Source organism: Rhodamnia argentea, chromosome 8 (assembly GCF_020921035.1).
Source record: "Rhodamnia argentea isolate NSW1041297 chromosome 8, ASM2092103v1, whole genome shotgun sequence".
Taxonomy (NCBI): domain Eukaryota; kingdom Viridiplantae; phylum Streptophyta; class Magnoliopsida; order Myrtales; family Myrtaceae; genus Rhodamnia; species Rhodamnia argentea.
Window position 1 is genome coordinate 29,643,124 of NC_063157.1, and position 70,918 is coordinate 29,714,041.

At 40.1% G+C, this 70,918-nt stretch overlaps 5 protein-coding genes and 1 pseudogene across 8 annotated transcripts; 3 read left to right on the forward strand and 3 right to left on the reverse strand.

Moving 5' to 3' along the window:
• The first annotated feature begins 9,899 nt into the window (after positions 1-9,899).
• On the forward strand, positions 9,900-10,949 carry LOC115754123 (50S ribosomal protein L10, chloroplastic). Its single transcript, XM_030693063.2, has one exon. The coding sequence runs from the start codon at positions 10,012-10,014 to the stop codon at positions 10,696-10,698; it is 687 nt and encodes a 228-aa protein (XP_030548923.1). The 5' UTR covers positions 9,900-10,011; the 3' UTR covers positions 10,699-10,949.
• Positions 10,950-11,934: 985 nt separating this feature from the next.
• LOC115754120 (leucine aminopeptidase) lies at positions 11,935-15,689 on the reverse strand. The gene is made up of 4 exons (XM_030693058.2): positions 14,592-15,689; positions 13,786-14,019; positions 13,378-13,704; positions 11,935-12,440 (listed from the first exon to the last, which is right to left on the reverse strand). Exons 1-4 carry the CDS (start codon positions 15,570-15,572, stop codon positions 12,144-12,146), a joined length of 1,839 nt encoding a protein of 612 aa, XP_030548918.1. The 5' UTR covers positions 15,573-15,689; the 3' UTR covers positions 11,935-12,143.
• Positions 15,690-30,541: 14,852 nt separating this feature from the next.
• Positions 30,542-35,181, forward strand: LOC115754122 (protein TONNEAU 1a-like). 2 transcript variants are annotated; one of them, XM_030693060.2, is made up of 8 exons: positions 30,542-30,842; positions 31,857-31,986; positions 32,182-32,270; positions 32,387-32,509; positions 32,691-32,818; positions 32,913-32,938; positions 33,018-33,174; positions 34,896-35,181. In XM_030693060.2, the coding sequence occupies exons 1-8, from the start codon at positions 30,756-30,758 to the stop codon at positions 34,945-34,947; spliced, it is 792 nt and encodes a 263-aa protein (XP_030548920.1). In that variant the 5' UTR covers positions 30,542-30,755; the 3' UTR covers positions 34,948-35,181. The 2 variants fall into 2 exon arrangements, with proteins under 2 accessions (XP_030548920.1, XP_030548922.1); XM_030693062.2 differs by having other exon boundaries at positions 34,905-35,181.
• A 3,651-nt stretch (positions 35,182-38,832) lies between these two features.
• LOC115754121 (probable serine/threonine-protein kinase PBL7) lies at positions 38,833-43,464 on the forward strand. The gene is made up of 5 exons (XM_030693059.2): positions 38,833-39,032; positions 40,030-40,223; positions 40,588-40,777; positions 41,165-41,556; positions 42,966-43,464. The coding sequence occupies exons 1-5, from the start codon at positions 38,942-38,944 to the stop codon at positions 43,227-43,229; spliced, it is 1,131 nt and encodes a 376-aa protein (XP_030548919.1). The 5' UTR covers positions 38,833-38,941; the 3' UTR covers positions 43,230-43,464.
• A 3,685-nt stretch (positions 43,465-47,149) lies between these two features.
• LOC115754088 (TBC1 domain family member 2A-like) lies at positions 47,150-59,203 on the reverse strand. Of its 3 annotated transcripts, XM_030693013.2 has the most exons (19): positions 58,852-59,202; positions 58,042-58,111; positions 57,110-57,727; positions 56,837-57,022; positions 56,626-56,739; positions 54,521-54,579; positions 54,246-54,312; positions 54,051-54,102; positions 53,861-53,953; positions 53,653-53,736; positions 53,296-53,520; positions 53,096-53,160; positions 51,997-52,058; positions 51,502-51,571; positions 50,627-50,707; positions 50,433-50,534; positions 48,885-49,009; positions 48,016-48,139; positions 47,150-47,624 (listed from the first exon to the last, which is right to left on the reverse strand). In XM_030693013.2, exons 1-19 carry the CDS (start codon positions 58,896-58,898, stop codon positions 47,544-47,546), a joined length of 2,325 nt encoding a protein of 774 aa, XP_030548873.2. In that variant the 5' UTR covers positions 58,899-59,202; the 3' UTR covers positions 47,150-47,543. The 3 variants fall into 3 exon arrangements, with proteins under 3 accessions (XP_030548873.2, XP_030548870.2, XP_048139821.1); XM_030693010.2 differs by having other exon boundaries at positions 53,096-53,520; positions 58,852-59,203; XM_048283864.1 differs by lacking the exon at positions 58,852-59,202 and adding an exon at positions 58,296-58,441 and having other exon boundaries at positions 53,096-53,520.
• A 5,485-nt stretch (positions 59,204-64,688) lies between these two features.
• Positions 64,689-67,615, reverse strand: LOC115754107 (annotated as a pseudogene).
• Positions 67,616-70,918: the final 3,303 nt, after the last annotated feature.

Here is a 70,918-nt window from a genome sequence, read left to right on the forward strand (position 1 = left end):
GCTCACGAAGAAGGATTAGAAGCTTGCGGACGACGAAACATTGCTTAAGAGCTGCCACGATGGCTCTCTTTAAGGTAAACCATCAAACCCATATATCTGATTATGGAAATAGTGAACTCCAATATGCACTTGAGCTATCCCCATAATATAGATGAAATGCAGAAGACTGAGAACGAATAATATATTGTTATCTTAAAAGATTAAAAGGAGGCAAACGACAGAGGGCCCTTTCCTGCAATTCGAAATTTTACAGAACAAAAAAATCATTGAGCTGTCAAAGCAAACGATTGTCATGCAATTGCACCGAAGCTAGATTTTGGATCTGCGCAAACTGAACATTATTAAACACTGTTGGCACAAAATCATGCAATTGCCTTGGCACCATGCTGTGTAGGTAGGTGTGCCTTTCTCACTTGGGGAACTGCCCGGAGAAGAAAAAATCAATAATGTGAGCATTGATTCATGACTCCTGGTTATCCTAGCAGGCTAGGACTCGACATCGACCTTATCAAACATGCACTTTACGATGATATTTAACCCAAAAAACAAAAACAAGTGTACAACTGCAGCTCTAAAACACAATGTCTATCAACTTGATTGGCCCAATATCTGACCTTGTATCAACATTGACATCTTAACATTGATTACAAGCTTTTAGAAAATTAAAGTTCACATATACATATAAAAAGGAATTAAATCACCAGTACAAATCTTACAAAATGAGCATGCTAGATTCAACCTACATTCCTATTCAAAGTAACTTAACAAGGGAAAGCCCACGACAATTAGTCTAAGTCTAAAAAGAAGAACGACAAACCACTTTGATGAAGACCATCTTGCGTCATTGCTCCAACAAGATCAGCCTTCATTACCTTTAAAATCAAAAAGCCATTTCTTAAAGCAAAAACGAAAGAAGAATCCAATGAGGACGTGATTAATAATTAGACATATGCCCAACTCATGTCACAAATTAAGCCAATCACCCTTCAAGCAGCAACATTCATACGTACTGAGGTGACCTCAGGTAGAAAAAGAACAGGAAACAAAATGAGCTCCAGACATTAGTCTGGAGTGAGATTGGCTCCATGTACTTGTCGAATGAGTCTATCCATCGCTTTTACCCCTTTTCTTTTTTAAATTCGACAATAAAATAGAAGTTAACACCGCATCCCCTGCTAAAAGATACTTCAAAACAAACAAAGATCTCGATATTTTCAAGCCATGTAATACGCTCCAATCTCCTTCTGTAAGTTTCGCCAATTAACTATAAGACTATGCTTTTTAGTTGACCAAATTTTACAGCAACTATATACAAGTCCCCTCAAAAAATCTGTAACAAAACAAATGAAGCCGAATTGAAAAAGGAAAGGCAACATATACCTTCCGCATCTACTGCACTAGCAATTGGCAAGATTGCAAACATTATCTCTAATATTTAGTGCAGAAAACATCCTGGCTTTTATGGATGTAAAATCCGTAAGCACCCTGATTATGTCTTTTGTTGAACCATTTTAAATGCTAAAAATATCCCGGTTTTTATGGGTGCAAAGTTCTATTTGTTTGATAAAAGATATGAAAGATAAAATGTGCATAATATCTAATTCCAATTTTTAAGGTGTCTTCGTGAAGTGACGTAATAGTTACAATTGTCTCGATACCTGGAAGGGGTAGCCCTAGCTCGGGACATGTGTGAGAATAATGATCAACATGGTCCTATGATAATTATAGAGGTAAGTTATCGACGTCAAGCAAATGAAATCTTCCAATCTCCGTCTTTTTTAGAGTAGCCTTAACTTGTATCTCTAAAGATGAAGACGGAGGAGATTGAAAGATTCCATTTACTTCTTAATGTATGCCGATTACCTTCCCCTATCATTATCACAGAATCATGCCAATCATTAGCTTCAGGCATGCCCTCAGCTAGGGTTGGAAGGGCTTCCCAATATCGGGGTACAACTATGTTACGTCCCTTCACAAAAACACCCTAAGAATTGAAAACCGTGAAACATATTATGCACGTTTTGTCTTTAATGTGTTATAACAAATAGAACTTTACGCGATGTAACAGCCTGGAGATTTTTTGCAGTTAAAGCAGTTCAACAGAAACATAATCAAGACACATATTTGACACCCATAAAAGCCAGAGGTTTTAGCACTAAATATTAGAGACAATATTTGCAAGAAACCAACGACCCACCAAATACTAGTGCAATAGATGCGAAAGGGATATGATTTCGTTGCTCAATTTGGCTTAATTTGTTTTGGAACTAATCATTGGAGGAGACTAACACGTACCTGCTACGGTTAGTCTCCTCCAATGATTAGTCAACCAAAAGCAGTCATTTGCAAGGTGGGGTGTTAAGTTCTACTCTATTCTAGGATTTAAAAAAGAAAAAGGGAAAATATGATGGATACTCATTCAACTTTTGACGGATAATGTATGGAGCTCATTTTGTTTCTTATTCTTTCTTCTTCTTTTTTTCTACTATAGGCCCAATATGAACATTGCTGGTTAAAGGGTGATTGGCTTAATTTGCAAAATAAGTCTTAGCCATATGAATAATTATCAATCACGTCCTCATTGAATTCTTCTTTTGTTTGTGACTTCAAAAACGGCTTTCTGATTTTAATCATTGAATTCTTTTGTTTGTGACTTCAGAAACAGCTTTTTTATTTTAAAGGTAACGGAGGCTGATTTTGTCAAAGTAATGGTGCAAGATGGTCGTTAACAAATGGTAAATTGTTGTGGGCTTTCCTTGTTAAGTTATTTGAACAGAATGTAGCTCAAGTCTAGCATGCTCACTTTATAAGATTTGCGCTGGTGATTTAATTCCTTTTACCACTACATATGCAAGCTTTAATATGTTAAGATGTTACACTGATACCAGGTTATAATAGGCCAATCAAGTTGATAGATAGCTACAATTGCACAGTTGCATTTTTTGTGTGTGTGTGTGTGTGTGTGTGTTAAATATAGCTCTAAGTGCATTTGTTTGATAAGGCCGACTTCAATTGCTAACCTGCTAGGATAACCAAGAGGCATGCACTGCCTATCAATCAATGCAAACATTTGTTAATTTTTTTTCACTGTTTTTTAATTTTTTTAATATTTTCTTTTTCAAAAATGGAGGACTAACTGGGCCATAGACCCATTTGGGCTCCTACAAGAAGCCACTTAATTGAACCAAAACCACTTTACACAATTTAAACACGGGCCACAAACAAAATTAAACCCGAACCCAGGCCCAAATCACCAAAATACAACTAAAGCCCTTCACTTAGAGCTAGACCGAAATGTTTCCAAACGAAAATGAGCCCACTTTATCATCATCCTTAGCCAATTTCCTGAAATCATCATCCTTCTCCCCACTCGGTTCTCTTTATCCGCCCCAAAACATGACATATCCATCTTCAACATTTGCCCACTAATCCCAGAACATTCAAAGCTTCAACAATAATCTATATTAGACTGAAAATCACAGACTTCACATTGACCAACACCAAACATCACAAGGCCGCATACGTGAACACAGAACAAAACACCGGGAAAAACAGCGTTGCTCCCGGACATACATCCAAATCTCATGAAACAAAACAAACAAGAGTGAATTGAACTATCAAACATGATTTGAAGATATTACGAGCATCATGTGATCATATTTGGGAGGAAGTTCCTCAAGCATGCAACTTCACTTAAAACCGTTTCACAAACACATGGCATTCGTTTCAAATGCAACTCACAAATCTAAACCAAATGGACGAGAAAATATCTCCAGAGTCTAAACTACTAAAATAATCCTTAATCATGCTTCCTCTTTCATTCAAGCCTAAACGTCAGCTCATGGATTCAGGTTTAACAGGATATGGCAGTAATGCATACAAGACACATAGCAAAAGCACACTTCGATTTGGCCTGGGCAATAACAGGATAGGAGGAAAATACTACTTAACTATAGATGAAAATTTCCATCATATACATTTGGAACAAGTAGACTCACACAACGTCAATTTAACAAATAGGTGGAGTGATTCTCGGCCAAAGGACTCAGGTATCGAATTTCAAGTAGGGCTCATTTCAGAACGTTTCAACCAACAAAGATTGGACTCAGATCATCAAAGTAGAATCACACAACGTCAATTTTCGAATAATCACAGAGTTATTTCTCTACCTAGTTCTCCGAATATACAAGAAACCTAATCGTACCTTTGCTCAAAGTGACCGTGCGCTTTCAGCCGATTAAATCAGCACTTCAAGCTCTCAGATTAAAGAAACAGGGCTAAACAGGGAGATCTCGACACGGCTCAACAGTCGACGAACTGAGATGAAGATGATGAATATAAATGTTAAGTAGAGAGTTCAGAGGAACTAAAAATAACAAAATCGAACAAGATTGTTTTGCCGAGAGATTTTCTTCGTCATTCCGATTTCTTCGCCGGTGCTGCTGCCGGAGAGGAAAATGCCAAGCAGTATAGTCAAGCGCGGCTGTGAGACGATTCCAGACGGCAATCCGTGAGCCTCTGGTAACTAGGAAAAGACCGAGACGTCAGCGCTATTGATCGAACCAAAATCGAAACCAGAGAAAGTAAGAGGACTCAGCTCCAGCCATGGAATAACGAGGAGTCGTCATCGTCTTCGGATAAAGGCTGAGGGACTTCGGAGATCACAAGTCGAGGGAAGGAATCGCTCCTGAAGAAGTTGACATTCCTTCCATTAGCGATCTGTTTCTGAACCATCGATCGCCGTCCTCTCTCTGTCTCTCCGGCGAAGAAGCTTGACACGAGAACGAACCGCTCAGAGCTTCTCGGCCAATACACGGGGTGGTCGAACCGAGCAAGATGAGGAGAGGCGAATGGTGTTGAACCGGCAACGGCGCTATATCAGAAGAATACGATGGAAAAGGTAAGGGCGCGCATGATACCCTTTCTGTTTCCGCTCTATTTCTGACCAAAAATAGATTTTTATATTTCTGTTTCCTGAACAAATTTCTGGACCAAAAAGCCTGTTTGATAATGACACAAAATTTCTGTTTCTGAAATAGAAATTCATTTTATAACAGTTTAAAATTTCTATTTCCTAGAATAAAAATTAATTTTTTTAGTAAAGTAAATATGTATTGATCTTTTAAAAGCACTAGGTACAAGAGAAACTGGACACAAAAATCATGAACTCGGTATGGCACAACAAGTGACATAGGGAGTTCAACGGTGAACCGGTCGCAAGAAAGTCAAAACAAGAGCGAACACAAATAAGGGGCCAAACATGGCAACAAGAAATAAAGCAACAGCCAAACAGATGGCCAAAAAAACCTAACGGCGGAACCCGAATAACAACAAACAAGGGAGGGCCAGGCAAGAGGACCTAAGAGCATCTCACAGTAGCCGACAAACAACAACGCAAAAGGGACTACAACATAGCAGTAGAGGCATCCACGGTAGACCAAACATCAATTTTGCACAGAAAACTCATTGTCACTGCCGCAAATTAAAATCACAACATCAATTACATGTTGCTTTCTTTTCCTCGCAAGCTCCGCTTGTTTAAACCACGGTAAAAAATGAATCAGAACTAGCTCACCAGTTCACAAGGCCAAAAAGAAAAAAAAAAAAAAAAAGGCCTGACTTAGGCAAGTGTATGTAATAGCAACCCAACATTGCATAACAAAAAAAAAAGGCCTGACTCGGGGAAGCGTATGTAACAGCAATGCGTAACAAAAAAAGAGGCTTCAAGTGAGGAATCAAGTCGATATTGCATGAAAATTGCAGAACAAGACTATGTAACAACAGAGATATCAGTGGTGATAGAGAGGGGGGGTGGTTAGAGGGTGGGGTGAATTGAGCTTGAGATTCGAGAATGGAGTAATGGGTTGTGCGAGGTTATCTACGATTCGCATCGTCTACACCACCTATCGGCCTTTCCGCTCCATTTTTCCGTCTTCACGCTAACAAAAAAAACCCAACTTTGAAGTGGAAATCGACCGACTCTGATTTTGGAAGAGAAAGAGGGGAAGGTAAAGCTTTGCACGAAAATTGCGGGCGAATGCGAAGACAAACCTGGGTATTGAAGATTCTTCTCCTCTGCTCCACAATTCCTCCGGCGCACCGCAACGTCTCGCGATTCCCTTTCCGGATCTCACTCGCGGAGCCCCTCCGTCTGCCTTAGCGAGAGCACAACCTATGTGCTCGAGACGCCAAATGAAGCTTCGATCTAGAAGAAAGCTTCGATCCGAGGGCGATCCGCGAATTAGGGCAGAGAATGACCAGAGAACAAAGCTTCTGCGTTTGCATCGCGAGGAAAGAGAACGACGAGAGAGAAAGTGATTTCCACTTTCTGTTTTAGAAACAAAAAAGCCACTTTTTTCTATTTCTCAAATCTCACCCAAATCTATTTCTTAGCCAAAAATCTGGCCCGGAAATAAAAAAATTATATTGCGTTGTCAAACGCATTTCTATTTCAAACTTATTTCCCGAAACAAAAAAACAGAAAAATAGGGAAATAGAAAGAGATTCATGCACCCCCTAAATCGTCCGGAAATTCTTCCCCGGGGAACGTTTTCTCTTCCCCGAACGTAAGAAAAACCCTCGGAGAAAAATATAATAAGATGGGCCTTTTTGGGCCTGCATGAAAATTATTCTGATTTTTTTATTTTATTTCTTGTAATAAAAAAAAGATGAGAATCCTATTTAGTAACGTAAATAATTTTGATTTTAATTCTATTCTCAAAATCAGTTTAAGAGAATCAGAATCGGTTTTAGAGTAAAATCTAGAACAAAAAAAAAGTTGGTTCCAGGAAAAAGAATCACTTTTGAGAATCACAAAACAAAATGAAATCTCACATTTCTCACTTTTCCCTTTCAGTTCTCTCGTCACTTTTCCCTCAACATAATAAAAATAAAATAAAAAAATCCAAAAAAATCACAAAAAATTTAGAAAATCCCTAAAAAAAGAAGAAGCTTATATTATGCCAGTTTGACCTCATTTTTATAAATTTGGGCCTAAATTTTCTAGATTTCATCGATTTCACTCTTTCGCAAAAAATATCATAGAAGATGAGGGCATCCAATATGCGGGTGATAACATATATAATCATAGCCGTGCGTCACAAAATGTGACCATCTACACGTGAAGTTGGAGCCAAACATCCACTTGAATTTAGGACAGAAGCTGCAAAATGATAATGAAGGACTTGTACTTCGTATTAAGGAGGATAATTTGATTTTTTTTTTTATCAATGGATAATTTGGTTATTCGGCTTCTATGTTTGTATATATTTTGGACAATGCAACATTTAAAGAAAAAAATGAGTTCTTAATATGGGAACTGTCTCATGCTTCAATTGAACTTCAAACGTCATGTATTAAAAGTTATGTTTCATTTATGATATGCCAAAACAATGTATTTTAAATTATTTTAGTATGCATTGGAACCTTTTGGCCTAGAAAAGAAATCAGCCAAAATATTTTTCTTTCCAAAAATGTGTTTTGAATCGAAAGAGTATTTTGAGAACCATTCGGCCTAACGTAGAAGGCGAGGATGGGGAACTTGTTTTTGCTTGAATTTAAGCATCCGAGGAAAAGAGGACATATCCATTTCAACTAAAAAATGATGACCAATGAGATGAAATTCAAATTTTTTGATTCCATTTTTTACTGCAAGAATTTCTTTGAATGTGGAATGGTAATGCATTTCTACAACTGAAAACTTTCCACTTTTGTATGCACAAATTCTTCGCTTACCTTTATCTTCTTCGAGGAGGATAGGCGCCGAGTGTTTGTCACCGGCATCCGTCTCAAGAATTCTGGTTCCAGTGGAAGGGATCCGGAGAGGAGGCAAATTTTGCGGTATTTCTTTTAAAGTCTTAATGGAAGTGGTTTGTTTTTGTGACCAAGGAGGATGATTCTTTTTCAACATCTTTTGTAGAGGAGAAAAGATCTGAGAAATTTTTGGGATGAAATCTCTGAGATAATTGATAATTCCTAAAAAGGATTGAATACGGTGAACCGAGAGGTTTTCATCCGGGAATTTCTGGAGATCTTCCGCAATATGTGGACCTGGGCAATAGGTTCCATTCTTCAAACGCATGCCGAGAAATTCAATTTCTCGTTGAGCTATGACCATCTTCTTCTGTGAGAGCATGATGCCATGAGTATGCACAATTTCAGCAAATTGCTCAAGGAGTTTTGCATGAGAATGTTCATCACGGGAAAACAGGAGGATATCATCAATGTAGATCCGGGCATTAGCAAGGATGGGTTGGAAAATTTTGCACATGGCCTTTTGGAATAAGGACGGAGCAGTTTTAAGTCCAAAGGGAAGGACTTTCCATTGGAAGTGCTGGTTAGGGATGCAAGAACCAATTTTGAATCTATCTGAAGGATGAATTCGAAGCTTGTGATGAGCGGGTAGTAGGATGTGTATGGGAAGGGAATATAGGAGCGGGGGAGGTGAATGAGGAGAAAGGAGGTCGATACTCAAGTTGAGCTTTCGTCGTATGAGTCAGAGGTATGCGGTCCATCATAATCGTCGGGGCCGTCCTTTTGACTTCTGTAAGCTCGCAATAATTGTTCTTTTTCATAATCCGAGATGATTTGGTCTAAGTTTTAGGATGAAATTTTACAAAGTAACTACATAGTTATTTGACTTAAATGAAAAAAATTAGGAAGAGAAATAGTTTTTCAAAACATAAATTTTGTGCAGTTATCAAACGCGTTTTTATTCAAGAAATAGAAATTTTGGACGGTTATCAAACGCGTTCTAATTTTCTAAAACTCGTTCGAGAACGGAATCTGAAAAAAATGTTTTATTCAAAATCAGTTTTCCGAAATATAGTAATTACCATGCGCAGCCTTTATCTTCTCCCCCGTGCCGCGTCCCTCATCCGAGAGAATACGAGGCCACAAAAGGCAGCGTTTAGGGTTTTAGAAGATCGTGCCAAGTGTCCTATTTAATGGATGATGAGGATGGTCCATCTGGCTGGGCTTGATGGGCCGGGTCAATTCCTATCAAACTGGGTTGGCCCGAGTCTTTAAAATCTTCACAATTAATAAAATTGCTCGGTATTGCAGTGAGGGAAAATTTAGATGTCAATAATATTATGATTAGTTTGAATCCATAAACTTCAAACAAGAGTTTCTAGTTTGATCCTTTTCCCCCTCTCGTCAGCTTTTGTCAACTTTTCTTTCTTCTTGTTTACCTTTTTTTTAAGCATAATTGGTGATACGACACTTTCAATAATGTCTTTGTCACATTACCGACGTCGTGTAAAAAATATTAACAAAATAGATTATGCCAAATCGCAAGATGATCAAATTACATAAATAAAGTTAGGGGATTCAAGCATACAAATTAGGTGAGTTTATAGGATGTTGATGCACGGAAATAATCAAAAAATCCATTTTCACGGTATAAGCTTAAAGGTAAAAATACTCATTCATGCTAGCTAAAAATTCTAGAATTTTTTTTTTTTTTGCATCGTTAATGTTTTCTCGGTTCTAATGATGGAATTAGCTCAGCTAAGCCATTGCTTGGGAGAGTGAGAAGTGAAGAAAGAATGAAGAAAGTCCACCCAAATTCAAACTCTTTTCGTAATTTCATAATCGGGGTAACTTCTTCTAAGCCATTGTGATTAGGAAGTAGTTCAAAATCATTGTCAAAGATCATCGTCACTTGAGAAGAGCTCCCTCTATCTCTAGACGGAGCGGCTGCAAATCTCTCGACTTATATAACATCGGTGCTAGGCAACCCTCGAGCCTTCAATTCCTACTAAATTGTCGAAGGTAAATACCAAAAAGAGTTATGAAAACGAGCTTTCCATTTTTCGTTAAGCTTTTCAAGGATTTACCGGCCATCTCGTCTCTATTTACACAAATATATATATATCCAATTTTTTCCCAATTTCCCTAACAAAGCCGCCCGCAACGCTCAAGAAAATGGCTTCTGCCGATAAGATAAGCCACCCAAAAGGAAGTCTCTCTCTTCTCTTCTGATCTTCATCCTCTTCCAACGCGCCTGCAATGGAGGCCACTCTCCTCTCTTCCTCCTCCTCCAAACCGCCCCCCGGTTCCACCCTACTGACCCGACCCGCAAACCCATTTCTTCCCCCGACCCTCAGCCCCAGACCCGCCCGCCGTGGCCCCCACTTCCCTTCCATCCGGGCTGCCATCTCCCGCTCCAGGAAGGAAGAGACCGTGGACACCGTGAAGCAGCAGCTCGAGAACTGCCACCTGGTCGCCGGAATTAAATACAAGGGCTTCACCGTCAAGCAGTTCCAGGAGCTCCGGCGGACCCTCCCGGAAACCACCAAGCTCCTCGTCGCCAAGAACACCCTCGTCTTCAAGGCCATCGAGGGGACCGAGTGGGAGGCCCTCAAGCCGTGCATGAAGGGCATGAACGCGTGGCTCTTCGTGCACAGCGAGGAGATCCCGGGGGCGATCAAGCCTTACAGGGACTTCATGAAGGAGAAGAAGCTGGAGAACAACGACTTCAGTGGCGCGGTCTTCGAGGGGCAGTTCTACGGGCCCGATGAGTTCAAGGTGCTCGAGAATATGCCCACGAGAGCCGAGGTGTACGCGAAGCTGTTGGGTGCTTTGCAGAGTCCTGGGATTGGATTGGTGGGGACTTTACAGGCGCCGGCCAGGGATGTCGTCATGGTCTTGCAGGCATTTGTGAAGAAATTGGAGGAAGAAAGTGGCGGGCAGTAAGGTTTTTGAGCCGTGATCTTCATGTCTGTAAGTGTATATTTAGATGTGATTGATTACTTGCATTGGTGTAATCAAGTCAAAAAAAAAGTGAAAAAACAATCAAGAAAGCGGGTGAAAGAAGATTTGCATTGTTTGAAGAAAAGCTAAGGTTACTCAGTGTTTAGTTCGAGTGCTGCTGAATTCGGTGGAAGGACGTTGAAGTTTTGTAGAATGGTTTGTAGATTAGTTATGCAATGCTAGCCACTTTCATGCATCCATGTTCGATTTACTCTGTTTTGTGCTGCTATCCGTTCTTTTCAAGTATATGTATTGCGGGTTCATTACAAAATTTGGGCTAAGCCTGAGGTACATTCTGTTGTATCATCAGTTGGATGCACTTTCTTTGTAAAATTTGATACTCACCTTGATAAGTAGTTAATGGCAAATGGTTCTAGCTCAAACAAAGATCTTGTATCTTTTGAATGAGCTCTATACCAGTGATTGCACTTGCTCGCCTTTGATCTTGTGTCACGGAATTTGGTCCTATACAACATTTCGGGGTGATGGTGTTGCGCCTTCTGGTAGGGAAAAGTGTGTCATAGGAGTGTAAGTGTTTGTGATAAGTGCAGTCATTTCATGCATTGCATGCTCGCTGTCTAATGGGTGAGGATTTTCGCCCCAGTTGTACCAGAATTTGGGCAGTAGTAAGCTTAATTCAACTGGGAGCAGAGGACCTTTGTGAATGAGTTTTAGGTTTTGGGTCATGGTTTGAATTGCAGCATCTTTTGTGTTTGTGGAAGAGGAAAGGATTTACTATGTGTCTGGTACTGTTGATGCACATCGGAGTGATACTTTCAGCGATCGGACTCATGAGTCTAATTCATGAGGATCAATAAGATATTGGTTGAATGGAATCACGTGCCTAGCAATGGGAACCACATTTGGTCATTATCTGAATGAAAAAGAAAAATCATTCTAGGTTGAGTTTTATACTTGAGACAATAAAACAAGACCGATGATGTCCATAGGGTAACATTTGATGAGATGCAGTTAAATCTTTTACTTCAAGATAAGTTTTCAGACCACCTCTTTCACGGCCGAACACAACAGCTTTGGTCTAGTCTCTCTTAGGTTTGGCAAATACCAAATAAGAACACGCAGCTTGCCCGTTTCCTCTTTGTTATTTGGATACCCACACTCTCAAAGCACCCCACTAGTCCCCGCTAAAACCCGAAAAGCACACAATAAGAAAGGTACTGATAATTAGAGACATTCCATTAATTCTTTATCCCGACGAACGGGATCACCAGATCATTCAAGATGTATCTTCCGAATCTTAACCAAAAAAAAAAACCGGTAGCCATTTCCCCCAGGCTGCAAAGATCTACAGCAAAAGACTACTTTATTTTAGAGTCATGACAATTCCAGATCCAGGATCTGGCATTTACATTTGATATATACCGGTTTTACATGTGCTTGGAGAAGATCGACTCAACCACACCCTGTGCTATTGGGTGGTAACAGTCCCGAGCCTCTGCGAAAACCCTTTTCGCAAAGATCTTGTCTTCTTGCCTTCCGTTCCCCTGTACAAGAGCAGTGTAGAGCGGACGGAGGTACTTCATCCTTCCCACTTCTTTTAAAGTTTTCTCCACCTCGCCATGATACTGACTGCACCTAGAGGAAATTGCCAATTGGAGAAATGCCACCTTCACTTCGTAATCTTTCGATTCTGATAGCCTGTATCGAGCATCCAAGGCTAAAATCTGCACAATCATACATAACAAACATTCACCACTTCTGATTGCTTAAGCAAACTGAATATGAGATCCTTTCGCCTCAAGGCCCCAACCCTTTTTTTTTTTTAAAGGTTTACTCCCTGCATATTAGTTGCTCTTTTCTAATGGCCTTATTTCCATAAAGAAAAACAAGATTTACACTCAACCAGCAGAACAGATACTGGAAACTAAGCCTGAGCAATTCCACAACTGAGGAAAGTGATAAAATTTCTGTTTTGATAGGTACAATAATAAGGGAGGGGTAGGAAGGAATTGAACACAAGACCACATAGTTTCTTGGTAACGGGAATGCACCACTAAGCCAAGCCCTTGTTTATACTCTCATCCCAAAACGAACATAAAAGTTACCCAAACATCTTTGTCGGCTTATTCTTCAAATTAGGACAAAAAACGTGATGAGAATCAAGTAATGTAAGAGAGTTTGCATTTATGCAGGAGACATCTCAGCAGTCAGCATCATTACTCACTTCACTTCTCAACCACAAGCTGGTGCTATATCCAAGAACGTCATTCTCATATCAGAGAAGAATTAAAAATGATGTGAAAAAAAAAAAAAAGGAAAGTCTTGAGGAACCATCTCTAAAAAGCCAGCCTTGAGCCCCAAGCAAGCTTATAAAAGTCTTTGGCCAAGTCTACTAGCCGGCTTGGGGCAAGACATACAGATTTCCAAATATGTGAAAAAACAGTTCAGACTTAAGGGGGAAACAAAAGTCAAGCGCAAGTATCATAAGCCATGTTTCCTATCCGGATACACTATCATGTCTCTATGAACAACTAAGAACTGTCGAAGAAACTACATACTCAATGCCTCCATCATCAGTCAACCACCCTCTACAACGTAGTAATGCAAATCAGATATATTTCGATGAAGAAAGAAAATAAGAAGTGATTAAGGTTACACTACCTGAGAAGCTTCAACGGATTTTGGAAGGTTCTCCAGGTAAAGCTCCCATTCCTGCCCTTGCCAGTCAGCAACTTCGTCCTCCCCTGGCATCCTCCCGGCTTTAAACTCATTAGCCAATGTCACAATCTTTGTGTATATATTTGAGATAGGTTCAAAGGCATCTGGAGGAATGCCAGTGCCCTCGGTCCACAAAACCAAGTCAATCTTTTTCTCTATTCCAGGAATATTGGTTTTCAGGAAGTCTAGGAACGTCTCTGTATCAATTGATTTAAACTTGAAGGTGGCAATATACTTCTTCAGAAATTCATCGAACACAGGCCTTCCAACCTAAGAATTGTAGGACAGAATGTCATGCCCAGAACAAATTATGCAGATGAACCTCATACATTAATGCTATAAACATGATACCTCGCGTTCAATTCGCCATAGAAACTGGAAACCTTTCTCGTAAGGAACTCGAGAATACACATCGTCCGGGTCCACTCCTTCCTGCTTAGTTTTGAGCTTAGTGAACTCCATATTGTCGCTAAATCTCTCCATTTCCTCGTTTAAGCCTCTCCAACCAATTCCAATATTCAACGCAGCCCTCTCTTCCCCTTGGACCACCTCCACGATTCTCCTCTCAGCAAAAGTTGTAAATCCCTGTAAATAATTGGAAAACAACAACTAAACCATGAGGGAAAGATCCAAAATCCCATCAAAACTCCACCACAAGGAAATTAACTCTCTAAGTTCAATGCACAAGGGGCCATGTTTCATGCTTCCAAAAAATGACTCAGATTAATAGAATCCTTGTTGACGAGTATTTCCAAAATCCATCTTTTGATTCAAATAGGTAAGACAAGTTTCATGTATCCTAATCACAAGACCGCCCAATAAAAATGGAAACTTGAAAGCCCCATATGATAAAATTTCCTTTCCCAATAGCATGTAAGACATCCGCAACTACAAAGAGAAATCCTCACTGACTGAAACAACAAAAATTCCACTCACAAAACAACAGAACACAGCATCTTATGGCAAAACATTCAAGAACCAAGGACCATGAGAATGATCATCACTGAAAAAGCTACCTCAAACTCCATACGCAACTCTTCGACAAAACATCCTAAGGTATCTTGAAAATTGAACTTGTCGATCAACCATAAACAATCTAAAACAAGTACTTTGTTGCATTAAGTGAAGAAAAAACAATTTGGGTGAAGTTCATGTACCTCATTTAGCCAAAAGTGCTCATTAGTCTTGTTAGTGATCAAGTTCCCCGTCCAGCTATGAGCAAGCTCATGGGCAACGACCTGCGCACCGCTGGCGTCCCCCTTAATCACGGTTGGAGTCAAGAAGACCATTCTGGGGTTCTCCATTCCTCCATAAGGAAAGCTTGGAGGCAACACCAACAAATCAAACCTCTCCCACTCATAATCTCCAAACAACCTTTCCCCTTGCCTTATCATGTCCTCTGTCCCGGCGAACTCTGCTGCCGCCGCGTCCAACACCGCGGGTGACGCCTCCGAGTAAACTCTCGTCCTAGGCCCGACGTCCCTGAAACCTAATTCCCCAACCGCAAACGCAAACAAATAAGGCGGGATTGGCTGCTCCATCACGAACTCCTCCACCACCCTCCCCTCCGCGCACCACAGCGCGTCTCCGCAGGGCAGCGCCGCCCCCTCCCCCGCCGCCGGAGGGCGGCGATCCACGTGGCGGGCGGACATCACCGCAGAGAGCTGGCGCGGGATGTTGATCCGCGCGGAGTAGCAGATCCGCGCCGCGGGGGTGTCCTGGCAGGGGAAGACCGCGCGAGCGTGGATCGACTGACACTGCGTGTAGACGAAAGGGAAGGTCTTGTTGAACGTCTGGGGCGGGTTCAGCCATTGCAGAGCCGAGGACGCGGGAGTGGTGGAGGACACCACGAGGACTGAAGAATGGTTGGACAGGGAGACGACCAAGTTCTGGCCTTTGATGGGGTCGGGTTCGGAGAGGGAGTAGGGAAGCGGGTTGCGGGTCTGCGGGTCGAGGACGGAGAGGACGTTGAGGGAGCGGGTGTCGAGGAAGAGAGGGCCGGAGTGGGGGGAGGAGAGGGAGAGGAGGGCGGTGGAGTGGATGGTGGAGGAAGGGAAGTCGAAGTAGAGGGAGAGGTGAATGTGGGTGGTGAGAGGGTGGGCGGAGTCGGTGAAGGAGTGGGGGTCAACGGGCGCCATTGAAGGAGGTCGAGGATTGTTGCAGAGGTTAGGGTTCGGGAAGGGAGGAGAGACAGTGGGCTTTTAGAGAGAGGGAGCGAGAATATATTCATTTCTTCTAGTTCTTGCTTTGCTTCTGCTGTTAATCAGAATAATTAAAGGGGGGTGATCAGAGGAATCAGAATGTGGAAAGTGTCGTCGCTACCGGATGCCACCCAAAATCGTGGAATAATAAGAGTTGATTTACTTTAATTCAATTAACTATACCCTCGTTAATAAAGCTACTTTAGGAGGCACTTATACATGGGGAATATGTTCTTTTTCGAAGTTTAGTGATTTAGGGTTTGCATGACAACAATTCTAGAGTAGAATTTTTGCTCTATAAGTATTTTTGGGATGAAAATTCATTTGATAACACAACTTCTAGAGTAGAAACCCCTTCGATTACGCAGCGTTATTTTTATACTCCTGAAGCATTTTCTTTTTCAGAAGTAATTTTGCGATCGGTTGAAGGACAAAAATTTACTTCTCTCCAGAAATAGAAAAATCAACTTTTATTGGTAGAAAAATTATTTTTTTCACTAGAAAGTTGATTTCTAAAGCGGAAGCGTTGTCATACACGCCCTTATCATTAGATCGTTAGAACAATAGATGATTTTTGGCTGAATACTATTTTTAAGTGTTTATCATACCAAGACGAAATGAACGACATTGCCACGAGTCAAAGGTCCGAAAGATTTCATCGAAAAATTGTAGAAACATAGTATAGAATAGGAAAATTCATAAGTTAACGCCCGGCGAATGTGAGCCTAATTTTCGAGAATCATGGGATTAGGTGATGCAAAGGACTTGATAATATATGCGAACCGGACTTTGACAAATTGGGTATCGAATGAGTAATTCCAGAGTCTTGATGGGTCCTTCCCAATCGTGAAAATGGAGACAAGAAATTAGGGGTGTGCAAACCGGACCGGACCGGCCCGGACCAACCCGGGACCGGCCCGGACCGGCCGGGTTGGTCCGGTCCTTGAGGTGGATGGTCCGGTCCCCGGTCCCAATAAATGGGACCATGGACCGGGCGGTCCGGTCCTCGGGTTTCTTGCATTGGGACCGGACCGGCCCGGCCCGGACTGGACCGCCAATAATATATAATTATTTATATATAAATATATACAATTGCAAAAAAAAATTGAAAACAAAACAGAATAATAAAAGTCCATTTGTCCATTTTTTTCCCAACCTTGCACTGCCGCACTCTCTTCCTCAAGACTCTTTTTTTAGTCTTATTTTCCATCTTGTTTTTGGTCATCTTTTCTCCCCGCAGGCTTTTTTGAGTGCGGTTGGTGATGTTTTTATCATGTAATGGCTGGATTTGGTATTGAATTCGAACATTTTGGTCAAGTTCGTCGATCATAAAAGTCATAGCGAGTCGCTATGTTTTTACTATGGCATAATTTATTAAGTTGACTAGATTTTCAATAGTTAGCGGTCCCACTGGGCCGGGACCGATACCGGACCGGGACCGGCCCGGACCGGGACCGGCGGTCCCGATCCGGTCCTTGGTCCTGAAAATATAGGGACCGGGACTACGGTCCGGTCCCCGGTTCCATGTCGGGATCGGACCGGCCCGGACCATGCACACCCCTACAAGCAATAACAACAATCTCCACAAGCCTACATCATGCAAATAAATAATCGCATCAATATAATAAAAAACCATAAACCGATACGCTTGTGATAAATTTACCTCAAACTATTTTTTTACTACGAAAAATCTCAAACCGATACACATGTGACAAATTTAAGTCAAATTATTTTTTTCACCACTAAAAACCTAAAATTGTACTTTTGTGATAAATTTACCCTAAACTAAACCGATACACATGTGACAAATTTATCCATCGTTAAATTAGATTAATACCATGAAAAATCACAAACCGATAAATATATGACAAACAGAGAGTAAAAATTCCAACTTGGTAGATCGGTAAACTGCTGCATGCTATCCAACTTAATAATTTGATAGTTAGATTTAACGAAAAACAACAGAGGGTAAATTTGTCACGGATGTACCAATTTGAGGTAAAATTGTCACAAGTGTATCAATTTGAAGTTTTTGGTATTCAAAAAAATAATTTGGAGTAAATTTGTCACGGATGTACCAGTTTAGAGTTTTCGATGGTATTAACCCAAATTCGAACGACTACAAGTAAGGAAAGCATAATATTGAGGCATTGCCAAATTGGTACGAGGAAAGCTACTGTGGTGTTTTTTATGTTTCCCAAGAGCGTAGCAAGGGTCACCGTCGACTTAATCTCCACAAGAAGATGTGCAGTCATATAAAGCAAAATACAAGAGCACCAAAGCACCAGCATCACGAGATCAACTTATCTTTAACCCTATCACCCAAGCTCATAAGCCTCTGGCATATCTAAATGAGAAACTCGAGGGAACGAGGAAGAATTATTCCACTTCCGATAAAGAGTTTTACGCGATCGTGTGGGCTTTCAATCATTGGAGTCATTATTTGATTCCTAAGCAATCTGTTCCTCATTCTAATCCTGAGGCAAATGTTGGGGTTATAGATGGAGAGTGAATGATTACAACAGTTGAAGACCATTCTGCATGCCCTGAAACACTCTCTCTCAAAGCGTTGGTCAATTGTCAAAATACATTTTCTTTAAAGTGTCCAGCAAAGGTGAAGTTATATAATCCAATGTTAAATAAGTTAGATTCTAGAACCACTTGATTAACTTTGTATCTTAATCGGATCATTCGAACGGGTATCGTTTTTGTAATCCCAACAAAAATACGAGAATTTTGGAATTACAGACAGCAAAGTTGCTGGAATTTTGATGTATCCGAAGAGGGTAACTGCTCACATGCTATTTACGATAATGATACGGTGGGACTAATGTATCGTTTTTCTGCTTATACAACAATCATGGAGCTTCCTAAATCACAAATTAAGCTGGGGTTTAGGATCCCCATTCTATGACAGTTCATGATAAAGTTCATTAAACCCCACAAGAGCATGATAAAGTTGAAGTGGCTATACTTAATAGATCTATCAAGTAGAGACAATCAACTATACCACCACACTGTATAATCTATGTGGGAGAGCATGACTACGATATGGACAATGTAGTTAATCCAGTAACTTATACAGATGATGTTTCTTGCCCTCAACCAGATTTGTGGTTAGATGCATTGAAAGACGAGATTCAGTTTATGAAACATAATGGTGTTTAAAAGCTCGTTGAAGTGTCTAAATGTCACAAGCTCATCGACTAAAAGTAGGTGTATAAGAATAAAAGAGACTACAAATGAAAGATTGATAAGTGTAAAGCCAAACTAGTAGTTAAATTTTTCACTCATAGAAAAGGACTAGACTCTAAAGCAAATTTTCTTTCGGTCTCTCCTAAAGATTCTTTCAAAGTGATTATGGTATTAATAGCTCATTATGATAGGAAGCTTTACCATATAGACATTCAAACTTCTTTTCTGAATGGAGACCTTGATGAGGAAGTTTGTATTATGTAATCCACGGGTTTTGCAGCATATGATTTGGGTAAGTTTGTGTGTAGAGAAAGAGGCATCACTTATACATACTATGAAATAAGGTTTGATCATATTCACAGGGAATCTAGACTGAAAAGTCTATTTATGGGATCAAGTAACCTTTTATTCGGTTATGTCAAGAACAAAGTAAATTAGTGTACATACCGCAAGGTCGGTGGGAGAAAATTTATTTTTCTCGTGTTTTATGTAGACGATATCTTGCTTGAAAGTAGTTCTCTTGAATTACTGCATGAGGTGAAGCGGATATTGTAAAAACATTTTGGCATGATTGACATTGGTGAAGAGTATTTCATCTTAGGTATTAAGATCCATAAGGATCGTTCTTGCCGTGTATTATATTTATCTTAGAGGATATATGTTGATTGTATTTTGGAAAGACTCAGTATATGGTGCTACTAGTTAGGAATAGCTCCTGTCATTAAGGGAAATAAATTGAACTAGTTACAATGTCCTCATACGGATATTGAGAAAATTCAAATAAAGAATGTACCATATGTTGGCACACTTGAAAGCATCATGTATGCTCAAGTTTGCACTAGACGAGATGTTGCTTTTGCAATGAGATTTCTAAGCAGATATTAGTTAAATCAAGAACACGATCACTAGGTTTTCGCTAAGAAACTTTTGAGGTACTTAAAAAGGGGATAAAAGGCTGCATACTGATTTACAGATATGTTCAGAACTTGTAGTTAGTAGGGTATTCAAATTCAAACTTTGCTAACTGTCGGGGTGATGTGAAGTAGACAACTAGATATATTTGTATGTTAAAGGAAAGTGCACTGTTATAGAAACGCGAGAACAGAAATCTATGCCATCCTCTATCAAACAAGCAAAGTTTGTGGCATGTTTTTCAGTTGCTACTCGGGCTATTTAACTCCATAATCTCATTAAGGAGTTGACTGTATTTAATTTTATGGATTAACATGTACAGTGGCATTATGACAATAACTCTATAGTGTTGTTCATTAATAGCAACAGAGGTTCCAATGGGTCTAAGTATCTGGCGGTCAAGTTTTTTACTATAAAGGTAACATGTGAGAATGATGACACTACGGTAAAATATATTTTCCCGGATGATATGGCTGTAGACTCATTAACTAAAGGTCTTTACCATTGCATATTTGAACAACATATTATGAGCTTAAAAGCATCATGGGATTCTATTAAGACATGTCAATTATAGGGCTAAGTAGCTTCATGGAATGCCGTTGTTTAGTGGGAGCTATTTTAAGTTTTGCTCTAATAAAATTTACATATGTATTCTGTTACATTTAGTAAATGATTTGATATGTTTTAACTCTTTTGCATTCAATAAAGTATTTATGAATATATTCTTTACATATATAACACATATCTAAGGAAAATCTCAAGGCATTGTGTAAACCTTGAGTGATGGTCAGGACACTTTTTTTTTTTTTTTGGCCATAAATGTATGTCTTGTTACACATAAAATATAGTTAACTATAAATGTAAGAAATATGTTGGTTCGTTGGAACCATAAAGATATTCTCTAGTGACACATCATGTTTCGTAACACGTAAAGTGAAAGAATGGTGATTGACAAATATGATAACACATAAAGTTTCTCTTTTGTTTGAGGAGTTATCTGTTTGCCACATTACCATATTAATCTATATTAGTGAAGGAGCACTTGGGACCATAGATAGCTCTGTGTCTTTTGATGCGATCACTACTATGATTTAGTGTTTGAAACTTTATGAGATTGGATTGATTATTAAAAATTTCTATAAACCAATATAAGGATACTTATATACAACACAATTTTAATTAATATAGCCAAAGTGGGAAAATGTAAGAATATATTATTTATGGGCTTTATTAATTATTATTGTAATTATTAATTGATCTAATAAAGAAAATATATACAGTTTCCTAATTAGTCTAATATGGAAATAGATAGTGTGTGCTAAGTTAAACCTTATCCATAATGAGGGGGTTAGGTTACAAACTCTAGAGCTCAATTTTATCCTCTAACCCTAATGCACAAATATTCTCACTTAAGGAGCTGTTAGAGAATGCAATGCTGAGGGGTAGTCTCATTGAAACCAGTGATAAAGGGGATTATAGAGGAGAAGCTCTTGAACATCGGTTTGTTGCAATTTCGCATCAAGAACGATGGATCCGAAACAATGTGGATAAATTCCTCTACTCTATAATTGTGATTCGCATATCTAAATATGATAATCTTGGATCACCATTTAAGGTTAATAATCGCAGCTTATACAAAATATATAAGAACATCAATATCACTTGAGATCAACTTATCATACACTGAATTTTTTAACAAGAATTTATAAACTACTTGTTGGTTGCTATTATCAGTCTTCATACAATACGAGTGCACTCTCCGGGAGACCAACTCTCCAACATTTGGCTCGACCAAAAAACTCAAAACCATACCCCACATTTACAAATGGTGAGAACATCTAAATTTGTAAATGTGAGAACATCTGACTTTGTACCATCTCTTTTTGAGCGTGGGGCGTGGTTTGGAGTTTTTTGGTCGACTTTGTAGCAGCCTGAAATCAGTCAGGTAAAGGTGGATTGGTTTGGTTTTCACGTTGAACTGGCCCGATAAATCGATTCTAATCTCATCAGCCTCTCAAGATCATACATTCTAACCAAATGCTCGGGTAAGTTGGAGATATGGTTATTTGTGATTGATATACCTTGATACTGATTGATATCGTATATTTGATACGATTGTGCTTAATTGATTCACTGGAATATTGTATATCAAGGAATTGATTTTTTTTCCCTTTTTTTTTGTATATTTCTTACCTAGATTAATTAGACTCTTTGTACTATAAATAGGGTTGTATTCATATTTTTCAATATGTGAAAGCAATACAAATCTTCCTCCCTTTAGCTTTCCATCGATACTCATATTGTGACATGGTATCAGAGCCATCCTTCACTACCTAGCTTCCGCTCCACCATTTCCATTTCTTGTTCCTTCAGAATTTTTTTTTCACGCCAAACCTTTGGAGGAAGATTTTTTTTTTCCCACAATTCGCTTGATCTTGCCAAAAAATCAAGCCACAAAATCTGGAGACTCCCAAGATCCAGAAGCTCTTTCCAACGTCCAAAGAGTGGACGATTTGTCTTCGGATCAACATTTGACCATGGTGGAAGAAAACCAGACACAGTCCAATGAAGGACGACAGGATCCTATTCTGCCCAGTACAGGGCAATGTTATCCAGGTCCATATGTTCAATGACCTTTTTCAAATCAAAATTTTTCGGGTCCTTCTGGTTTTGGGGCGAATCCATACCCAACCTATGGACCCGGGTATTTTCCTTTCACAGGCATCACCGGCGGACGACCTGAGCCGGGAGATCCCCTGTACACATCCACGATCGATGGACCTGAGCTTCGTCTCATCTCACAATCGCTCTCGGGGCCGGAGAACTACTCCGTCTGGTCGCGAGAGCTCCAGCGAGCCCTAATTACGAAAGACAAGGAGGGGTTCATCGACGGAATTGTCCTCGTACCATCCGACGAGCGATTAGCACGACAATGGAGGAAGTGTAATCAGCTCGTTCGAACATGGATCGGTAACTGTCTTACCCCGGAGGTTGCCGCCGGACTACCTCCAACCGAAGACACGAAGCTTATTTGGGAAAACATACGAGAAATGTATGGAAAGCTTGATAGGGCCAAGATTTTTTGCTTAACTCAGGCCCTATCGAAACTGAAACAAGGAAATCTTTCGATTTCCATGGTTTTCAACAAACTTTCGAGGCTTTGGAATGAGCTAGAAATGGCTGAAGAGAAATTAGAGGGACCAGATGCGACTTTAGCATAATATCAAGCAATCAAGGAAAGGGAGAAGGTAACTCGTTTTTTGCTTATATTAAATGAGAGTTACTTACCATTTCGCAGCCAAATCCTCGCCATGGAGCCCGTCCCCTCACTTGACCGAATATATCAGCTCGCGGTCCAGGAAGAATCACAATGCTTAGCCTCCTCGGAATATCTAAAAATCAGAGACCGCGTCGTCCTCGCAGCCAAGGCCATGCCTGAACAATGGCTACTCACGGTGAGGTCCGGCAATGGCGGATTCAGCGCATCGCCCACGACACTAGGGCTCTTAGGTGAAGAAGACAACCTAATGTCTTCTAAATGGAGTGGCCCTAATCTGTTTGCTCAAACTAACGGCCCTGGACTCATGAGATCTGACAGCTCTAACAACTCCTCGCGATCAGACAATGGAGGGCTCATCTTCGCCGCACCCAAGTCAGATGGTGCATATCACCCCACAGCAACACCCATGTGGAAGGGATCTAACGGTTATAATTACGCCTCAAATAAATCCTATGCCCAAAATTCCAGCAAAGGCAAAGGTAAATTTTGTGATTTTTGCAAGCGTCCTTATCACACTAGGGAGACTTGTTGGAAGTTGCATGGAAAGCCAATAGACAAAGAAAGAAAGGAACGAGATATCTCCATCGCAGCACATGCCAAAGTTCATCAGCCTATCAATGAAGATCAATTCCAAAAAATTATGAGAGCTTTAAGACAATTGGGAACACAGGATAAGACGAACAATTATGCAGGTATTTCTCATTGCTTAAGCTCCATTTCAAATAAAGCATGGATTATTGATTCGGATGCTAGTGACCACATAGTTTGCGATGAACGTTTCCTTTCTGATATTCATGAATCATCCCCTCACGGCTCAAGACGTCTCCCAAATGGAAACAATACTTTCGTCACAAAAATTGGCGATGTTTCACTCAGCCAGTCCATCACGTTGAGAAATGTTCCGCTTATCCCCGAATTTCAATTTAATCTCATTTCAGTTCCAAACTCTGTGAAGACAATTCATGTCGAGTCATCCTCGATTCTGACGTTTGCTTCTTTTAGGCCCTTTCGATTGGGAAACTAATGGGCTTAGGTAAAATTCACGAGTGACTCTATTTTTGGGCTACACTTAGCAGAAATCTTGATGTTTCACTTTTTCCCTTGAATAAGGGCATCTTGTGTAATGCCAACATCAATAAAAATGTTATTCTGTCTCATCAGCGTTTAGGCCATAGCGCCTCTTTTCCTCATTCAAAATGTCCGATTTGTCCTCTAGCAAAACAATCAAGATTACCTTTTTCGAAGAGCACTTCACGTGCCTATACATCTTTTTCTCTCTTACATATGGACATTTGGGGACCATATCACACACCACACCGTGAAGGATCTCGATTTTTCCTCACAATTGTGGATGATTATACACGTGCGACTTGGACTTTTCTAATGCAATCCAAGGGTCAAGTCATTTCCCATGTTAAGAATTTTCTTGCCTTAATTAAAAATTAGTTCCATAAATCTGTGCAAAAGGTTCAAATTGATAATGCACGTGAATTCTTTAATCACGAGTGTTCCTCTCTGTTTGTTTCAAATGGCATCCTCCATGAAAGTTCCTGTGTCTACACACCCCAACAAAACGGGGTTGTCGAGAGAAAGCATCGTCATCTCTTAGAGGTTGCTCGTGCCATCAAATATCAAGCTTCCATTCCTGAAACGTTCTGGGGAGACTGTGTGGTCACAGCAACATACTTAATCAATCGAATGCCAACTCGGATCCTAAATGGACGAACTCCTTTCGAGCTACTCTTTGGCAAAAAACCAGATATACATCACCTCCGTGTCTTTGGCTGCTTATGTTATGTATCTACCATGGGCTCGCGGGGCAAATTGAGTCCGCGTGCCCTTAAGTGCATATTTATGGGATACCCTACTCTTTAGAAGGGATATTGGGTTCTTGATCCTTCGATCGGACGATTCTTTGTTAGTAGAGGTGTTATTTTTCATGAAAATATTTTTCCTTTCCAAAATGAAAAATCCTTAGAGGAAAAACAGGAACAAACTATCAATCATCGTCGGTTCTTGAGTGAAGAAGATTTATCACCTTCACAGATGGTTATGGTTCCTCAAATGTCATCTCCCATGGGATCCGTAGCACCTAATCTAGGTTCGTCAGTAGAAATGGACAACGAGACACCAATATCGGAAGATTCTATAACTCAATCTCCGGATCATAACCCTCCAAGACCGCTCGATGCTAATCCGTCCGATCATGTTCCTCTTCGACGTTTAGGTCGCGCAACTCGACCACCGACATGAACGAAGGACTATGTTTGTTCTACCTTGAACTCAACTAGTACATACTATCCAATCTCTTCTTATGTTAACTATGCTCGTTTATCACCGGAACATATGTGCTGCATTAGTAGAATATCTAAGGAACAGGAACCATCCTTGTACAACGAGGCTGCCAAAGATCTCCGTTGGCAACAAGCGATGAAAGATGAGCTACAAGCTCTAATGGAGAATAAAACATGGGATGTCGTTCCTTTACCACCTCATCGCCGGCCCATTGGGTGTAAGTGGGTGTATAAAATCAAATATAAAGCAGATGGTTCCATTGAGCGGTATAAGGCCGGACTAGTAGCCAAGGGGTTTACACAGCGAGAAGGTTTTGATTATCAAGAGACATTTTCCCCAAGAGCAAAAGAAGTCACTGTTCGCTCTTTTCTCTCAATTGCTGCCCTCCGTGATTGGCCTTTACATCGGATGGATGTTCACAATGCGTTTCTTCATGGAGATTTAGATGAGGAGATTTATATGGATCTTCCATAGGGTTTACACAGACAGGAGGAGGATCGAGTATGTCGTCTCCGCAAATCCCTATATGGACTCAAACAGGCTTCTCGTCGGTGGTATGCTAAATTTACAAATGCACTCACAGCTGCAAAATTCAAGCAATCAAAACACGATTATGCCTTATTCACATGGAGTCGAGGTACATCATCCATTTACTTGCTAATATATGTTGATGATATACTCATTATGGGGAATGATGAATCCGCCATCAAGGAATTCAAGAAGTACCTACATTCCACTTTCCATATTAAAGATTTGGGACCCCGCAAATATTTTCTTGGGATTGAAATTGCACGAACAGATAAAGGAATTTGTCTTAGTCAACGTAAATTTGTCCTAGAAATCGTATCTGAAGCGGGATTGTCAAGCTCCAAACCAGCTATCATTCCTATTGAGCGGAATGCTAAGTTAACGACGGCTGAATATGATAAGGGATTGTCACCAATGAATGAAGATCCTTTACTCAAGGATCCTTCTGCATTTCGGAGACTTGTTGGGAAGCTTATCTACCTCACTATGACCGGACCTGATATATGCTATGCGGTACAAATTCTCGGTCAATTCATGCATGACCCAAAACAGTCCCACATGAATGCTGTATTGAAAGTAGTGAAGTACTTAAAAGGATGTCCGGGATTAGGTATACTATTATCTCAAGATAACAGCATGGAGATGACGACATATTGTGACACAGATTATGCTACTTGTCCTTTGAGTAGAAAATCGGTTACCGAATTCTACGTCAAATTAGGAAGCTTACTACTCTCATGGAAAACGAAGAAACAATCAACCGTTTCATTATCATCCGCCGAGACAGAATATCGAGCAATGGCAAAAACTAGCTGTGAGATTGTCCGGATAAGAGGATTGCTTGGAGATCTAGGTGTATGGGTAAGGGAACCAACAATTCTATTTTGTGACAACGATGCTGCTCTTAAACTCGCAATAAATCCAGTTTTTCATGAAAGAACGAAGCATATAGAAGTAGATTGTCATTTCATCCGAGATAAAATCCAAGATGGGGTGATCAAGACGGAAGGAATCGGGACAACAGAGCAACCTGTGGACATCTTCACCAAACCTCTTTGTCAAAGACAGCATGCATATCTACTAAGCAAGCTAGGTGTTCTCGATGTGTATAGACCATCAGCTTGAGGGAGAGTGTTGGAGATATGGTTATATGTGATTGATATACCTTGATACTGATTGATATCGTATATTTGATACGATTGCGCTTAATTGATTCACTGGAATATTGTATATCAAGGAATTGATTTTTTCCTCTTTTTTTTTGCATATTTCTTACCTAGATTAACTAGACTCTTTGTACTATAAATAGGGTTGTATTCATATTTTTCAATATGTGAAAGCAATACAAATCTTCCTCCCTTTAGCTTTCCATCGATACTCATATTGTGACAGGGTACATCGAGTTGAAAGTGATCCCGCAACTCATGCAAAGCATGCTGAATAATATCTCTCGCGAATGCTAGTTTAGGCCTGTCAAACAACACAAGAAACGAAGATATGTAAGGATGTATAACGACGACTCCACGTTGGTTGTCGTGCGAAAATCTTTTGCAAGGAAGGAAACAAGGTGAGAGTTCTGCTCCCCCCCCCCACATGGTGATACCCAGCCATTCTTACAACTTCTGCGACCACCCGCTGGTCTTCCATAATGGCATGAGAACCCTTCTCACGGGTACACAAGGCATCCAAGGAATTTGGCGCTCAACGTCCCAGTTCAGTGGAAGTCCTACCGGAGAGAACGGACAAGATTGTGTGTCACATGCTTTCCTTGCACTCTTATCATTTTTGCGAGGTCATGCAGGCAACACTTGCTGGAACCGTAATTTGGAAAAATGATCGTAACGTAGATCGTAGACAGTGTGATCGCCTTGACAAGCTGTGAGCCAAACTCCTCACCAATGGAAAGGTGGGTGTCGTCTTTGAAAACTGGAACTCCGACGTCTACAAGTTGGGTATAGAGCTCATAAACCATGGTGTGGCAAGTATCGATGCCTCTAAAGTTCAAGAATACGTTGTATGGGGCGACCCGAGAAACCTTCTGTAAATTTGACTGTAAGCATCTTCGAACCGTTTGAACCACTGTCTTCACTAGTTCTTCTTCGCGTCTGCCAAATATCACAATCGTTGAAAAGGATGGCAAAATGGGATGGAATGAAACAAACACCGGAGACAACAATAGATGGACACTCCACATGTTTTAGAATAAGAAGAATGAATTGACAAGAGTCAATGGTTATAATTGAAGCGACGATAAAGGACTAAAGGGATTAGATTGTCATGTTATCTGTTATAATTTACTACTTAATAAAAAAAAACTAGGGGAGTACCAAACATGACACATGCTTAATGAAAAAGTTGTCTAAAGAATCTTAAACCTATTGCATTTTTGTCAATTTAATTCAATTCTAAACCTTTTGGTTTTGTTAATTAAGTCATAAACTTGTTCGTGTTTTTCCAATTGAGTCAATCTAGCCAATTTTGGTAAGAAATCATCAATGTGAATGTCGGTTGTCCTACGTGACATAACCGGGGTAGATTGGCATGATCGGCTCAAACGTAGACAACTTTTTATAGTATTTTAATACTTTTTAGTTTTCCTTCTTCTTTTTTCTTTTCTTCTATTTTCATTCCTAAGAACAAAAGAAAAGAATAAAATTTTTAAAAAATAATTCGAATTTTTTTATAATTAATAAAAAAGAAAATGAATGTAAAGGAGTTGAGCGAGCCAAGATGAGGGAAAATGTGTTCCTCTTCTCAAAAAAGAGGAAACTATTTTTCTCGCTTTTGAAAGAGTTTTTTCTATGGGCAAAAAATGTTTTCTTTGAATAGCTTAGGGGGTGCATGATAACCATTCTACTTCTCTATTTCAATTCCAAACCTATTTTTGAAACAGGTTTGGAACAAAAAACTCATTTGGAAACGTAATTTTATTTTTCTATTTCTGAAACAAAAATTTGTTCCAAAAATAGATTTGGAAGGAAAATCAGAAACAAAAATTTTTAGCTTCTCGGAGAAATAGAAATTATAAACAATAACTCTTCACTTTTTTTCAAGTACCTGCTGCCGCCCATTGTCACCCTCTGCCTCATCGCTAGTAGCCGCCACCGACCGCCGGCCGCCCCCGACCACCTCCCGCCACCAACCACCGCCCACCGCCACCCTCCGTCGATCGCCTCAACCATTGCAGGCTGCCGCCAACCATAGCTCATCGCCGATCTTCGCCGCCGCTAACCATTGCCCTCGGTCGCCCATCGTTGACCATCACTTGTTGCTAACCGCCCATCCCCGACCACCACTTGTCGCTAACCGCCCATCCCCCCCGCCTCACTACCGCCACCAATCGCCGACCTCTGCCGGTGATCACCGCCCACTGCAAATGACCACTGCCGGCTACCGCCGCTAACCACCGCCCACCGCCGACCTTTGCTACCACCAACCATTATCTTCGGTTGCCCGCCGTCACCCCCCGCCTCACCGGTGGCCGCCGCCACCAGCCGCCAACCCCGCCACCACCGTTCACTTGCCACCCTTCGCGGTTGCCGTAACCATTGCCGGCCGCCACCGCCGCCCACCATTGCCGGCCGCCGCAACCACGGTCACCGCCACCAAAGTAAAAAATAAATAATAATTTTTAGAAGTAGAAATTTTCGATTGTTGAGAAACGAACTTCTGTTCCAAGATCAGAAATTTTATGTCGTTATCAAACTTATTTTTTTTTTTTTGCTCAAAAACTCATTCAAAAACATAAATAGAAAATTCTATTTTTGGAACAAAATGGTTGTCATGCACCCCCTTATTCTTTGAGAAACAAAAGTAGAAAAATCTGAAAAATATTTTTTCTAAAAGTTATTTTCCTTGAAACAAACGAAGTTTTAGATTCAACCAGTCTTACATGATCGGTTACTCATTCCTAAGAGTTGATTTCCTCAGACCATGTTCACTTGTAGCTAGTACTACAAGTGAGGTTAATTCAATACTAAATATTTCATTTATGCCATTTTATTTATAAATCTTTGGACGATTTGTCAATTTAATACTAAACCTTTCAATTGTGTTGGTTTTGAAATCTTGTCAATTTAGTCCTAAACCTAGAAATGACTATATTGACAAATCATTTAAAAATTTATAACTAAATCATCAAAACTTTAAAATGTTTAGTATTGAATTGGCCACCGTATAATATATTTAGAACTTTTTGGATAACTTTCTCGTTAATCATCCATGTGGGTATTTTCCTTTCACATCGGTTGATGAAGTTGGAGAGTGGATCCATTCGGACCACGTTCGGTCACCAACCTCAATCTCAAACCCCATAATTGAGCCCGGCTAAGATCCCCGACCTTAAACGTGAGCCGATGTCGGATCGGGTCCGTTAAGCACGGTTCATGCAAGTAAATTTCCCTTTACATAGACTGATGAAGTGGAGAGTTTGCTTCGCCCTGACTCTCTGTTCGCTCGTCGCAAGTGGGGACTACAAGTGAGGCCACCAACTTCAAATCTCAGACGGATCCAAAACCCGAGCAGCAATGGATCACGGCTAAAGATCCACGACCCGAAATGCGGACGGACCCGGGGGTGGCGGATCGGATTTGCTCAGCCCGGTCCATTCAAAGTATTTTCCAACCTGATGAAAGTGGACGACGCAGATGCGAGCTCATCTTCCGGTGGACCCCACCCCCCAAAACCCGGCATCTATCACATAATTGCCTCCACCAATTCACCTCTCACCAGCCAGCAGAACGCTCTCCTCTCTCTCTCTCTCTCTCTCTCTCTCTCAAATAGGACAAAGGAGAGAGCTTACGAGCGGACGGAGCGAAGCGAAGCTTCAGTTTCAGTCCGCACGCACTGTCCAGTGATCACAGAGCAAGCTCGAGAAGAAAGGGGAGAGAGAGAGAGAGAGAGAGAGAGACATGGACGACTACACGAGAGAGATGATGGACCTCAAAACCCTAGTCACTCGCACTCTTGAGAAGAAAGGTGTCCTGGCGAAGATCCGGGTAAGTTTCCCCGTGCTCGCTTCTCTATTCTCCCTTTCGGTCGACGGAAAAAAGTTTGAAGATTTGGGCGTGCCAATTGGAAATGCGGGGAATTCGAGCTTGTTCTCGGCTCGGGGGATGCGTGGGCGATGTCGCTTTGGATCTGGTGTTATGGCAATCGAACAGCTTTACCTAGCCCCCGGAAAAAATTGAACAGATTTTCTTTTTTGGCTTAACCAAGTTCGTGCATTTTCATCGGAGAAGTACCGATTCAATTGCTTCGCTATGATCTCATTCTATTTGGATGTGGCTCCTTTTTTGTTGCAATTCTTTCTCGCGCTTCCTCCACGAAGAGAGAGACTGGTTGTGTTGTAGCACCGGAAATTGTCCCGTACATGCAAATTCTGGCAAAGTCGCATAAGACATCGGAAACTGGATGGCAGTTGACTAAAGGCCTTTTTTCCCCCCTCCTTTAATTGGCCCCGGAGAATTTAATTTGTTACTCAGCTACTTCGTTACAGTTTTTGGGTTCGTTGTAAGCAGCTGGCTTCTTGTCTTGCTTATTACAATTAATTAGTTGCCCCATCGCAAAATCTGCTGCCCCTGCTTTGGGACGGGCGAAAAGGAGAGAATCACGCTAAAGTAAATTTGCTGTAGAGGTGGCTGTTAAAGTTTGAAAATTTTGACGATTGCGATAACATGTCAAATGCATTTCTTGGACTGTTGAACAAGTTGCTTTTTAACACAACTTTTAGGTGAAATGTTTATGAATGAATTGTGGGCTTTCTTATAGTAATTCAGGAATTCAAGTAACTCAGCAGAACGTGGAAACATTGGCTGTCTATGAGTGTGGATCTTCTTTCCAGCTTGTGGATCTTCATCTTCTTCCATGCCATTTGCAGTCTATATGTCTTCCTCTGTGCTACTGTTATTCCTTCCACTATTCTATTTTGCTTGCTAAGTTGAAGACAGGGTTGGCGTGATTTAGGCTATTGAATGTGCTTTAGGTGTTCCCTTGACTATTTATTTTGACAGGCTGAACTGAGGGCAAGTGTATTTGAGGCAATTGAAGAGGAGGATCATGTTGTGGAGACAGAAGGTTTACCTCCTGCTTTGTTAGGTAGCTGCAATGAACGGGCAAAACAACTTCATGCTTCTCCTTCAGGTTATTTTCGGGTCCTTTGGTATGGACGATAGAGATAAACTTCCATTTTCTGCTAATCGCTCGGCTGTTGGCTGATGGATGGTGATGTAGACTCTTCGGATATCTTCTTTTGGCCTTTAAGGTTTGTACAATGTAAGTGGCACGTGCTTGTTAATGTGGTGATCTTATTCAACTGTTCATGGTTTTTTTATGCAGGGAGGCTGTTAACAGCATTAATTTCTGAATACTTGGACTGGGCGCAACTGAACCACACGTTAAAAGTTTATCTGCCCGAGTGTAATTTGGTAATCAAGTAATTTCAATGCAGTTTTCTCCTGACCTTATTGCAAGAACCATTAAATGTTCTGTTCATCTAGAAGACTGCTGAGTTCAATTGAGATTTTTCAAATGAACCTTGCAGCAAAAGGATTTTTGGAAAGCTGAACTGAAGGAATTTAGCAGCAAGAATGGATATGATATTAACCGAAATGGAGATAGTGGTCCTTTGCTGTTGGATGTGCTTGAAGGATTTTTAAAATACGAGGTTTGGTATCTGATCTTTTCCTGATTTTATTCTTTTTGCTCACAGCTTTTAACTTGTGAACAAGCTATACATAGAACATTTTACCATGTACTGTGTGATGTGCTTTAGATTGTTTAAAGAACAGAAGTTTTGTGGGATTCTGTTTGTCATTTCTTATGAAACTTGACTCATAATTTGACAGACTTTAACCAAACCAAGGGGTGCGGGAAGGAGAATGACTGCTACAGACGGCGATTCCATACCATTAGAGTCTCGGGATGTTCGTAGGCCTTCGTCATCTGTTGCTGGGGGCTTACCCCCATTGGGAAGGTGCTGATAAAGCCACAATCTTTGTCCCATTTGTTGGCTATCTATATTTATCTATTCCTTAGTGCTAATATGACTTCCTGGCTTTTCATTTTAGGTCTGCTCCAGCTGCCCAGGCATCTGGTGAGTAATGAAACTTGTTATCCATTTACATCTAGTTTGTGGTTTGATTTTGATTTGCTTACTGTTGTTTGACTTATAGGTAGGAGAGCTGGCTCCTCAACATCTAATTATAGAAAAGATGAGTATAATTGGAGATATGATAATGACGAGCTCCCTGATGATATCGTCCGAGCATCAGCTGCTTTAGAAAATCTTCAGTTGGACAGGAAAGCTAGGAATCTCACTTCTTCTTGGCGGTATGTTCTCAAAAACTGAGATTTTCCTTTGTAAAAATTACCGATATGATTGTTACCTTTTAGGTTCACCGTGGATATTAACTTCAGGTTTCATTGAAATAGATTGTAAGACCATTTTCTGACTTAGGTAGGTTCTCATACAATTGTCTGACATGCCCCATGTTGCGTCGTGAACGTGGGCAGAAAGAGCAGAGAAGAAAACCACTCACCTCATTGTATCATGTGTGTGATCTGAGCAAGGATGTTTCTGTCTCTTTTCCTTGCTTTCAATCTAGGAATAAGTAGTTCACAAAATCTGAGCCCTTTTTATGCTTTGTGTGAAATTTAGCAGCCCTACTTTCATACTACACATGGGCACACGCTCTTTGGAACGACGGTCTTGATGGAGAAGTTTGTAGATTGTTCATGCTTGCGAGGGGGTGAGAGGATGTTTAGTTGGATGTCCAGTAGGTCTATTTTGTAAATTTGATGTTTTTGCTTACCATACTAGAAAATATGCCGAGAGACAGAGGGGGAGCCAGGGTTGAGTGGAGACAAATGCCATGTAGAGGTGAAATTTGATATTGAGAGTTCCATTGCGTGATGGTGGCAGGGTTCAGCTCTGAACTCCTGGAAGGGTTTGGATTGTTTGATAGTGGAAGGAACGTGAGTTTTTTAGCCGAGCAATTAATATCAGTGTACTATCACATATTTCATTGGAAAATCTATGCACCATTGGACGCTCATGATTTTGATTTTCTTTTACATCCTCAATGATGTTACTTTTATTTGTGGCACACTTGTCTGGCATCATTTGGATTCACTCGGCAATATGTGAGTGGGCAATCTTCTATTGGGTGATTGGGTCTCCTTTCATGATTAAAACCAATTTAAAGTGGAAAGACTTTTAAGTTAAACTGAAAGGTACTCGTAAGGACAAGAATGGACGAGTTTCACTTTGAGAGGGACATTTCAATGGAGTTTCACTTTCGGCTTGCTAGAAAGTACCAGCAATGTTTTGTTTTATCAGTTTGTTCAGTCTGAAAAGATTTTGACTGAGATGTTTGCTTGTTCGTTGGAAACTTTAGCTCTAACAATGGGTTGGGATAGGAGAGGCTAGTCTGCTGGGCATCCTTAAGCCATTTCACATGTTATAATGGCGTAGTTTTGCATGAAAGTTGAAATTTATGAACCTAGTTATTTTCACTACCAGCAAATTTAGTAGTTAGTGGAGACTATAACTTGTATACTGTAAATCCTAAACGGTAAATATTTGAACTATAAATAGGCCTATAGTGCGGTTTGTGAAATGCATTCCATTTGTCTAAGTTTGGACATCTTTCTTTTTAATGCAAAAGGCATGTAAATTCACATGTGACCATCAGGAGTCTTCAACCAACCATAATTTTGTCACCTTATTTCTGTTGTGACTTTAAAAACTTCAATTTCTAACTATGTAGGTTGGTTTTCTCCAATAGGGTATATTACCCTATTGGAAATCCTCTAGCAAGCAAAATTGGAATTTCCACAAATATATTGAGTTATACCTAAAAAAGTATCAGGATTTATCTTTCCTTTGCTGATGAAAAGAATTATGTTGGATGTTTGCATAACTATAATGAGGTGTTTTGTTATTAATAGTTCTTGGTAGTTTACTAGTTTTTGTGTTTCTCATTGAAAAATTGCGCCGAGCCTGGGACTATTACAAAACCTCTTTGTGCTGATTTTAAATTTCGTTGCAGGCATGCTGGGGATGGGATCTCTGAAGATGACGGGAGGGTGGACCATATGTAGATGGTTGACTTAGTATTTACTCGCTCTGTTGTGTATTTTGGATTGCATTTATCCTCGAGTGTTGTCTAAAATTAGGCCGATTTTATGTTGTGGTCATGTAAGTTTAGCAATTTAGTCTCTCACGTTATCCTTTTGAGTTGGATTCTCTTGAATCCTTTACTCTCAGATCTAATTCTATTTGTCATGGATATCTTGTTTTTCTTTTTAAAATTGTGGGGACAACCTATCCAACATGCGAAATGCTACTAAGACCTTGCAAAAGCCAGTACCATGATATTTTCGAGGCAGAAACGCAAGTTCGGCCGAGACCCATCTGCTGAATAGTTTTGGGATGGATTTGCTTAGGCCAAGTGAAGGCCTTCAAGATTGGTCCAAAGCATGCTTTATGTGAGAGAATTTGCCTATGTACTTGCTACACGAGGGATATTGGACTGTTATAGTTGAAATAGTGATGGTTTCAATTGAGTTTCTGCCCCATGTATCTATTGGTTTTTCTCGTTTGATAAGCGGTCACAAGGGTTCCAAAAATAACCTTCACTATCGTTTGAGACTGGTGATTCTTCCAAAAATTTGAGATGAACTTGCTCTTTACGTGCAGGTATATTCTGATAGAATCCAGAAAAGTTATCCTGCTCAACCAAGCAAAATTTGACCGGTCTTGAATGATAATCATTTTGGTTCTCTGATTTTATTTTTCGGAACACAAAAAGATGAGAACTCTGTTTGATAATGTAAATAATTCTGATTTTGATTCTGTTTTCAGAATTAGTTTTAGAGAATCGGAATCAGTTTTAAAGCAAAAATAAGAAAAAAAAAGTTGGTTATGAAAAAAAGAATCATTTTTTAGAATCACAAAACAGAATGAAGTCACTTTTTCCTCAACCTAAAACAGAACAATGAGGTTTTATCTAAAAAAAAAAAAAAAAAAATAAAATAAAAAAATAATTCCAAAAAAATTGAAAAATTTCTAATAAATCACAAAAATTTTAGAAAATCCATAAAAATAGAAAAGGCTTAGATTGGGCTAGTTTGACCACATTTTCATAAATTTGGGCACAAATTTTTTAGATTTCATAGGTTTTGTTCTTTTTAGAAAAATCATAAGCACCTTTAAAATTAAACTCGAACCACATTTTTCTAAGCTCTTAGGGCTTCGTTAGGGTTTCATGATGCCATTCATCAATGTCATGATTCCTTGATTGTGCACTTGGTTTCATTGATTGTGATTTGCGTAGGTTTATGTACTTTAGACTTAGTCTAATTTTAGAAAATTCTGGAAAAAGATAAAATAACCGGCGTGAACGCTTAGCAAACTCTCGTTCTTAAGTTTTGGATGAATTAAGACTAAGATTTGATTTCCTTGAACAAAAAACTCACACCAATGAGGGATAGTGTAATGCATTTTCCTTGCAGAAACGAGAGTGTCGCTCATATTGGTTATTAATTCACTCAAAAGAGTTGGATAAAACCTCACAATAAATGGCGAAAATAACTTTTGATGATTCTTGATATGTATTTTTACATTTCAATATGCAATATATTATATAAGGGAATCAATATGAATTAATCTTCGATTAATTCGAAATGTAGGATGAAATTTCACAAAGTAACTACCTTTGTTGGCCAAAGCCTAAGTGAAAAAAGAAAAGAAAAGAAAATAACAAAAAATGTATTTTACTACAAAAATTATCAAAACATGTCCACATCAGCGCGGGCCATACCACGTAAGGCGACCGGTGTCTACGTCAGCGATTTTCGATCAAAATTAGCCCGGTAGAAAGAATTGGTACCAATGCAAAATGTTTATAACTAAATTGGTCCAAATGAGATATTTAGGACTGAATTGGTACTAATGCCATAGGTTTGGGACTTTTTTGGTACTTTTGCCCCCATTTAATTCCTAGCGGTGGATTGGCTGTCATCATCAGAATTGGTTTGTTTTGCATGCCACAGAGTCTTTCTTGAAGTGGGGATTCTCTTTGTTATAATTCCTATCCTTTATTTTTTTTTTCGCTTACGTTCTCAAGGTCTGATGTACTGAACATTGGCTTTTTCGTCTTCTTTTTCAATGAGCAGATAGCTTCAGGTGAGGAATTAACCTACGACTATCGTTATGAAGTTATTCCTGGAGAGGGTGCCCCTTGCCACTGTGAGGCATCCAACTGCCGCGGTCGTCTATATTGATGTCGTGTCCTCGCCATGTCACTGGCATAACGAAGTTTTGTCTCGGAAAGAAGATAACTAAGAGTCGGATCCGCAGAGTCTGCAATTTTCTGATAGGGCAATTTTCCGCAGAGTCAATATGGACGACGGACTAGAAATGGCTGGAATGGGAGGAGCGAGTTGTGACTGCCAAGGAAAATGGGCGACGGCTTGTTGGTAAAATTATAAACGTGATGAATGGACTTTGTTAAAATGTACTCAGTAAGTAGGCTATAGCCTCGCCTTCCCCCCTCGTTCAAAACACTTACAATTTGACCCATCAAAGCCCATCTAAGGGGGGAAAAGGGAGAGGGAAGACCTAATCTCGGGTTCGTTATATACGGCGATCGGCTAAACGAAATAGGTAATTCCGAATCTGATTTCGGTATATTCCAAGTAGTTACATACCGGCATCGGCCGAGGGACATGCCTTGCTTAATCGGGTCCCTTTCAAATGCTGGGGGAAGTGGATCGAATCCATCTTTCGATGAAGAATGTTGGGACACTTGAGGGTAGCTTGTTTGTCACTTTTGGTCCTGAAGTCTTTGAATGATGCAAAGCATATTCCACCAAACAAAACGAATATATGCCTGGTTTATTCCTCTTCTTCCGTACGAATATGTCCTCCTCCCCCTCTTTCTTTTCTTTCTTCCCTCCTCACTTCGCCACCGATGAGTCATTTTTCACATGCAACTGAAGAAAAATATCCCAAGAAATTGCTCATACCATTCCATCGATTTCTGTTCATTATATGGTTTGTGCGGCTAATGTTGTCTCCTAAGAAATCGGCACTCCAACGAGAAAAGGGCAAAAAGGGCGCTCAAACAAATTTAAAAGTTGATGGCTTGTAACTATGCAAGTCCTCATGCCAATAATAAAGAGAAATCAATAAAGAAGAGTCACTTTGCCGCAATTTGGCCTTCCATCTGAGCTTATTTAAATTTGACATGCCGCTGCCTACTCCAAAGTTTTCCTTTTACTCAAGTGCCATTCCACAGGCTGATCTTTTTACTTCATGACATGAAAGGAATTGAGTTTTTGAGTCCTAAGGCATTGGTTCAATCAATTTGGTGCCCAAGGTACAACTTTTAGCATTTGTGAACCAGGACTCAACCGAACAAGAATCTCTATCGTCGTGCCCGAAGAGTGCACATGAGAAAAGTCGGTGATTGAATCTTAAATTTAAGAAAATGACAGTTTATATTGCTAGGCTTCCCTTAGTTCCTCACACTCTCGACCGTTTAGAACTTGCTTTTTTTAGTTTTTATTTTGATCTAAACAATTTCAAACCATTTGAATTTGTATAGTTGATCGCTCAACTTCAATTGGCAATCTAAACAAATGCAAATGATGAAATAACTTGATCATGGCGCGAATTATTCGAAACATCTTTCAAGTCTTAAGGTTATTTATATAAAAGTGGGATATTTTTGGTCAAACAAAGTTCGTACTCCTCAAAAAGCATTTGAGTTCCAATGGCGGTTATTCTTTCGGACCAACCTCGAGAGAGCTTGTTGCTTGGATTGCATTGGAATAAGATGGACTGTGCGATGAGTCAATTGAACGTCCAGCGTGAAATACAACGAAACTTTGGGGGTGGAAATGATAATTTCATTTCAACACGGGGGCCTCAATGCAAGGAGAAACAAAAGCAGGACAAAAGACGAGATTTCTCGACACTCTCTCTCTCTCTCTCTCTCCCCACCTCCCCTGCCTGTCCTAACCCAAGTGCGCTCTCTCTCTCTCTCTCTCTCTCTGTGAGTGCGAGGTAAGCGAGAAATCACCAGAGAACATGGGTTGGTGTCCCTGCTCTGGGAAATCAAAGAAAACCACAAAGAAGAAGCACAGCACTAAATCGGACTATCAGATCCAATCAACTTCAGGTACTCTTCCCCGCAACGAGGAGCTCAATTTACCTTCTAAACACTCCTCGGTGTCACTGTTTGTCACCGTCGCTTCTCGCCCAAAAGCCAAGTCCCCATTTTGATGTGCTTGATGAACACAGTGCGTGATGATCAACATCACTGTAACTTGAGTTTTGCTCCTGCAAAGTACGAAACGTGCTTTCGGTCATCGTTACGGGTTTTTTTTTTCTTTTGGGTTTTTTTTTTTTTTTGGGGGGGTGGGCGGGGTTCCGTCAGGCTTTTGTATTGATAATTGGATTGGGTTTTGTGATCGTCATGTGTGTTTCTATGTGCTTGGGCTGTTGGCGGATGTTTTTCTTCAAAATTTCATTTTTTGACGTTCAAATTATGAGCTGAGGGTTCTATGGTGGAGTATTAGTCCCTTGCAGAAGTTTGATGTCATAAATTGTACTCTGTGCGTTTCGTTTGGTTGAAGGGAAGATCTTGGTTCTGTTGATTTCTTTGGCTGCTCAATAGTTTTATTTGTTTATATTTTGCATATAGTTTGACCAGCTTTTTTATTGTTTCGAGGGGAAAATGTGGCAGTTGATTTCGTAATGGACTTCCTTTGGCTGTTCGAATATGAAGTAATGTGGGAACTATTTTTTATTGGTCTTGTGTGTGAGTTCTTATGATAAGTAGACTGAGAGGTAATTTGTCCTGTTAGGCTCTCCATATTGACTGGCAATTAAATGCAGTGTCATTGAGAAGAATCCAATTGAACATGGAAACCATTAGTGGTTTTTCATTCTCATCATGGATAGACTACTGACTCGACTATGATTGTCCTAATTTTTGTAAATCATATACGGGTTTAATCTGTCTCTCTCTTGCCATCTCTTTTTTGCTCTTGGGAAGGGCCGCTTGTCTTTTTTAAGTTACAAAGTGCAATTTATGTCACACGGAATATTATCAGTCTGTATCAGTATGTCAATAGTATCAAACATTGTACTTTGATCTTCTTATCTTGTATCAGACAAACTGAAGGTAAAGCCGGCCTTCAATGTAAGTAAGGAGGGGGATAAGGATGGAGGGTCTGATCACATTGCTGCTCACACTTTCACATTTCGTGAACTGGCTTCTGCAACGAAGAATTTCAGGTCAGACTGCCTCTTGGGAGAAGGCGGTTTTGGCAGAGTATATAAAGGGCGTTTGGAGGGTACAAATCAGGTTTGCTAAATATTCTACTCCCCTGTTAAAATGCAGGCCAAAGTGTTTCTTTTTCTTTTTCCCTTTTGATCCTCATCTCCACTTCATGAATCTAGGTCCGAAGATAAAATGAAATTTTTGTCAATAGTTACAATATGTTGGTAAGCTGATATAGCTTAAAAATGGACCTACTTATAGTGAGATATAAAGTGGAGATGGTATGTTATAGTAATGAACAGAATGTTCTTACTTAAGATCTTGGATGCTAGAATAGTGGTGTAATAAGGAAAGATTCTTCATCATGCTTTCCTTGAGTTCCATGGTGGAAGTTAGGTATTATAAGATGCACCTGTGGTTGAGATTGAGCCTTTTCTTCTGTTTGTAGGTTGTTGCTATTAAGCAACTTGATCGCAATGGGCTGCAAGGGAACAGGGAATTTCTGGTCGAAGTCTTGATGCTAAGCCTACTTCACCATCCTAATCTTGTAAATTTAATTGGTTATTGTGCTGATGGCGACCAAAGGCTATTAGTTTATGAATATATGCCATTGGGTTCTTTGGAAGATCATTTGCATGGTAAATTCTTTGGAACTCGAACTCCACTGTGTTCTATGTTAAAACTAGCATTAAGGCCTCAAAAGTCTCTCAGCTACATGATAGCATCCAACAAGCATGTGATGCCAGAGAGAGGATCAAATGATCGAGTCACGTTTGGAATTGTTTAGTGAATTTTCCTTTGAATTTCTAGTGATTTCTTTAGCCTCCAAGTTCCTTTTCCCCCATTTTCAACTAGCTTTGGACAATGATGTCATCTTTCTGTAGTTTTCTGATGCTCATACAATATCCTGGTTGTTTTATATTATAACAAATGCTTAAACTCTTTTGTGCAAGCTGCCATCGAATGGTTACACCTGCGATGATTGCGATGCAATTGACCAACTTTGTCCCGATACTTCTTTTCAGACCTACCGCCAGACAGAAAGCGACTTGACTGGAGTACAAGAATGAGAATAGCTGCAGGCGCTGCGAAGGGTTTGGAGTATTTGCATGATAAAGCCAATCCCCCAGTCATATATCGTGATTTAAAATGCTCGAATATCCTACTTGATGAAGGTTATCACCCCAAATTATCTGATTTTGGTTTGGCCAAACTGGGTCCTGTTGGGGACAAGACTCATGTATCTACCAGAGTAATGGGAACCTATGGGTACTGTGCACCTGAATATGCAATGACTGGGCAGCTTACGTTAAAATCCGATGTTTATAGCTTCGGAGTGGTCCTTCTAGAAATTATCACTGGTAGAAAAGCAATTGATAACTCAAAAGCTGCTGGGGAGCACAATTTGGTTGCATGGGTAAGACTCCTCGGCATTCTTTCTGCTTACCTATGCTTTTGGCATCTTAGTTGAGATTTCTTGCATATTCATGTAGGATGGTGCAAAGTATCCCAAATGGTTTTTGCTATGAGCTATTCATTGTTGCATTTCTTGCTGACCTTATCTGCAGCTGCAGGAAAACGCATCAGCGCAAGAGCTGTTGGCAGCTACATATTTTGTTATTTTCTGCATTTTCCTAATCTCTCCACATGGTCCGGCACAGCTGAATTGATTTGAACATAAGCCAAGATAGAAGGATGGGATAGAAATTAGCGGATCCCCACTGCATGGAAAAGAGGTCATGATGAGATTAGTGTTTCAAATTTGATTTTCTGTATTCGATATGCGAAAAAATAATAGTTATAGTCAAGACATAGGAGTTCTAGCGTAAGCTGGTGGGCTTTAGGGTAAATTTAAACCAAAACTTAAGAATATCTTAATGACATTGAGATGAACATGGAAAGACTTAGGAAGTGGCTGGTCGGCAGGTGAAGGGCAAGGCACAAGGAGCATGCAGCTGATGCAGTAAACAAATGCTCTTGGGATGAACAATCTCCATGAACAAATAAAATTAGCTTAGCTATCTTTTTCGCCTTTAGTGGGGGCATACTCTCTGGGCACTCCAATTTTTTCAGGAGCTTATTGTTAGGGTTTTTTTTTTTCTTTTATTTGGTTTTGGGGAGAGAAAATATAAACTCTGTGTGTCTGGGAGTTCTCGCTTCTTACAATTTCAGGATGAGTTGCGTTGTTAGAATTTAGAAGGTTGTTGTGCTCTCTGGGATAATGCAACTCTGGTTTTGTGCTAAAGAAAGGAACACCATAAAAATATCGCACTTGAAAGCAGCAAAGTTGCAGTTAGTAGTGAACATAATCCTTGACTACGTTGATGATAGCAAACATAATCCTTAACTATACGAAAGCAGCAAAGTTCCACTTAATAGCAAACCTAATTCGTAACTACATTAATGATAGCAAGTGGAGGCTCCTTATTATAATTCAAGGACTACATCCGCAGGAATGTGAAGTGAATTTCAAGTAGTCTTATAAGATATTAAGATAAGAATTCTGAACTGTCTTGGACTGGATATCTGTTCACATTACTGTCATGTACTAGCCTTGTTTTAGACAAGTGATGACTTCTACTACTCTAATGAATCCTTTCTACCTGTATATTATATCTCAAGGCAACCTATGTATTGTAGTGCTACTCATATTTTGACATCGCTGTGCAATTCTACTAGCCAGAGAGCGTTAATTTGCATATTTACCAATTCCAAGATTCAAGCAGGAGAAAAAAATTGTTGCATTTGTGAGATCTTTTTCTCCTTTCTTTATGAGCAAACCAGAAAGCAGAATCTAGTCACCTTCCTAATTAAACTTTTTTGCAGGCCCGTCCCTTATTTCGAGATCGGAGGAAGTTTTCACAGATGGCTGACCCGACACTGCAAGGGCAATACCCGGCGAGAGGCTTATACCAAGCTCTTGCTGTGGCCGCTATGTGTGTTCAGGAGCAGCCTAACATGAGGCCAGTCATTGCAGATGTGGTGACGGCGCTTAGTTATCTAGCTTCCCAAATGTACGACCCAGATTCGGAGTCGGCTCAGAGTTTCCGTTCAAGTTCCTCCACTCCCAGAGCAAGAAGAGATCAGTGAAAGGGAAAAAAGACATTGTTGCATTAACATCACCGTTCAGAGGGAATAGAAATCGACGCCACAATTGCTCTGTGGCTTCTTCATGTGAGAAAGTTGAACTTCCTGGCCTTGTCTGTGATTCAGAGGTCATTCTGATGGAGTTCTTTTTAAGAAATTGCAGCGCTGCACAAAAAATGGGATTTTCAGTCCAGTCTAGATGGTTGGTCAGATGGAATGCCAGTAGTTGCTTTGGCTGAAGGCTCCGGTTTTACAGAAAAATAACTTTCAAGATTTTTTTTTTCGGATTTTCCAACATTTGGTTCACGGAAAACAAACTAATCAACGACAACATTTTTCACCCTTTTAAAAAAACACCTTCAAAATCAAATGAGACCTTTGTTATCGCACAACAAAAAATATTTTTCGAAAATGCCACATTTTTCATGAAAGGAACGGAGCCTAAGTTGTTCTTGACAATAAGTTCGACTCAATAATTTTTTTCTATTTTGGCAGAACAAGAGGACTCGAGATATCCTCTCAATTTGATCAATTTGACTCACAAACCTTTCGAGGCGACGCATATTTTCTTGAAATTCCTTCTAGTTTTGACTTTGTTTGAAAATACCCACAAGCTTTGATCCCTTTGACTCGATATCCATATCAATTTGGCGCCCTTCAAAATAACGACCTACAATGAACATGTGCACATTCCACTCCTTTTCCATAGGAACATTTTAAGTCGATCACGACACATTTCTCTCATTCCACTCACGTGAGCATTGGACATGGATAATCTCTGTATTTGTGGGAGAAAAACTGTTTTTGAGAAGAATGTCGCGGACGACGGGAACCCGGCTATGCACAGTTGTTACTTGCGGGAAGCATGAGGTAAGATCAATTCGGAGATTTTATAATCCAATTCAGGTGAGGCTTATGGTGGATTTCGAAACAAAAATGACCTTGGGGGAAGGTACAAAACATGCACGCGAAGTGCACCATATTCGTCGGTTAGGTATTATTTTTAACGGGATCGAGTTCGGAGGTTATCGAGTCAAAACGATCAAAGTCGGGTAATTTTTGGAGCAAAGTCGAAGTCAGCGGAACTTCATGAAACAGAGCCACTTCGAGTGATCAAGTTCGGGGTACTTTGAAATAAAATCTTGTTTCCCACGTTTATAGAGTTCGCTTCGTGCACTTTTCCCCATGTTTTACATGTTTACGAAAGGACATATCTGCCCAATGAAAAAAATATAAAAAAAGTCTTAAATCTATTGTAATTGTGCCAATTTAAGATAATAGGCCAAACTTGCAGTGGTGAGTATAAAGTAACAACAACCTCGAGTTGTCGTATATTTTCCGAGGAGTCAAAACGAAAAATAATGACATAAGTGGTAATATCGTGAAGCTCTGCGGGTCTCTCACCTTAAATATAAAAATGGGTGCATTTATTTCGTGAAGAAATCAACATAATATAATTCGAATAAAAATGGATGAAAGAAAAATATTTAAATATAGATTATTCTTAATAATGAAAACACATGATTTACGGATAATCGTTTAGAAAAAAGATTTTGATCATTTATTTTTCCGAAAACAAATGGACCGAGGTTACGTTGGTCATTGGAGGCGTTTATTGGGGCTGGCCTGAGCTGAAATAAATGAATATGAAGATGGGTTTAGCAACAAAAATAAACATCATGATCCGGATAACATTCTGGAGTTAGGTTATTTTTGTCATTTTCATTTAAAAGCTGTCGAGATAGCTAGGCTCTATGACCATCATCATCATCATCATCATCGTCATCGTCATCATGGTTTTCTCTTGGTAATGATAATTTTACCATTAAATAATCAGAGTGCTTCCCATTAGCTTATGCTATTTTAAGCGTTACTATAGTTAAAATAAATCTCCAGGCACGCCAGCATCAGGCTAATCTCACACATGGTGCCCGCCAAGAATAGAACATAGATGACGGCCAAGACGGCGTACTTGCTCCAGCGGGTTCTCCTCGCGGCACCATCCCTCCCCGTCCCCGAAGCCTCGCGGCTCGCAGCTCCTCATGCAAATCCACGAGCCGCAGCACGCACTTCGTGAAGCCGACGGAGCAGGCCATGACTAGCAAGATGAGGACGATAGGCATCCAAGCATGCGCGGAAATGCATCTCGGACAGAGTTGCGAGCCCGAGTGCCACGAAATACAGGGCTAAGGATTAGGCAAGGCGAAACCATTCCCCATCGATCGAAGAATCTGGGTTGAAAACCTTGTATTCGAGCTCCCGTCCGCTCATCGCCATGGAGAGAGAGAAAGGAGACTGAGAAGATGGATGAAGAAGAAGAAGAAGAAGAAGAAGAAGAAGAAGGAAGAGGTGGTGAGGAGCAGGACGACGGGAGAGCGGTCAACTTAAAAATACAAAGGGCCAAGCAGCAACTAGCCGGCGACGAATGCTGTTCTTCTCTTCAATAATAAATAGCAAAAGGACAAAAAAAAAATCAATAAAAAGCAACGGAGGACAAACCCTCAGATAATTCGTATGAACAATGAGTCTATATGGTACCACGGCGACTGCAGGCTCGGAGAGGATCACGCGTCTGTTCTGTTCCCATCTTCATTCTCGGGCATTTATTTTTTCGGCTTTTATACTTAGAAAAAGCTAATTCAAATCTATCTAGATATGTAGTTATCCATACATCTCAAAATGACACTCTCTAGCTATCTTTTTCCCGGTTTGCATAAACGACGCAAGCTAAAACAGTCTCCTTAATGGCTCTTAGGAAGCCTACACATGTAGCTAAGACCAGAAATTTCTCAAGAAAATTTCCGCATTTCATTTAGTCAATTGTTATTTTTTTTTTTTTTTCAGACAAACTCGACCTATTAGTTTTCCTTACATAGGGTTGTATACTACTAACGTTCTCATTCCCAAGAGAGCTCTCGTGAGTTGAGGACAGCTCCGGAGGTTATATACAGAGAAGGCTAGCTTCTCCCAAGCGATGTGAAACTCCCTTCCGCAGGGGCTTAACATGCACCCGGATTCACCGCTCTGATACCAGCTAAGGTTCTCATCCCCAAAAGAACTTTTCTGAGTTGAGGGCATATGCAGAGTAGGTTGGTTTGTCCCAAGCGATGGATTGACATAAACGTGAGAAGCAAAGAGACGTCTCCACGCTGCTAAGTAGTTTAGGTTTACGTTAGATAACCGAGAGGACAGAACAGAATAGATAACATTTCTACACGGTACACTTTAAAATGCAGAGCATGCGAATCTTTACGTACAGACCAAAAGCTCAAGCCAGATGGGTTAATCCTCCGTATCTCTAGAACAGTTCAGCATCTCATCGACTGGAACTTCAAAGTTTCCAGTTGCCAACGCAGCTAAAAATGTCACTCTCTGCCTTCTTCTAAAGAAAATGACTTCGCCAATCCTTCAGTCCCACGAACTATTTTCATAGATTCAATTTCAATAGGATCCTTCCGTCGAGGACAGTTACAAGTTGGCAGCAAAATTGCCGAGGTGGTGGGCTAACCAAGTGGTGTCGGGCACAGGTGTAAGCCGGGCGACGAAGTTGCACTACCCCGATTTTACAAAACGACGAAGCTGCCATTACTTTGGCTACTTTTTTTTTGGGGGGAGTAGGGGGTCAAATACTTTGGCTACTATGAATGTTTATCTTATAAAGCTGAAGGAATAAGCCGTGCGCAGGCACGCATTACCATCTTCAAAATGAAACAGATAAAGGCAAAATGTTGCAATTATTACGTGTAACCAAAACCCGAGTGGAAACAGAAAAGGAGAAGAGAATATGAAATCTACAGTTTCATCTTTTGGCTAAGAGTTTGAAGCACAAGGCTTGCCCCGCCTTTCCGGATCATGCGCCCGCCACCGCATCCACCTCTTCTACTCCAAACCTTCCGCTAAATAAAATTTTTAGTCTCAATGACTACAGGAACAACCCAAATCTACACAGCTGCACTGTTTACCCAGGTAAATGCATACAGTATATAGCTCTAAAAAAATTATACCTCTCGTTCTTTTTACATCCTTTCTCCGATTTTTGCTAATGCTATATTGCTAAATTTTATTGTTATTTTAAAACGAACAAACAAAACAATAAATGCAGAGTTCATACAGGGATGGCGGAAAAGAATTACATATGTGCATGTACCACAAAATTCAAACTTCACCTGAATTGCTGCCTTCATTTGCCCAAGATTAAAAAATATTAATGCCGGCTAGGAACTTGAGGGACCAGTGACCTATCTTTAGACGGCGTTGGTCCTGATCAACCTGATATTGTTTGCTCTGTGCCTTGTGATTCGATGCCATTTGTTTCCTTTAGCAGGGAGCTAGGACTTTGGATCTCATCCGTAGGCTTAACATCATTGGGCTCGTCAGCGTTGGCTGGTTTTCCTGCTGCTGTATTCAGAAAATGACATCAGAAACCCCACCACATATCAAACCCGTGCTCTTAACTTAGAGAAGTGTGTAGCAAAGCAATTTAAATATCTGAGATTCATCAAGATTTTGAGCAAATTTAGGACAAGAATATTAACGATAGCAAAAACAGTGATTCTTGCTTCCTGGTACAGCTGTATTATAAGCTCCGAATGAAACGGTATCATAAAGTGTGATTTCACGTGCGAAAGTCTTTCATCCGAGCACACTTATAATCATGCATGTATGCAATAAAAGAAAGCGAGTGCCCAAAAAATGCCACATTGACCTTGAACCTTTTAAAGACAGCCTGATTGCCTGAATGGCCAAGCAGATCATCCTCAAGATAAATAAATGCATTTACAGTGCTGACCTTATTGCGGTCCCGCCAGCCAAGTCCAAAAGGTCGACTGAGAAGGCTTATCTTCCTGGTGGGCAGCTCTTGTGTTGACTCTTGATTACTGCTAAATCTTGGCGAAGATTCTGAATGCAAGGATCTAAAAAGAAACATTAATTTAGAATTATTTTCCCTCAACCAACAGGAGCGAGTGCCAGATTTAGAAGAGTGAAGCATCACATGCACACAACGAGCAGAAGTTCTTTATCCCGTATGTGATACACGTGCCAAACCTTAGTCACCATGAGTGGTGACCGTGGATAAATTAGAAATACAGAAACAAGAACAGCAATTAGACCAGAGAAGTCGACAGCATTACAAGGTCGCAATTGAAAAGCAAGTTTAGACTATGAACTCTGGCTACCTAGATACAATACTGATGCATGACCAGATAGATGCCTGTCTACTGATAAAGAAATGGCACGGATAAATGACTGGATATTTTCTCCACTGATATGTCTTCTTTCTCTATTCATAACCAATGACATAATAACCATATTTGGTTCCACTACCCTGGTTGCGCCTGGTTGGTACTTGAGTACTGTGGCAGTGAATTCCGAGAAGATTCAAGAATTCTCTCTTTGGGGTTCTTATGTTCTTTGTTTCAAACTCTTCAGGGTCTTCCTCATGTACCAGCATAAATATATCTCAAGAAAGGTCAGGACAGCATTAATGGGATTAAACTTGCGAAAGATAATAATTATGCTAACAAATTGGATTTGTTTTTTTGGTCGAATAACAAATTGGAATTGAAAAATGAAATAAAGTAGTGCCAATTTTCGATGCTGCAGCTTCATCGGCAAGGATGAACTACGGCACTTAAGCTGTTCCACTTTAAGCCATACCTTGGGGAAGGTTGCACTTTGACTTGGCCAGACTGATATTGCAAGGTAGCCTCCAACATTGATTCTGCCATTACAGCTCTCTTCTCCATCTCAGCAAGAGAAGCCATTGCTTCCTCATACTTTTCCTGCATAACCACAGCCATTCATCAAAGTTTGTAAACACAATTAGAGTAACATGCAGATAGACATATATCCATTGCCTATGTAGCTATGTAACCTCCTGACAGTGACACTTCTAGAACTTCTAAGTATCTTTTCAGTCACTGTTTCAGCAAAAATGCGGAATAACATAGCTTGTAACAACAGATGATCGTGACGAAATTATAACCAAAATATATTTCATGTGGCAAGTTATCGAAGAACATCATATGCATTTTAAGATTTATCACAAACTCTGTATACGACAGATCCATAACTCAGGAAAATCTCAACGTGTACAGTCAAATAGTTATTCTAGACGATGATATGTTCAAAGAGAAATTCATTATTAGGGTAGAAGACAGGTTCCGAAATGATCAATAGCACTTTTGCACTTTGATGTAAGATTACAACACAACACTACGCAATAATACTGGGGAGAAGACAACATAATTTTGCAATCATGTTGAAGCATAGTAATGTGAAAAATTTTCCACTTGATGTATCTCAACTTTCCTGATGCTTTCTGACAGCCAGTTTCAACCATAAATGGAGGCAATTCTAAAATTCTTACGAACATGGTGTGAAAATAAATACATAAAAATACCTTGAGCAAAAGGCTAACAGAGACTCAGCATTATCAAAATATTTTTTGTAAAAGAAAGGTTAAAAGAGACTCCTTTTTGCCTCCCTCATATAAGTAGCACTAACATTGAAGCGAGTAGTGCTGGCCATCAGTGGCAAAAACTAAAAACCAAGAAGCTGCTCTTATGATACTCATTTTCAATGTTGTAGGTCCTTAAAAAAGCACAGTATAAAGAAAAGCAAGTTGAGTAGGAGTTCTGCAAGAAAGGATATAACAGCGCAGATACTTTGAAAAGCTAAATCAGACGTGCAATGATCATTGGAATTGCTGTTATGTTCTTTATGGCTAATATTTTCCGAGCAGAATGTATGATAATTTGCCCATTTCCGTGTCATATTTATGAGCTATGGAGACTGCCAGTCTTGTTGGGACTTAAGAATTGCACCACTATACAATATGATCGACCTGACGAGATTTAAATGTGCTTGTGCAATGAAATTTGCTTAATTTTAACTGCCATTGGAATCTTAAGATTCTGTTTTGTAAGAGATATATTTCCATTCTCATAACCTAATGCATATACTGCAAGCATATATTGCATAACATTATTACTTCCTGCCATTGATGACACTGCCATTGATGACATCTCATCTCATCAAGGGCAGGAAGTACTGCCTAAATGACCCATACAGGGCAAAGCAGATATTGCATAATATTGTTACTTCCTTCCCTCAATGAATTACTTATATTCTCATAAAATCATTACTCCCCGATCAGCCAAAAAACTTCCCAAAACTAAGGTGCAAGCAAAAGCAGTGACAAACCTGAAGCACTTGAGAAGCATATCTCTGTGCAGCTGCATCTTGCTCAGCAAATCTCCGAGCGTCTTCTGTTACTCGCTGTTCTTGCTCTACCCTCATTAGGACCTAAAATATGGGTGAACATCTTAGTGACCACCACCCCACAATGCAAGAAAGAAAATGCTGAAGAACCGTCAATAGTGGATAAGGAAACAAACCTGAAGCATGGCACTTTCTTGTTCCTGCTTATCAGAAACAACTCGTTGAAGATCAGCAAACTCTTGCTCTAGCTTCTCAACCTGAAACAGTAAGCAAATATAGTTTTGTTTCTTCTCCCTCGAGAGACAGAAAAAAGCCCACTAAAGAAAGTGACTTCACTTGCTTAAGATTTTCCAAGATACTACTGCAAATACTGCCCAGTAAGAAAAGACTGAAGGGGAGGAGGGATCTTTGCCTTTAGAGGCAGTCTGCCAGAGAAAATAACCAATGAAGACACAAAGGTGAGAGGAATCCTCCTTTTTGGGCGCATCCACCAGGGTATTTCATTCCATTTTGTAGAGACAGAAAATTTTAAAGCTCAGGCACTTTCCCCTGCTGAAGGATGACTTCAAAAAACAATTGGTTCCTTTATAGTAGAGATAGAATAGCCAAAAAGTACTCCTAGAGGCTAGTCCGTGAGGTCCAAGAGTGACATATATGACCTCTAGAATTTTATTTGCACATGTTCTCGCTGGAAAATTACATCTACCAACAACCCCCGTTGCGCCCCCCTAAAAAAACAACAATTAAACCATCATAAATTCCCCCCATGTTGACAACGTTATTGTTTATGGAAAAAAGGGTCCAGCTAGACCGAATGTAAACGTTCAGAGTTCCAACTTTCACGTTTTGATGATTGGCGTCCATGTAACCAATTAAAACATTGTCGTGCTCTGTGATTTGGGTGGTATATACGTGACTGATTTTGCAGTAAAATATGACTTCTGTTCTCACAACTCGAGTCACAAAAAAATAAGATAGAAATGCATCAGTCCTCCAGGCTCCAGCCAATTAAAAATCTGGCGACTCAGAGCCAGGGTACTGGTATCTTTACCTTAGCACTCAATTCTCGCCGATTATCCTGCTTGACCATCTCCATTAATGCTGTCTCTAGCTCCTCAGCTCTAGAGAAAAGGCAAAGCTTATAAAATATTAGTGTCATTGCATCACAGCAAATAGTTGGCTCAAAAACAGAGTACATCACAGCAATGCTGTCTTGAATTATCTTAGAATAGCTGCTAAAATTTCCGAAAGATATACATGTGAGTTATATCGTCCATCTATGTCTGAACAAAATGTTACTCAAGGGAGTCCAAATGAGGTGTTTTAAGATAATAGATGCACTCCAAAAACAAAGGAACTGCAAATATACAACCTCAATTTCCTACAGAAGAAAATTCCAAATGGTAATATAAATAGAAGGGAATGGCCTATCGATAGTCTTTAATGAAAATGTGACTTAGGGTAAACTAAGGGGGGAGTTCATCGATTATGGCACATGCCATGCTACAACATTTCATAAAAGAGCTTCAGATAAAATAGATGAAACCTAAGAACAGCAGATCTTTTCTCTTCCAGCAACTTGCAGAGCTCGACCTTCAACCAGACGACCTGCAGTTTAACATGCCTCACAGTAAATGGGAAATTCTAAAGAAGACGCTAGCTGAAAAGCTAGAACAAAAGTAACTTTTCTGGGATGTATGCTTCCATTAACAAGAAAGATTTCTGTCCGAAATCAGATTCATCAAGGACAACAAATGCCCCATACACTTTGACTCTACTATTAGTGAAATTCGAGCGAGACAATAATTGAGACAAAGAAAGATGCATTCGCAGAAGCTCAGGAAAATCTATTGATAGTTCATCTTGAAGCAAGGTTGATGGTTCAACGATTACAACGACAAAATAGACCAAGAAATGAGCAATTTAGGAGGTAGGCTAAGCCTTTCACTTAAATGGCCATAAGAACTCTCAATCAGAAGCACACTAACAATAAATTTGACCTGGCTGGGTTATCTTTCTTTACCCAAAAAAAAACAATAAATTTGACCTGGCTGTGCATAATGCACATAGTTTTCTTAGCAAAATAAACATGTTAAGCTCATTAAAAAGGAAAAGGTAAAAAGTATCTGACATGATTTTTACGACAACATCTAGCTCCTACAATCTCAATCTGGGTTGACCTACCAACATTTACACCTTTAGCTGGCACAATTTCGTATGTAGGATCTTCCAATTTAAATGAGACCATTTATTCTAACTTAGAACTTGAAATTAATGTAGATAACAGACATCTACACCAATGGGATGATCACACAAAATCAACCATTACAATTGTGATATCTGGGGTGCTTAACAGTGTAAGGGTTGGTATTGGATTGATTTGTCTGTTACAGCTACATTAACTTCTAATGGCGAGTGATGGTCAATCCAATCCCTTAAACACACCAGGTATCGAGAAAAAATTTCACAAGGAATAGTTTCTGCCATGATCCTCAGAAGAAAAAGCTTAAATTTGCCAAGTTCAACTCCCCCGTGGAGACAAAGAAATAATTCAAAGTTTCTTTCTTGCAACAGCAGCACATCTTGCATGGCCATCAAGCAACAAAAAAGGACCAGTTAACTTCTTCCTTTCCAACGTATAGTACCTGCTCCTGAAGATCTGGACCTGAATCTATCTCTAAGTCCCCTGTTAAACTGATGACAATTCCATCTGCATTAACAGAGTCAGAATTTGACCGAGATAAATCACCATTTGCCGTTTTACCAACCGATCCTTCTACTTTATCTGTTCCTGCTAGCATTGACTTAGGGTCGTGCTTAAAACCGTATAGTTTTGAGGCCAGACCTTGAGAATCCCTCCAAGCTCGAAGGCCCTTAGATCTTTCCTCAACTGTAGCTCTTACTGCTGCCCGATGCTTATTTCTCAACTCTTGTAACCTCTTTTCATTTACATTTTGGTAGCCCATACAGGCCGTCAAAACAAGTTGGCTGCTATCAAATGTTGATCCAGTCAGTGATTGCAGCAAAGTGACAGCATCTCCGGCATCCTTGGTAGTAACTAATGCAGGTCCTGGAAAAAAAAAAAAAAACTGAAGAAATTAAGTCCTGTAAAAAAAGAAAATCCTCAATAGAAAAGAATTTTATGCAGAAGCTCCACATCCAGAAGGTGCAAAATTTGTTTATTAGCTGTTTATCACCGTACCGTATAGCTCCATCAAAGCAAGCGCAGTTCTGAATAGCATGACACGGTTCCCTTCAAAAAGCAGAACGTCCCAAACTCGAAGAACTGAAATTCATAGAAACAGATTAAATACAGAAATCATCTTTCGAATTTTCCAGCACAAGTATAAGAGGCTTCTGTATGGGCAGCATCATGTCACATAAATAAAAGCAGCAGCATAGAACCTGACCACTTTCCCAGGGTAGCATGTTCATAAAAATGGATAAGAACCATGGTCCTGTAACCCATGCAATCTGCACCCCCAGGAAATCCAGATGATTGACTGCATTGTAGAAGAGTGAAAGAAAAGTATCAAGCAAGCAATTTATAAGGAAACTAAAGAGAGGACCTGAAACTGCAGGTTTAAGAAAACAACGAACCCAATTTGGGAAATCTCTCTCGCACCAACTCCTCGAAAACAAGTTGATCAACCTAATATATGAAAAAAATATATATCACAACAACAGCCTTGTGCAACACACGCATGCGCTGTTTTGACAGTTGGTTTTATCAACATCACTTATAAAGTGAGCAAACATCAAGGGAAATGAAAAGGCCTGTAGCAAAAATGACACCTGAGATTCTATCATCTCTTCAGAGTAGTAGCCATCAAAGTAATCATCAATTATGCCCATCAAAGTCCTGCAGGTAGCAGAACAACATTTAGTAACTGACTCACTGGTGCTACAGATGTATCAGTTTTTTGCCAATATGACTTTGCACTTTGGAAAAGGAAAATTCATGTTTATCATCCTGATAAAAATATTGGACACTTAATTGTGGTCATAAAGCCACAGAGAAACAACCATTTTGGTAAGCATTCATATACCAATGTTCACCACATGCTCACCAGAAGGCATTTTCTTCCGGCATCAGCAAAAGTAGTAAGCCAGCAAAGAAGTTCATAGCCTGCAGGTAAATTCGATGAAGAGAGATGTAGAGAGTCAATTATCTGTTGACCATATATAGTTAGAATTCAAAACCAGAAAATATATCAAAGAACAGAGCGCCAAACATATGAATGACAAATACTTCAAATGGCTGGAACATTTCCCATGATTGACTTATATTTCCCCGTTAAATTGTTCAAAAGAATTTCTTGTGATTAGATATATATTTCAATTGCAGCGTGTTCTCAGACATTATAGAATCCTTTACATGCAGATCTTTTTGTACCACAGCTACTTAATTACCCATATAGCTGCTTTATTCTTGTGTTGAAAAATCACATCTAAGCTTATAATCCAATGAAAATAGCCAAGAGTGTAGTAAAACCATCGAACCCCAAAGCTTATGAAAATGCAACATATTTGTAATTTTGTAATACCGAAAACCTTTTTTAGGTTATCATCCCCCAATATCTACTGATGATACTTAGGATCTAGGGATGGGATGGTTGGCATATGCCGACATGACTTACTTGACACAAACACTAACTGTTATCATTTATGTTAAGTTTGAGCTTAATTCAAACATATCATAAACAAGTCAACCCAATTATAAGCACCAAAAAAAGGTGCTATGAACAGGTCGACCCTCCTGACCTGACCCGTTTGAACGCATTTAAACATGTTCCACTAAGTAAGTTGGGCTATTATTCGAGCAAACAACACATTTTCATAGACAAATTGGCACTATAAGATAGTATTTGTTTAGTCCAGTTTATACAAACTCACAAATGAAAAGCCAACTCTCATTTTTATAAAAGTTAAGTGTGTCAAATTTTGCTGTATATTTAAGAAATGTGTCTAGTTCAAGTCCAAAGATGTGACATCATGATAACGTGCCATGGTTGGATCATGCACATCTGCTCATGCAATTGATTTGACACAACACCATTGCAGCAAAGATACATTAACAGCAAGCCCTACATGATCCAAGGTCTAGATTATTAAACATACTTCTATTCTACCATTGTATTGCTTCTTTTACCATATGTATCTAATTTACTCCCAGCTGAACAAGCACATTGGCTAAAGGTCAGACTAGTCAATGGCTCATGGTCAAGTTGGCAATGGCCATGGATGGATAGCCATCAATATACGACATAATTAGGGACTAAGAAAAAGCAGATTTGGCATGGCCTACTAAGCAAATTTTTGCAGTAAGCACATTAGGACTTTTGCTTTGTAGGTTGTTAAATATGGTATCATGCATAATGCCACAATATAGGACATTTCAGGACACCTACTTACAAAATAGAAGACCCCTTTAATAAAAACTGGCCTTGCTCTGCATAAGACCCAGCACTGTTATCCTTTTCAATATCAGAGTTAGGCGACCTATTACTTTGCCAAAAGTCTAATGCACTGTCCATGGTAGTCGCATTTTTGCCCCACAATAGCACCCAAATCGGAAGGTTTTGGAGCCGCTCTCTGAGCTTGGATTTGCAAGAGAACTTCATCAGTAGGGCATACCGAGAAGCCCCTCCAATAAGCCACATTTGAATTTCCTCCAAGAATACAATGTGTTCTAATTTATAACAAAATTGCGTAAAAAATGTAGGTGATGTTAGATGCAAACTTTATACGTAAAAGTTCAGGTATTACAGCAAGAAAAGTCCCACATTTCACTTTAAAAATAAATCCTAAATGGTAAAAGTCAAAACCAAAAGCCAAACATATGGAACAAGGATCGAACAAAAGATAACGCAAATTAAATACCAAATACTTTCAACCAGTTTAACCCGCAACTCAATCCCTTTGTGATGCTTAGGCCCCATTTTGCTGGCTAGGCGCACATGGCACACTTCTTTGGAACTTAAAAGTACAGTGGAAAAAACTACCAGCTTCTGTAATGTGCCACATAAGAAAAGTCTTTGAATGGGATATGTACCAGAGGGAGAACCATAGTTTAAATGATTAATTAAGTGAGAGGGTGGATGTCCATTAAGGGCCGCACCACAATATTCTGTTGCTAGAAATCGTAGACAGGAGTACGAAGTGAAGAAAATACCTGACAATATCCTACAGATGGATTATGACGTGCATATGCAGTCAACAACCGTCTTAAAGCATTTCTACCATTCTCATCAAGGGCAGGATGACCAGGAAAGGTTCGAGGCAAATCCTGCATTGCCAATGCAATAGAGCAGCCATCATATAAGCGCATACAAGCTCAAGCTCACATCAGATGAAGCGGGATGTAAGGTTTGTGCCATGGATACCTTTTCAATCTGCCCTTTCCATTTTTCAGGTATGTTTATAGAGTCTGCGTTGGAGGCCTTACTGTCTTTATCTGATTGAACCATTTGCTCTTCATCAGTAATTTCAGCATTACTTGGCGGCTTTAACAGATCCTGATAATAGTTTTGCACCCGGCGTGTTTTCACACCGACAAAGGCTTGCCAAAGCTGAAATACAAGCATGGAAGAGCAGAAAAAGTAGATTAGGTGAAACTGTACCTTGTTCCGAAAACACATATCTGGAATATGATATACCTCTCCCCGTAATGCCATTGGCACTCCCCCTCGAACAAGAACCTCCAATTCTTCTTTCCAAGGAAATGAAGATTCTAAAGGAGCATCCACCGTAGCTTCTGGAGCAGTGACATTGGAACTATCGCTGGATACTGAGTCCTGAATGTGATCCGACGACTCTGATTTCTCAACATCATAAAACTCATCCTCTGAGTCCTCTTCAGATGCTCCTTTTGGGGATCGTGCCTCTTCAAACGGAAGAACAAGCTTCGCGCTTTCAGTTGATTGCTCGTTCTTCTTTGTACTGCCCTTTTTCTTTACACGGAGGCTCATCATATCTTCGATAGCACAAAGAGAAGGTCTTATCTCGGTCCATATTTGGACCCTGTGCACTCTTGACTCCTTCGAAGCTGGAAGTTCTTTTTCTAAAACATTGCTGGTGAAACCTTCAGAACCAGACTTGTCAACAGTAGGTTCACCTCCTTCAACACCATCCTTCAAATGGTCATTTGCGTCTTGGTTGTGCTCCAAGATAGTGCCATCTATTTCTGAAGCTAAAGCATTAACAGGCAGTTGAGCAGTTTCTGCTTGGTGTTCAAGGAAATTATTCCATCTCTCTGATCTTTCTTCCTCTTCCTCCTAAAACAAGAACATCAAATAATAACTACTGTTTTCTTCACCAAAAGTATCACTGATGAAAGTCTCTGTCAATTCTTAGGATAACTAAAATTGAGGGGTGTGTAGATCAATGGCTAAGAACCACAGAAATAGCCTCTTAATATACTGGAGAACAAAAAAAAAAAAAGAACTAAACTGCTTAAACGAGATTTTCAATTGGTCAAGAATTGGCAAAAGTTAAGCACTCCATAACTTTTCAACGTAGTGGTCATTTGAGATCCACAGCATCATACAGCGAGCTACAGAATATGCAGAAGAAAATGAGCAGCCAAAACCTTGTAGATGTTTGCATATTCTCGATATCTCTGCACATGTTGAGGTCTCACAGCAAAGCCATATGCATCCCTGCCAGAACAAGCTGTTATCAGTTTATCGTCCTCAGCTCACAACATTACAGCCCGTCTCCAACATAGCATGTGCAGTCATCATGTCACAGACAAGCAGAATAAACAACAATTTAAGCTCAAAAGTCCCCCACAGAACAGATCCCAAAGAAGTCTAGCTTAACCACGACCCAGCTGGGTTTTACCTGCAATCAGCTTCCAAGGACGTCCTGCTCAGGCTAGACAACAACATAATCTGTTCAAAACATAGCTTCTACTTCCCATAGTGCTCAACATTACATTGGCGGAATCGAAATTTCCCATAAACAATCACACATTCAGCTTATGACCATAGACGATCCTTACTACTTATCAAAAGGAGCAAAAGAACAAAATTAAAAAAAAAAAAAAAAAAGGCATAAAAAAGAAAAAAGAGGAAACGTTCAACTCCGTGCGCACTATCCAGTAAAAACAACGAATCCGTAGACGACCGAGCTACCGCGACATTTCGGAACTTTGACTGGACCGGTCGCACGACCGAATTTCACTCGATTGCGGCCAGAGGATGCACAAAGAACCAATGCGATCCGAGGAGGAGCAGCCCCGATGCTGAGGACGCACTGGTCCCGGAAACGACGCGATTCTCGAATCGAATCGCGGAACAAAGAAAACGAAGGCGAGCCAACGGGGATAGATCCGAAAAAGCGAAAAGTGAGGAGGAGGTGGGGGGGGAGGGGAGGGGACGCGTGGATGGGGGATTACCTCTTGTGCTCGAAGGCGATGACGGGGCTAACGACTTGGGCCTTCATTGGTGGACCGATTTGATTGGGCGAGGCTCTAGAGAGAGAGAGAGAGAGAGAGAGAGACTTCAATGCTTCTTCTGCGCCCTTCGTCTTCTTCGGGGTAGCAGAGCAGGAGATCGAGATGGCTGCTCCTGGATTCTCTGCAACTGAATTCTAGAGAGAGAGAGAGAGAGAGAGTGAGGGGGAGACAGAGAGAGAGAGTGTGGGCTAAGCGAAGGGGGAGGAGGCACATGCAGATGGCGAGATTATCGTTGCCGTTTCCCCTCATGTGACGATCTCGTGATACGATGGGAGCTCCTCGCGAAAAACCATTCGCAGTGCGAGAGAGAGAGAGAGAGAGGAGAGAGAGAGAGAGTTTTATTTTCCATTTTATTATTTTTTTTTTTTAAAGGAAATGAAATTCGTGCATTAGCCATTTTTAACTGGAGATGGGAAAGCGGGGCCCACGCTGGTTCCCCCCGGGTGAAAAAGGAAAGGGGAGGGGGTTCCCCTATGATTTGCCGACACGATATTTCGGCGTGATGCGGTGCTGTTATTTTACTGTACTGTTCACCCTCTGGCGGTTCCAATTTTTTTTTTTTCCCGGCTCTATTTATTGGAAGGCAGGCACCAGCTTTAAAGTCCCGTTCATCGCAAAAAATAATAATAATAAATGATTAGATGATTATTTTGTAGAAAAAACGCCATTATTATTAATTATAATTTACGCATAAATATTTTCATATAAAAGAATTCCGTTTATAACAATTTTGTAAGCGATTATTTTTTTAAACTTTTTTTTTCTTCAAATCAATCAATTTCAACGAAATAAACGGAGCTTAACTCTGATCTCGATTTCGGTCCCGATTCTTTCGATGTATGATAATAAAACACCGGAGTTTGAGCTCAAGTCCTAATCTTAGCTCGATCTTTTTTCTTTCGTTTCGTAAAGAAGCGTCGCTTTTAGCTCGGATTCTAATTCTGGCCCAAATTCATTTTGCCCCGCGGAAAAAGCCATCCACTTTCGAATTGTACCCACCCTGTACGAATCATTTTTATTAAGATGGTAGTACGCGTGCGGAATGGCTCGGGGATCAGATTTGAGTAACGCCGGAAAATAAGTATTTTTTATGAGACGGAAAAAAAAAAGTTTGTGCCAGAATCACGACTCGAGTTAAAGTTCTGCTTTTCATCGGACAACGAAAAGATATTAAGCTAAAATCGAGATATGAGTAAAAGTTGTATTTTTTTTTCTCTTTTACAAGATATAAAATACGTGGAAGGCCCATTATGTCATTTTGTGTTCGACGAATTAGGGCGTATTACGAATAATCTTTTAATTTGACTTTTTTGTGTAGAGCTTGATTTTCACTTTTAAGGGAAAGGATATTCCGAAAAAGGTTGCTTGTTCCCCGACTCTCGCGCAATTAACGCGCTTTGCTCTTCACGGGTTAATCCCATCGCGATTTGGGTCACAGTCGTGATTTTCCTACAAAAATAAAAAAATAAAACAAAATATTTTATTCGTGAGATTTAGGGGGGGCGCACATCACAATACTTAGGCTCGAAAAATCAATTTCTAGCCAAAAGTTGATTTTTCTATTCATGTTTGCGAGCGAAAGTTGATTTTTGTAATTCTGCTCTAGAAATCAACTTCTGAAGAGAAGTAATTTTTTTTTTTATACTTTTTCAAGTGGCTCCAAAACTACTTTCGAAACAAAAAAAAAAAAATACTCCAGAATTTACGTTATCAAATGGATTTATGTTCCGGAAGCACTTTTAGAGCAGAAATTCCACATCGGAAGTGTCGTCATGTGCGCCCTAAATTTTCATAATAGTCTGCGATCTAAAAATATTTTGGAATGAACGCTATTAATAGAAATGATTTTCATAAAACTCTGAAAACTTAAAATATAATGCATTGAAAAATATACAATGGGAGCTTATTCAGCTTGGCAAGTATCTCTTAACAAATTCTTTAACAATATCCACAATTACAATAAGAAGACATAGGAGAGTAACCTTAAAAGCACCGAACAATGACGAAAGCCAATAGAAGACAATCAAACGAATGAAGCATAAGCCAAGACAAACCCTCACTCCATCCAATAGAAAATGCTTGATTCGTCGGATGATGCCAATTGCCTATTCTTCGCAACGGCAAGACGAGGATGAAGTCATCCCCTCATGCTTGCTTGCTTACCTAAGAGCAAATTGCTAGGTTGGTGCCAAATACCCCCAACAAAAAAGACATATTTCCACGACAATCACAGCTTCTGGATCAAGCCTTGATTCGCAATCACCGGGCCTACAAAAGTTTGAAAATCGAATTCTGAGCGATAAACATCGGGCGGAAATGTCGCATCAGTTTGGATGTCGTGTGACCCATTTTGTGTGAATGTGTGTTTTAAATGTTGCTATGCATGGCCTGTGACATGGCGAGACATCTTGTCTTGAGGTAAGCCTGCCTCATCTCGAGGGAGGAGTATATGGAGTTGACGCTCACTTTTTTTTTTTGAGCCTGTATCTTTTTCGTCCGTCCACATCGCTTGATTTTATTCACCATCAAAACACTATTGACTAGAGCTTTCCTAAGAGCCCAAAATTACCAGATAAAGTCGTAAAATCACGGATTAGAGAGTTTAATCCATATCGTGACCGAAGGCTCGGTTTATGAACAAAGCGTCGTTTCAACGGCTTATCGTTTTCAAAAATCATCATCAATAGTAACATAAGGATCTAGAAAAATTTTGATCGATTCTGATTCTGGGAAAGATTTGGAGCTCTAGAACCTTTCTAAAGTTTGACCAAATTTTGATAGTTTACTTCCTCATCCAAATATTCATTGGATTCGATTTTTGCAACATTGGGATGCTTGCAATCCCTAATTTCTGGATATGATGCATTCTTCTTCGCCTTGCAAAGATCCTGGAGATAACAATTTGACTGCAGAATTTGGAGAGGTTGAAAAGCCTCATAGATGTGCGCAAAGTTTTTTTTTTTTTTATATACGGCAAGAAAACTCTCCAACTTGTAACTTTACGACCCATTTACCGTCCATCAAAATTCCGTCAATGAAAAAAAATTCTGTTAATAAGCACTGTTAAAAATTTGTCCACATGGATGATGAAAGGTAAACGGGGTTGACATACGGCGCCTATGTGACTTAAGCGAAATAAAAATGACGTCTTTTTGGTTAAAATATCATCCAACGAAGTCTTGACGGAGGGTAAATGTGCCACGGGGCACAAGTTTGGGTCAAGAGAAAAAGTTTTTGATAAAATTTGTCACATTAAGTGTAGTTTGGGATTTTGATGCCACCAAGAAAAGTTTAGGATATATGCATATGAACGGCGGGATAAAGAAAATTTAGCCTAAAGGGTTTTGGAAAAATGCAAAGACTATTTGGTAAACTCTGCTTTGAAAAGCTTAAATTAATCACGAACTTTCCAAATGTGTTTCTATCAAACAACCGGTAAAATGACAGTGAACAAACTTAATGCAGTTTTCTAATTTAAAGGATCCCAGTTAAAGAAAAAAGAAAAAGAAAAATAAAAAAGAGAGCACAAACAAAGCCCAATTCAGCCGGCAAAACCAAAGGCCAACAATAGAAGATGATGATGGTCACTCCCTTTTTAACTCTGTAAAAGGCAAAATTTTATTGAGTGGTACTGAGGGAGTGTCAATCCCTCTTGAGAAATCATTTACAAGTCAAGGTGTTCAACACATCTAACCTATAAACCTCTACCAGTCTAGTCTGTTTAATCAAACAAAGTTGATGCAAAAAGAGCCTTGAGTCCTCTATATTTCCAACTGCAAGCACCCTCAAAAACTCTCTTGTTCCTCTACCTCTGCACTGACCAAAAAGTAGTAAGCATGATGGAGATCGCTAGATGAAATCCAGAGTTGACATAACTGTACAATGACCTGCCACAATTCAAGTTCAGTGGCTATCTTTATTTACTCAAGTCTGGTATCTTAGTAAAGTTGCAGAGTCTCAAGGGCTGACAGATCAGGTCTGTCCCTTTGATCTCTGTACTTGTTGAGATTTGCAAGATGATTTCAGATTATCGTGCACAATCTCCGAAACTCGGCTGTACATTTTGTACGGCTTGCACAGATTGGAATGCTCGGCGGACAGTCATCTGTCCATGACGCAAGATCGAAGTTATAAAATTGCAGACTTCTGCTAGAAAGTTGATTGTCATGATAAATGCAGGTACGCCAATCTTGTTCCTCTGCCCCTTCACATTAGCTCTTGGTTTTCTGCTCGAAATTTGCTAAGCTTATTGCCATTTGCTCTTATCTAAGAATCGCATCCTGATTGGCAAAATTGAATGGGTACAGCAAATCTTGTTCAAATCTGTTTCCTAATCACTACATGCCAACATTCAAGGATCGCATCCTAAGTAGCCGAAAATGCAATGATAAACTGCAGACATCCAGCAACAAACAACACACTAGAAGCTATACCAACTTAGAGCAAATTCAGAAATTAAATCTGGAGAAAGAGACCAGAGTCGTTCACGGAGAGAGAGAAGGGGGAGATCACTAAAAAATAGCAAAGAGCACCGGCTAGCCAGGAGGCAGCTCCTTCCTACCCTCATTGACACACCAACGGCCGAGAGAGTTACAACACTCTCAATTGAGGCACTTCACAGCTCACTTCAGAGTTCGCTCGGATTTAGTGTTCACAAGAACAGTTGGAACTTATATTACATATGCAAAGTAGTTGGTCTGCATGGACAAATTGTTCGCAGTGAACGCGGTAGTTTACTATGAAACGCAATTTCGAGAGCTGGATATGATTATATGATCTGCTTCTCAAATTCCTGCTCAGCCTCACAGATGAATTGTACATGAAAAGGTGAGCGAAAGAAGGAGCCGTCGTCAAATTTAAAAAGCTACTAGCAGTTCTTGCAGCAGTTGGGCTGAAACCCGAGTTTTACGAATAACAGACGATATTGAGTTCTCATTTTGAGCTGTGGCCAGGATCGGAGAACTGTTGCCCGTTCCCTGGATCCACTGTACTAACATAGCACGCATCCCCTTTTTCTAAAGCTAAGCACGCAAGAAGAAAAAAATCCAACCGAAATTGCAGAAACCGACTCCAAGAACTCCTGAGTTTCATATAACCTGCAAGAGACATGTAGATTCATTTATTCAGCAAAGTTGATATTTTTTTCTGTTAAGAGTATACTCTTAATATAGCTACATAAATGTCCAAAATCCATCGCAAGTCAGGGCAACTGCGAATGCGTATGCCAAACATAATGAAGGGATCAAGTTCTAACAATGATTCTGGAGGATGGATTCCCCACTTCCGTAATGTGCATTCGTGCTATTCAGTTGGCAATTCGTGCCTTTTTGATTCACACAAAACCAGAAAATTGAGGAATCATGCGTGCATCTTTGAGTTCATTCACACAAGTAGGCACATGAATGCATGCTTATCGGTGCACAAATGGCGATGATCTGGTCGTCCAAGGGAAAATGAAAAGCAGAAAAGCCATTGATCTAATATATTACCTATCCCTGTAAACCAGCTGCATGAAGTTTATCCCTGATAAAATGCAGCTGAGCTGCAGCTTCCGTGATGTTTGCCCGCTCTCTGCGTGCTTCGACTGAGCAGCCGACCCCAATTCTATAGACCATCTCCAGACATTCACGAGCTGCATCACCTCTGCTGGTGCCCATATGGCTTTCCATTTCTTGAAGTAGAAAAGGATCGGTAATCTCCAGGAGTCGTTCAGGCAAGGCTTCCTTGACGAACTTATGAAGGTTAAAATTTTCTCTGAACATTTCGTTTGTTGGATTCACGCCTGTGAACATCTCAAGCAAGAGAATGCCATAACTATAAGCATCGCCTTCTCTTGAAACCATGCTTTCCATTCCATATTCTGCGCTCCATTCAAATTGCAAATGATGGGTAAGTAATAGCAGCAGAACCAATTGAGGCAGAAGGAAATAACGCGCCCATACTTACTGCGTTTTTATTGAATGTTACATTTCATTTTGCCTTTAGGGGACAGAGGAGGGGAGACTCACCTGGAGCAGCATAGCCGACAGTTCCTCTAACACCAGCAGAGCTCATTTTCGCTTTAGTGTCATCGGTGGATTCAATCACGACCTTCGCCAAACCAAAGTCCCCAACATGTCCAACCATTTCGGGCGTCTAGCAGGACGTTGCTTGGCTTTAGATCACAATGGATAATAGGGCTTTGCAATTGGTTATGGAGATAATCTAACGCTGAAGCAACGTCGATGGAAATATTTATCCTCTGGATGAGACTCAATTTCTGCACATTCCCATCCGCGTTAGCTGATGATGGACTCGGATGTAGCCAATCTTCGAGGCTGCCATTGACCATGAACTCATAAACCAAGGCCTTAAACTCATTGCCCCTATAATCAGTGCCCGAGCATACTGTTAGGACTTTCAAAAGATTACGGTGTCGGACGTTCCTTAAAGCCTCGCACTCGGTTATGAAGCTCTTCACAGCACCATGAAGCGTCAAATTAAGTACCTTCGCGGCAATGACAGTTCCATTCTCATCGAGGACTCCCTTGTAAACAGATCCAAAACCGCCGACCCCGATCAAGTTAATTGAAGAAAACCCGTTGGTTGCTTTAAGGAGAATTCCATAAGATAGATTAAATGATGAATCATCTTTGGAATTTGAAGCTGGTTCTGCCCTTTTCTTGTTCTTCAACCAACGAAAGTACACAAGAGCAAGAACAAGAGCAACTACAAGAACCCCGAAGAAAATCGTGATGACGAGCTTCCACTTAGGGATTATTCTTCGGCCAGAGTTTCTATAGCTGCATTTCGGGAGATGAAATTCGGGCATTCCTGCACAAAGCTTGTCATTTCCGGAGACAAAAGTAGCGCTGACATTATTAAAGATACCTTTAGTCGGTAATGTGCCTTCAAAGTTGTTGTACGACAGATTCAGGATCTTCAATAAGTGAAGTGCCTCGAAAAACTCAGGAATCTGACCAGATAAATTGTTGTGTGAAAGATCTAGCTCATTGACATTCCTCCACATACCAATAGATGAAGGAATGGAGCCTTGGAAAGAGTTCTCCTGCATTTTGAGCAGTTCCAATCCAACACAACTGCCAAGACTGGCTGGAATGTCGCCGTCCAACATGTTTCCAGAGACATCCAGTTGAGCCAAAAGATTCAATTTCCCAACTTCCTCAGGTAGGACGCCGGTGAGATGGTTTCGAGACAAGTTTAGAAGTATAGACAAGGATGGGAGGCCTATGAACTCAGGAGGTATACTACCATTCAAGTTGTTACTAGAAAGATCAAGTAGCACCAACCTTTGGCACTCCGAGAGACGTGAAGGAATGTAGCCGTGAAAGTTATTGTGATCGAGATGGAGTTGTGCCAGGTTTACTAGGCTTCCTAATGAAGAAGGAATTGCTCCGGAAAACTTGTTGTTCGATAAATCCAGTACCACTAAGTTATGAAGATCTCCCAAAACGGACGGGACCGTACCTGAAAACCTGTTGTGGTCCAAAAGCAACCTTTCCAAGTTGACGAGATTTCCGACTGTTCGAGGAATCGTGCCAAACAGAAGATTCTCGCCCAGCCACAACTACAATAGAGTAACGGAGAAATTACCGATACACTCAGGCAACGTCCCGCCAAAACTGTTTCCATATATGGACAAGTCCAGTAGAGTGGTGGTGTTAGTCAACGAGCAAAAGAAGCTAAAATCATCATAACCTCCGCTTCCCAGATGATTAAAATTCATGCTCAATCTTTTGAGCTTGTTTAAGCGGTCCAAAGGAGGCATGTTCCCGGAGAGTTTGTTCTGACTGGCTTGCAGCACCCCTAAAGCGGTCGCGTTAGACATTGACCGAGGAATGCCTCCGGTGAATCGGTTGGAGAAAATGCTGAAATGCTCGATGTTTGGAAGAGTGAAGCCTAGATTGGCAGGAAGGTTGCCTCCAATTTGGTTTACACCGATGTCGAACATCGTCACAGAGGAAAGATTGAAGATAGATGGAGGAACTGCGCCAGACAACCTATTTTCGTCTAAAACAAGCCGGTTGAGTTTGGTCAGTTTCCCAAGAGCTTGGGGTATCTTCCCACCTAATTCATTCGCACTCAGAATGAGGTTCTCTAACGATGACATGTTTCCGATAAATGAAGGAACAGTTCCCGTTAGATAGTTCAAAAATAAAGAAATATTCTGAAGCTGCAGCAAAGAACCAAGGTCGATGGGAATTTCTCCGACCAACGAGTTGGCTCCTAGGCTGAGCCATGTAAGGCGAGTGCAACCCGACAGGTTTCTTGGGATTTCGCCTTCCAATGTGTTGAGAGCGAGTCGCAAGACACGCAGACTGTGCAAATGGCCGACTTGTTGCGGGATTGCGTGATGGAAACTATTGTTGTTGAGGATCAGGACTCTCAAGAAGCTCAAGTTTCCAATGTGTTCGGAGATGGATCCAGAAAGCTCGAGGGCTTGTAGGTCTAGTCCTGTGACTCGATGGTGCAGGCGACCGCACGTGACACCGTACCACTGACAGTGGTCGGCCGTATGGTTCCATGAATTCAGCGCCCCGAAAGGGTCCTCAGTTATCGCGGCCTTGAATGCAAGCAACGCGAGCTTGTCTGTCACGTTATTACCCGAAGAGACCAGGATAACGCACGGCAAAAGCACTACACATGTGAAAAAGAGACGACACGACGACGAGAACTCGAGAAAAGACAAGTTGTGAGGCTCCATAGTACTCAGATGCGAGATCTTAATTGACATCTGAAGAATGTAAGAAAGTTGAGTAAAAGGAGTTTTCAGGAGCATAAACAGGTTTTGCTGTAATTGGCATTAAATGCTGAGATTGAGAACATACTTGTGCAGGAAGTCTTCGTAAGTCAAGTCTCAGCCCCGTCCGCCAAGTTCATGAGTCATCCCGCTCCATGCATCATGGCAAAGTTCTAGTATTGGGTTAAAAAGACAAGAAAAAAAAACCTCCTTTAACTTTTTAAAAGGTTCCCTTTTCAACTTTGAAGAATCATATAATACTTTAGTGCATTCCCATTATGAACATGATTATATTATTGTTTCAAGGTAGAATTTCAATTTGCAAAATTAGATACAGATGGGCGTGATATGTCGGTTCAAATAATCCCAAGACGTTGTGGGTGAATATGATCTGTATAGACCAATTTGGGTGAGAAATTACGAAGAAGATGATCCATTAATCTTTAATTGACATTATGTCTCGAAGGAATGAATAATAGGGCCATACAAACCAATCCAAAGTGTGTACATTTACATTGCACAAAGTATGAAGATTTTCCCTCCCCGTTGGTGGTAGCGCCAATGTTGGGTGTTTCGACCTCATTATCTGTTTAGTAGGTTACATGATAAAAAAATCACGCAAAAAGAAAAAAAAAACACGTAAATTTAAGTCACATACAATAAATGCTTAATTAAGTCTGGTAGGTACTCGATAAATCAAAACAAAATCATCCAAGAAATGAAGAAAAATGTCGACGTAAGTAAACCCATCATCAATCAATTATGAAGTCATCCTTTAAAATCAACTCGTGTTCACGAAAACTTGATTCAATTGTCTTCACATGTACTAAATGTGCTACTTATGCGAAGAATATTCATAAAAGGAATGTTAAAATGCCTTGAAATTTTAGAGAATTCCATGTTCCACGTCAAAACTCTCGATTTTGATGAATACTTTAGGGATAAATTTATTTGTAATGTCATAATTTTTGTATAGCGTTCACTTGAGTGCCATAACCTTTTTTTTTTTCCATTCACTTAAGTGCTACAAATTTGAAAAATTAATCATTTAAGTGCCATCGGTGATTTGCCAGGCTGGAAAAACTGCGTGGACTCCGAAAAATCAAACATGGACCTCCGAGACAATTTTTTTTTTAATTTTTAATTTTTTCTGAATTTTTTAATATATATTTTTTAAATTTTGAAATTTTCAATTCTTTGACTTTTCTTTTTCGTTTCCATTTTTTTCCTTAGTTGGTGAGGGTCATCGGCGACCCCTCGCTAGCCACGAAACCCTCACCCAAGCCATCTCGTCAACCGTCGACAGGGCGGTGACGTCCCTAGGTGAGTGCAATTACAGCCTCACCCTGTCGAGAGCGAGGGTTTCGTGGCCGGCGAGGATCGGCGGTGACCTTGCCGACCAAAGGGAAAAAAAAAAGAAAAATAATTAAAATAATAAAAGATCAACATGTGACTGAAAAATAAATAGTAAATAAATAAAAAAAATTTAAAGTTCATACACTTATTAGAAATTTACGTTAGTTAAGGGATTAAGATTGGAACTTTATCTAAATCTTATTTCCAGCCCCGTGTGTCGCGTTTATTAAGAAATTCGACCCTTTTGCTTTCCCCAATTATAAAGCAAGTCACTTTTGTAGTTGCCAACCAAAAGAAGACTCCCAAGACTGTGAAGTCAACTTTCAATGACTCACCTTGACTCTGCATGCGTAGCGTAGGCTTCCAGTGCTCTTTTCTCTCGACCACTTTCTGAGCAAATGTTTATATGAACACGATTCACATGTGACCGAGTCAATCTCAGCCTGCGCAGCAGGTGACAAGTTATGCTTTCTATATTCAATCTCATTTGAAAACAAGAGCATTAGGCAAAAAAAAAAAATCTATTGATATTTTGAAAATAGTCTTCAAATGAAATAAGAGAAATTGGAAAAAAAAAAGATTTGTTATGAATGTTTTTCATAATAATAACACGATATATGGAAAATGTGAACATGGGCTTTGAAAGCGAAAAGTTCCACCTCAAAGACCACAAATCCTATCTTTGCAGTCCAGCAGTCTCTACCTTCTTCGTTGGGGTCACGTAGTGAAAAGGAATCGACTCGGAACGGAGTTGTTATTCCGTGCGCGATTCTGTTTCTTTCACTTGTTTCCTAGAAACAGGGTGGGAATGCTCGGTCCGGGAGCGCTTATTCCCGAAACGGCCATTCCGTTCTTTGACAAAATATTAATAAAGTAATTTTACACAACTATTTCAAGTGTGATCTTGATTTTTTTCCTTACACATTATGATATGTTAAGACGCCTCAGACATTTCGATATTATCCTTTCCATTCCAAATCTTCACGCCGGAAAAAATATGGAAAAATTACCAAACAAGTCATAAATTTATTCCAATTGTGTCAATTCAGTCATAATTAATTTTCTTTTTTTACCAATTCAGTCATAAACCTTTCGCAATTGTACTAATTCAGTCCATTTAGTGATATAATATTTTAAAATTTTATTTTATTTTATTTTATTTTCTTTCTTCTTCTTTTTTTTCCTTCCTCCTTCTTCCTCCAGCCAATCCTTGTCGGCGACTAGCCAGAGGGGATAGCAAGCTGGCGATATAGGTCTCACCAGGGGGGACGCAAGATGGTGACCTTGGCCGGCCTCGGTGAGGCTTGACCTTGCCAACCTGCCGTCCCTTCTAGCCGGTTGCCGAAGAGGGAAAGTAATAAAATAAAGGAAAAAGAAAATCAGAAAAATAAAAGTATAAAAAATATTGAAATATTATAGCGCTGGCCGGCATACATTCACTAGGTGTGTCAAACGGGTGAGTTGAGTTGGGTCGGTTTTGGGTTGGGTCGATATGGTTCGACCTATATTGGATCTATTTAACCCGTTTTGACCCATTTTCATGCAGAATAAATTTAACAATCCATACACGACTTGATCCGTATTATTCAAACACTTCAATATTTAATCATATTTAGGAAAATTTGTTTCTCATAATTAAAAAAAAAAATATTCCTAAAACATTATGATAATTTCTATAATCTATAAAAAAATTTAAATTTTTTCTTTTTCTTTTTCTTTTTCTTTTCCTTCTTCCTCTTTCCTCTGCCGGTCGTAGGGCCTCGGCGATGGCTAGCGATCCAAGAAGACACGGCCGATTCCGGTGAGTTCGCAGCTCGCCTGATTTTAAATGAGTTATAAATAGATTTTCTGCGTATTTTAAAAATATTGGAGTTTTTTTTTAAATTAAAATTTTATTTTAATTTTTTTCTT

Bases quoted from the DNA above. Each gene is read 5' to 3' on its own strand.
- LOC115754088 (XM_030693010.2), bottom strand. From the start codon at position 58,898: ATGAAGGCCCAAGTCGTTAGCCCCGTCATCGCCTTCGAGCACAAGAG. The intron at 49,010-50,432 runs GTTTGTCACTGC...GTGGTTATGCAG, and splicing joins ATGCTTCTCAAGTGCTTCAG to GAAAAGTATGAGGAAGCAAT. The intron at 48,140-48,884 runs GTATGGCTTAAA...GTTTCTTTTTAG, and splicing joins AAAGTGCAACCTTCCCCAAG to ATCCTTGCATTCAGAATCTT.
- LOC115754120 (XM_030693058.2), bottom strand. From the start codon at position 15,572: ATGGCGCCCGTTGACCCCCACTCCTTCACCGACTCCGCCCACCCTCTC. The intron at 14,020-14,591 runs GTACATGAACTT...AATTATTTACAG, and splicing joins AGCACTTTTGGCTAAATGAG to GGATTTACAACTTTTGCTGA. The intron at 12,441-13,377 runs GTAGTGTAACCT...ATGATTGTGCAG, and splicing joins AATCCGTTGAAGCTTCTCAG to ATTTTAGCCTTGGATGCTCG.
- LOC115754122 (XM_030693060.2), top strand. From the start codon at position 30,756: ATGGACGACTACACGAGAGAGATGATGGACCTCAAAACCCTAGTCACT. The intron at 30,843-31,856 runs GTAAGTTTCCCC...TTATTTTGACAG, and splicing joins GTGTCCTGGCGAAGATCCGG to GCTGAACTGAGGGCAAGTGT. The intron at 31,987-32,181 runs GTTATTTTCGGG...TTTTTTATGCAG, and splicing joins ACTTCATGCTTCTCCTTCAG to GGAGGCTGTTAACAGCATTA.
- LOC115754123 (XM_030693063.2), top strand. From the start codon at position 10,012: ATGGAGGCCACTCTCCTCTCTTCCTCCTCCTCCAAACCGCCCCCCGGT.
- LOC115754121 (XM_030693059.2), top strand. From the start codon at position 38,942: ATGGGTTGGTGTCCCTGCTCTGGGAAATCAAAGAAAACCACAAAGAAG. The intron at 39,033-40,029 runs GTACTCTTCCCC...ATCTTGTATCAG, and splicing joins TCAGATCCAATCAACTTCAG to ACAAACTGAAGGTAAAGCCG. The intron at 40,224-40,587 runs GTTTGCTAAATA...TTCTGTTTGTAG, and splicing joins GTTTGGAGGGTACAAATCAG to GTTGTTGCTATTAAGCAACT.